This window comes from Hibiscus syriacus, unplaced genomic scaffold, assembly GCF_006381635.1.
Source record: "Hibiscus syriacus cultivar Baekdansim isolate YM2019G1 unplaced genomic scaffold, ASM638163v2 tig00110781_pilon, whole genome shotgun sequence".
In the NCBI taxonomy this organism is placed as follows: Eukaryota; Viridiplantae; Streptophyta; class Magnoliopsida; order Malvales; family Malvaceae; genus Hibiscus; species Hibiscus syriacus.
Window position 1 is genome coordinate 317,294 of NW_024062859.1, and position 72,089 is coordinate 389,382.

General features: G+C 35.5%; 2 protein-coding genes and 3 pseudogenes across 4 annotated transcripts; 4 read left to right on the plus strand and 1 right to left on the minus strand.

Moving 5' to 3' along the window:
• Positions 1-15,380: 15,380 nt before the first annotated feature.
• Positions 15,381-16,356, plus strand: LOC120140087. Its single transcript, XM_039155134.1, has 2 exons — positions 15,381-15,562; positions 15,783-16,356. The coding sequence occupies exons 1-2, from the start codon at positions 15,381-15,383 to the stop codon at positions 16,315-16,317; spliced, it is 717 nt and encodes a 238-aa protein (XP_039011065.1). The 3' UTR covers positions 16,318-16,356.
• Positions 16,357-30,261: 13,905 nt separating this feature from the next.
• Positions 30,262-34,100, minus strand: LOC120140096 (annotated as a pseudogene).
• A 1,295-nt stretch (positions 34,101-35,395) lies between these two features.
• On the plus strand, positions 35,396-39,063 carry LOC120140094 (splicing regulatory glutamine/lysine-rich protein 1-like). Of its 3 annotated transcripts, none has more exons than XM_039155137.1 (6): positions 35,396-36,101; positions 36,622-36,673; positions 37,474-37,557; positions 38,433-38,497; positions 38,647-38,802; positions 38,911-39,063. In XM_039155137.1, the coding sequence occupies exons 1-6, from the start codon at positions 35,481-35,483 to the stop codon at positions 38,959-38,961; spliced, it is 1,029 nt and encodes a 342-aa protein (XP_039011068.1). In that variant the 5' UTR covers positions 35,396-35,480; the 3' UTR covers positions 38,962-39,063. The 3 variants fall into 3 exon arrangements, with proteins under 3 accessions (XP_039011068.1, XP_039011069.1, XP_039011067.1); XM_039155138.1 differs by having other exon boundaries at positions 35,396-35,810; positions 35,847-36,101; positions 38,647-38,966; XM_039155136.1 differs by having other exon boundaries at positions 38,647-38,967.
• A 2,342-nt stretch (positions 39,064-41,405) lies between these two features.
• Positions 41,406-44,855, plus strand: LOC120140093 (annotated as a pseudogene).
• Positions 44,856-47,013: 2,158 nt separating this feature from the next.
• LOC120140079 lies at positions 47,014-53,046 on the plus strand (annotated as a pseudogene).
• The last annotated feature ends 19,043 nt before the right edge of the window (positions 53,047-72,089 follow it).

Genomic DNA, 72,089 nt, shown 5'->3' on the forward strand with positions numbered 1-72,089 from the left:
ATACTCTGGGGCATCCCACTCGAATCCAAAGAATAGCCTCATTAACTATGCACAATATGAGAATGAATTCAAGCAGGTGGAGGAAGCAATCAGAGCTATGAAAGACGTTAATGTCTCTCATGAAGAACTAGAAGCAAGAGAATTCAGCTTGGTTCCAGATTTGGTTATCCCTCATAAATTCAAAATGCCTGATTTTGAGAAATATAATGATACCAGTTGTCCATTAATCCACCTAAGAATGTTTTGCAAAAAAATGGAATGATACCTAAATTTTGATGATTTGTTAATTCACTCATTCTATGATAGTCTTGTTAGGCCAGCATTAGTATGGTACAATCATTGGCAGCACAAGTTCAACTTCCCATGATAGAAGAAGAGATATCATATATGTTTCATAATTCTCTTTCAGCTCCTTTTTATGAGTTAATGCTTGCAAGTTTAAAGGATGGATTTAAGTATCTTGTGACAAGTGGAGAATCGATTGAAAATGCAATAAGAGAAGGAAACTTAAAAGTCACATCCAAAAACCCACTTGATCTAAAAGCAAAAGCTGAGGATGTGAATGAATATCACATCCAAAGTCCCCGCAACCGTAAAAGAAAAGAAGCGATTAATGGTTCTGACCAACCAAAGAAAATCTCACGATCAATAAATACTTTGGAGGTTTTCCAAACTCCTATCTCATATTTATACCCTCATTTGATTAAAACTCAATACATCACATCGAGGCCAATGAAAGTGCCACCAAACCCTTCTACTCATAGCTATGGTCATGATAGTGTTTGAGATTTTTATTTGGGGGTATATGGGCATTCTATAGGGAATTTTAGACCATTGTTAAAGGAGATAGAGATGTTTATTGGAAATAGGACATTGACACAAGGATTGGTGGAACAATGGATGACAAACTCAAGTGGGGCATCAAAACATGATTAAGTCAAATTGTCATCACATTGGATGAGTAATGGGGCATCCTGATCAAATAAGATATCATTTCATCAGTCATGGAACTTTATTTTATTTTGTAGCATCTTGTTTGAATATGTTTTTGTTCCTTTCTCCACCTTTTGTAATAAAATGTGTTGCTTTTAGGGTTATGAGCATTGAATAAATTTTACAATCTTAAAGTTCTTTGAATATCATTAAATTAAAAGCTCTTTACAATTAGAGTTATACATCTTTGACAAAAGTATCAAGATTGAATACCAGAAAAAAGGGACCCTGACCTTACCTCAGAAGAAATACATCCCCAAATACTACTTTCCCACAAAAATGAGAGAGCTTTCTCCAATGTAAGGAATTAGACAAAAGGCTTGGTATTCATATTTAGAAGCATACAACGTGGGGCATCTTTTGTGACATTGCTAAGCTGACTAGATTATTTTTCTATTAATGAGGTTCGACGATGAAACTTTGATAAATCTAGTCTAAGTCAATTGCTAAAGAATTGAAGTTCGGTTAATAGCTTTTCACTAAACACATAGACTATAACAGATTTTCATAAGAAAGAGTCATTTATGCAATAAAGTTGTCCCTCTAGAGCAATTGGTTAATAGCTCCGGCTTTATGGATAAGTTTCAATTAGCTCAATGAAGGTTAATTTCAATAAAGCTGAATTCAGCTAGCCAAAATGGCAAAAAAAGAAGTTGTTGTAAGAAAGTTCAATAAATACTTGTTATAGTCTATTTTACACATATGCACAAAGAAATCACATTGCTAGATCGATGCTTTCACACTACTTTGAATAGATTCAAGGATTTCAGAGAATTGAAATGAAAGTATTCTAGAAGGTCTAGTAATTGTTATACTAGATTGTGTCATTTTGTATGCATCCGGTTAAAGATACCAAGTCAAGAAAGTGAGGCATGTGACAATGTTCACAAAGAGCGAGAGAGGAGTGACATCTTCACTAAGATGTAACCATAGAAAATAGGGAAGCCTAAAACTAACCTCTCAATCTTGATACTTGTCAAATAACTATAACACTAAAATAGTGAATATTGTTGATTCTTTTGATATTCTTTGAATTCATGCTTATGATATGATTCTATTGTGAATCTGTAAGGTGCATTATTTTACAAAATTCTTTCATTCTTTGATAAGAAATGAGGAAGAATATTTTCAAACAAGATTATCCCAAAAGAGAAAGGATCCTGAGTCAAGTTGATGTCTATTCTACTCCTATTAAAAAAGGGAATAAGCAAGGCCAGAATGATTAAGCTTTTCACATTCTTGAAGGCAAGTGGCCTAAAAAATCAAAAGTCTGGGGAAATGGACTTATAATATTCCTTGTGTGACTACCAATCAAGGAAAAGATGATTATTTCATTCAGAAGATGCACATATCTCAGCCAGAAGGATTGATCATCTCTTAAGTTTGCGACAACATGAAAAGAATCCCTCAAGTTACTTAACAACATTATTGTTTAGTAACACTAAAATGAGAGCATTCATGATCAAGAGATTTGGCATGAATCAACCCATGAGTACCCATGATGGGGCAGTGTCAAAGTTGGACCTTGTAAGGATCATGAAATTCAAAATCAAATGGACATTGAGAGTAAGTCTTACAACTTAGCATGAAGGCTCACATAAAAAGGTTGGGATATGCTGAAAGCCTATAACAGATAGAAATAATATATGTGAGGCATTTTGAAGGCCCATTTTAGATTCAAGTAGGATATTTTGAACGATCACATCAATGTTGGAGTATTTTTTAAGGCTCATGTCAAAAGAAATAATGTTAAGTACATTTTGAAAACCAACATCAATAAGAACCAAATGTTAGGGTATGCTGGACCCTTATAATTAAAGGTAAAAATCATTCCCCTGAAACAAAAAGGTATGAAGAATTAAAATGGTGAAACAATGATAATAGAGTTGATCATACATCAGTGTTTTGTCCACCAAGCGATTACATTATCCCGGTAGAAGCTGCACGAAATGATGAATGTGTTGTCAAATGTTCCCTGATATCATCTCACTTAATGAAGTATAATTGTGATGCCATGCGAAAAGCTTCAAACAACATGCATAGGGATGGCAACTCAACCCGAATCCGATGGGTTCCGACCCGACCCGACCCGATCGGGTCGGATTTTTTAAAAAAAAATTCGGGTTCGGGTCGGGTCGGGTCGGGTCGGGTTTAGGGTAAAAAAAATCCGACCCGACCCGACCCGAAAAATATATATAATTTTATGTTATATATTTAGGGATAATTACAATAATATCCCTCCATATATAATTTTTTTCAATTAAGTCACTGTTTTCATTGAATTAAATTTTTTTTATTATTATTTCGGGTCGGGTCGAGTTTCTAAGTCATATATTCGGGTCGGGTCGGGTCGGGTGAAACATTAATTTTGTCGGGTCGGGTCGGGTCACGGGTGGAGAACCCTTTCTTCTCGGGTCGGGTCGGGTGGCCCAAAAACCCGACCCGACCCATTGCCATCCCTAAACATGCAAAGAGTTCCCTGATTGATAAATCTAGACAAAAACCACATGAAATGATGAATGTGTTGTCAAATGTTTTACGAACTAGTGATTATGGTATTGAACCAATGTTATGATCATGTGGTTGATTTATGATAAAGTTTTTCTTTAAACTCAAGGTTAGAAATAAGAAATGATGAATATTTCTTTCCATGAAGAGACATTGGAACTTTAACAAAAAAACTAGTAGAGACAACCAAGATTAAACGATGGGTTGTTGTTAAGCATCTCGACATGATACGCTTTGAAAAACCTTATTCGAGATTTGATTAAGATGTGGAGACATGAAATGAATTAAGATGAATCCTTCTTGTGAATTATTTGATTAGATGTGGAGACATGAAAGGAATTAGGATAAATCCTTTTTGTGATGTGTTCCAAGAATTAAATTAGAGCATACGTGGTTGATATTCTGATTAATCTCTACTGAGCTTAGCATATTTATATCTACATGTTGCAAGGATGATAGATTCTCTTTTCAAAAATAGAAAGCTTTATCGGATTTCTACACGAGTTCAGGTAAAGACAGCTAGTGTTATCAAAGACAAAATGGGGCAACAAGGTCATAATTTTGAATATGTCAGGAGTTCCATAAATGAAACGGTTCTTCTGAAGGAGAAAGAAGACACCAAGATACAAGTTGACCAGATGGTTATTCAAAAATAAAAAAGAATGATCGAGTGGAAAAAGAGCAAAACTTTGGAGTCAATTAAGGATTGAACCGATATTTTGCATACATAATGACATCATTTACATACATTCCATGGATATATTTGATTGCATTTGCATAAATATATTTCTGACAAAAAGATGCAGGGACAAAATACCTTACGAGTATAAGGTAGAATCCAAATCACAGGAGTCATGTTTGGAAAGGCAAACATTTGAAGAATAAGTGAACGCAATCCACAGAGGCAGCAATAATTTTGGGGCATGCCCAAACCAACAAGTTGTCTTGAAAAATGAGAAAGTGGTTTTCAATGTTTCTCATTTAATCTCTTCCAAAAATGAAATTTTTGAAAAGTAAGAGGTCTTTTACCCAGTAAAATATTTTTCACGAATTTTTAAATCCTTCGGGTCATCTGTAAGTCCTTCGAGCATGATGTTAAAACCTTAGGGTCATCTGTCAGTCTTTCGAGCCAGATGATAAATCCTTAGGGTCATCTGCCAAACCTTTAGAGTGTGTTTGGCTCACAGAATGTAAGATTACCAGAGGGAATGTAATATTACCAGGGAATAGGATTACTGGGAATGTTGTATTTTGTGTTTGGTTGACTTAGCAGGAATGTAAGATTACCGTGTTTGGTTAAAGGAATAAAAGATTATTGAAATGTATATTTGACCAAATTGTCCTTATTATATATTTGTTTTTTAACAAGTTGGAAAATATTTATATATTTTCTTTAAAAAAATTAAATTCATAAAATTTATATACTTTTTTTTACAAAATTGAAAATATAAAAAGGTTTAATGAAATGGTAAAATTTTATTTTAACCCATGAACTTCATATAAAATTTTAATTATAGACTTTTTTTGTAAATCTAAAATAGTTTAAGGATAAATTTGTAATTTAACATTCATAGAATTTTTATTATTCAATGACAGAATAAGGATATTTTTGAAAGAAAAAAAATTTAAGGGCATTTTAGTCCAAAACGCTGGTAATCCAACAATACCTAAGGAAAGGGAGGTAATGACATTTCCGGTAATATACCCAAAAAATTCACTATTGGTAATATTTATATTAAATATTATTTAGTAATTATCTATATAATTATTTGTGAATTAATTTAAATATAAATTTATTATTTATTGCAAAGACATTAATTAATAAATATTGGTACCAATTTTGGGCGTTATGGGGTGCTAATCCTTCCCCATACGTAACCGACTCCCGAACTCATTTTTTTGGTAAGCAGACCCGATTTGTATTATTTTAATATTATTCTTAAGAATTTTATTAAAATAATATAACATTTTGGTGACCAATCTCACCAAATAAAAAGATTGGTGGCGACTCTATAATTTGGTGTTTCATCTGATTCAAGGAGGATAAACACTTACTTTTTCGAGACTAGTTACACCGTTTGGGGTGTACTATTTGCACTCTCCGTCGCCGGGCAGAGAAATGTCTCGACAATGTCCATGCAATTTAACACTTGTGTCATGACTATGAAATCCAACGCGGCTGATGCTAGTAGCCTTATGGCACCGAGCCGCCCTTCGATGGCTTCTGTCTCCACTGCAACTCTTGCTAAACCTGAAATGACAACAACCGTGTATAGAACGGCAGTGCCACCTACTTATCAAGTGGTTTAAGTTCAGCCACCATATGTAGCCTTCTCTCAAATGCAACATCCACAACAAACAGCCGTTGTAACTCATACAACTAACTACGTTTACGAGTATACAAATCCACCACAAGATCAAATGTACTATGCTCAGCAACAAGCTCCTCAGCTGCCTCCACAATATCAAACCTTAACTCCAACAGCTGTTGCCGCTGCATTGGCATATGCTTCAAAGAAGTTGCCTACTGATAATAGTAATCAGCAAATCAGAATCTCACAGCCATTATAAAGGTGATTCGGTGGAGAAAACAGACGACTTTGATGAATATGGTGGTTGTACCTTGATTTTTCTACTTGAATAATGGTGATAGGTGTTGTGGAATTCGTGTTAATTTCCACCAATAATAACAAATTCACCTTGAAAACTATTATCTAGGTGACTAGTGTGAAAACGATTGTACTAAAAATCACCCCAATGTAGATTCCCAGGAAAGAGGAAGGGTCACAATGGTCCCTCTTAAAATCCACTTTCCTTAGACAGAACTACCAAGACAAGTAATTTTAATAGGAAAATAATTAACAACAACTATACCCGACAATAGCTATTAAATAGACATAAAGAGAACACCAAAATTTAACGAGGTTAGGCCAAAATTATGCCTATCTCCTCGAACACTACTAAAATATTATTTCACTAATAGAGGAAATATTACAAAGAGAGAAAGAGTACAAATAGCCTTTAATAGTGAAGAAGGCTTATATTTGTGGGATAATTAACTAAGGAGGAGGATGGCTCTATTTATAACAAAATAATTTCCCCTCCTCCTTATACACAACCAATGTGGGACTTTGCCAAAAAACCAACAAATCTCCACCTTGGCAAATTCCACACACATCTCTCAAAAATCCAATCTTCAGTAGTGTCTACAAATTCATCTTTCAATTTGTAACAATATTGACCAAGTCTAAACAATGTTTAAACTTGACTGCACTTACCACTTTTGTCAACATATCAGCAGGATTCTCAGTGGTTCGAATCTTCTGGATTATGACTCCACCTTCTAGAATCTCTCGTACAAAGTGATATCAAACATTGATGTGCTTCGTCCTTGCATGGTAAACGTGGTTCTTTGCTAAATGAATAGCACTCTGACTGTCACAATGCACTTTGATGTGCTTCTGTTCCATTCTCAATTCACCAAGCAACCCTTGAAGCCAAATTGCCTCTTTCACAGCCTCTGTAACTGCCATATACTCTGCCTCTGTAGTAGACAAAACCACTATTGATTGTAAGGTGGACTTCCAACTGACTGGTGCCTTTGCAAATGTAAACACATAATCAGTAGTTGATCGATGCTTGTTCAAATCACATGCATAGTCTGAATCAAAATACACAACTACAAACTGACCATATTATTTGTCCTGCTGAAAGACCAAACCAACATCTACGGTGTTCAGAATATACCGCAGAATCCATTTCACAGCTTGCCAATGCTCCTTTCCAGGATCATGCATATACCTGCTTACAACCCCAACTGCCTATGAAATATCAGGTCTCGTACATACCATTGCATACATCAAGCTACCAACAGCACTTGCATACGGAACCTTTGACATGTATTCCCGTTCTGCATCATCCTTAGGTGACATGGATGCACCGAGCTTGAAATGAGGAGCAAGAGGTGTACTAACTGGTTTTGAGTTCTCATTCATGCCAAAACGTTTTAGTACCTTCCTCAGATATTCTTTCTGAAACAAACAAAGCCTCTCCAATTTCTTATCCCTTGATATCTCTATGCCTAGAATCTTCTTTGCTTCACCAAGATCCTTCATCTCAAACTCCTTGTTTAATTAAGTCTTTAGTTTCGCAATTTCTGTCTGACTCTTGGAAGCTATCAGCATATCATCAACATAAAGAAGAAGATATATATATGATCCGTCTTGTAGCTTGCGTAAATACACACAATGATCATATTTGCTTCTTGTGTACTTCTGCCCTATCATAAACTTGTCAAATCGCTTGTACCACTGCCTTGGAGATTGCTTCAATCCATACAACGATTTTTCTAATTTGCACATCATATCTTCTTTTTCAGCAACTTTGAATCCATCTGGCCGAGTCATGTAGATTTCCTCATCCAAGTCTCCAAGTAAAAATGCAGTTTTTAAATCCATCTGAACTAGTTCCAAATCCAACTGTGCTACCAAAGCCAACAAAATTCTGATGGAGGAATGTTTTACAATTGGAGAAAATACTTCATTATAATCAACTCCCTCCGTTTGAGCGTAGCCTTTAGCCACCAATCTTGCTTTGTAGCTGATGTTATTCTTGTCAGGAAATCCATTTTTCTTTGTATATACCCACTTACACCCAATTACCTTCTTTCCCTTCGAAAGACTAGCTAGTTTCCACGTCTGATTCTTTTTAAGGGATTGCATTTCTTCATTCATGGCGATCCTCCACCTTTTATGTTCTGAACTTTGGACTGCTTCATTAAAAGTGGCAAGAACGTCATCAATTGCAATTGGTGATGCAAAAGAGACCATATCAGCATAACGAGCAGGTTGTCTAATGGTCCTTTTTCCCTTTCTGAGTGCAATTGATTCATGTTGCTGTGGAGGTTCTTGGGTCTGAACCTCTTACTCATCTGACTCTTCTTCTACCATGGGAGAGTTAACAACAGTTTCTTTACTGGCTAGGTCAATTCTGCTTCCTTCAAACTCCACCTGTTTGGGAGTTTCATATGTCTGCTCCAATTTTTCTGAAGTCACCTTCCTCAACATGGTAGATTCATCAAAGGTAACATCCCTGCTGAAGATTATTTTCTTTGTTTCTGGACACCAAAGACGATAGCATTTCACACCAGAGGTGATCCCCATAAAGATCACCTTCTTTGCTCTTGGATCCAGCTTTGACTCCTTAATATGGTAGTATGCAGTGGAACCAAACACATATAAGGAATCATAATTTGTAGCAGGTACTCCAAACCATTTCTCTAATGGTGTTTTACCACCAATAACAGTCGATGGTAAACGGTTGATAAGGTGACAAAGGTGACAAGCATAGACCAAAGCCTCGGCCCAAAATTCTTTGCCTAACCCATCATTAGACAACATACACCGAACCTTCTCCACTAATGTCCAGTTCATACGCTCTGCCACCCCATTTTGTTGTGGTGTACTTCTGACAGTGAAGTGCTTGACAATACCTTCTTCTTCACAGACTTTCAGAAATGGATCATTTTTGTACTCTCCACCATTGTCTGTATGGAGACGTTTGATTTTTCTGCCTGTTTGAGTCTCCACCATCTTTTTCCATTTAAGGAAAAATCCTAGCACCCATCCTTTGTCTTCATTGTATACACCCAAACTCTCTGGGGAAAATCATCAACAAAGGTGACATAATAGTGTGTTCCTCCCAATGAAGTTGTCTTGGAAGGCCCCCATACATCTGAATGAACATAATCCAAAATACCTTTAGTATCATGGATTGTTGTTCCAAATTTCACCCTCGTCTTCTTCCCTTTGATGCAATGCTCACAAAAAGCTAATTTGCAAGCCCGAGCACCCTTCAATAATCCTTGATATATTAGCAATTTCCATGATTTTTCACCAACATACCCCAAGCGCATATGCCATAACCTGGTTGCTTCTGACTCTTGTTCATCAGTAGAAGCTGCCACCGTTGTTGTCCCAACAATTGTACTACCCAGAAAGTAATACACATTGTTTCTTTTCCGGATTCCCTTCATTATCACCAGTGCACCAGAGATAATCCTCATAATCCCATCTTTTGCCCTCACTTCTAAACCTTTTGACTCTAAGGTTCCCACAGAGATGAGATTTCTCATTAAATCTGGTACATAATGGACACCTGTTAAGGTTCTGATTAATCCATCCTGATTCCTCAAGTGAATTGTACCAATCCCAAGTGTGTCAACAGGGGAATTATTCGTTGTGTAGACAAATCCACCTTTTAGTTCTTTAAAATTAAAGAACCATTCTCTATTGGGGTCATATGGTGGCTACAAGCTGAATCTAACAGCCATGAACTGGAACAGCTGGTTGATGGTGTAGCAGCGAATGTGAAATCTGAATCTGCATCATCATACTCGACCACATTTGATTCTGAGACAGATTTTCCCTTTTCAGGTTTGCCTTTGTTATTTAGCTTGGGACATTCTTTCTTTCAGTGCCCTTTTTCTCGACAAAAGGCACATTCATCTTTGCTCAATATGGACTTTGACTTCGATCTCCCTCTCCTTCCTTTATTCTGACTCCTCGAACGACCTCTAACAACAAGAGCTTCTACTTCGACACTTGTGTTTTCTTGTTTGTCTTTCTTTCTCAATTCATAACTATACAAGGCAGCAGTTACTTCACTGAGAGACCCATCAACTTTCCCATGAAGTAGAGTAGTTTCAAGATACTCAAACTCATTAGGAAGTGATCCCATCAACATCAGAGCCAGATCTTCGTCTTCAAAAGTCACGTCCATATTCATCAGATCAGTCACCAGCTGATTAAAGCTAGTAATGTGATCATTCATAGTGGTACCTGGTACATAGTTGAAGCGGAACAATCTCTTTTTCATGTAGAGCTTGTTCTGACCGCTTTTCTTCAAAAAAATTTCCTCTAGTGCCTTCCACAATTTACTTGCAGAAGTTTCCTTAGAAAATGCATACTTCTGCTCTCTAGAAAGACACGATCGAATAGTACCACATGCCAATCTATTGATCCTCTTCCATTCTTTCTCCTCAACATCATTTGGTTTCTCTCCTTCAATAGCAATGTCTAGACCCTGCTGAAATAGGGCATCTAGAACCTCACTTTGCCACATGCCGAAATGACCGGTGCCATCAAAAATCTCCACTGCAAATCTAACATTTGTCACAGCTGTTGACGACGATGTGGATGCTTTTGTTGCGTCAGCCATTTCTGCTACAAATTCTATTTAATAACTGTCAATGCGAAATGCCAATTATCCCAAGGAAATTTTTTCTTATGTGGAAGATCAGCCTAAGCCGCAACCACATAGCATACTAAAATAAACCAAGAGCGCTGATACCAATTGTTGTGAAATTCGTGTTAATTTCCACCAATAATAACAAATTCACCTTGAAAACTATTATCTAGGTGACTAGTGTGAAAACGATTGTACTAAAAATCACCCCAAGGTAGATTCCCAGGAAAGAGTAAGGGTCACAATGGTCCCTCTTAAAATCCACTTTCCTTAGACAGAACTACCAAGATAAGTAATTTTAATAAGACAATAATTAACAACAACTATACCCGACAATAGCTATGAAATAGACATAAAGAGAACACCAAAATTTAACGAGGTTAGACCAAAATTATGCCTACCTCCTCGAACACTACTAAAATAATATTTCACTAATAGAGGAAATATTACAAAGAGAGAAAGAGTACAAATAACCTTTAATAGTGAAGAAGGCTTATATTTGTGGGATAATTAACTAAGGAGGATGATGACTCTATTTATAACAAAATAATTTTCCCTCCTCGTTATACACAACCAATGTGGGACTTTGTCAAAAAAACCAATAATAGGCACAATTAATGTTCATGGTAATTCACAATAACATGTTCACTATCCTTGTTTATTTTTCTTTTATCTTGTGTACCATAATAATAAGTTCTGCTCTGCCTTGATTGTTCAATTATTTTTGAAGGGGCTTTGAGTTTACTTCATATAGTTTTCTTTTATAATATGGAATCAAATATTTCCAAGTAAATCAGATATGGGGAACATGATTTTAAGTGCAGAAATGAGGAACATATGCAATAAACGCGGCCGTTTGATCATCATTCAACACCTGATCTGGCTTGCATGCAAATCTAGCACGCTTGCATTACTCATTTATTCATTTGTAACAGGATGCGCAGGATTATTGCTACTATTTGTCATATTACCAGCATATTACTGGAATAATTGTGTCGTGCTGAATTACTGTCTTAAAAGTAAAATTGTTTTGATCGGTATAACCATGAAATTAGACAGTTTCTCCCTAAGGTTAAATACGATTTTTTTCAAAATCATATATCCTAGTTTTGAAGTGAAAGCCAATGGCATTGCTCTTTTCGAAAGAAAGAAACTTGGCACAAACCGAACCAGAGGACGACATATACGAGGGATATGTCTTGTTCTACTTAACAGAGAAGAAAAACAAAAATTCTACAAAAACTCATCTAAAAACCCTTTTGCACTCAATATAGAATAAATCCAACCTTACATTTCCAACACAAGCACATTAGTTTGCATTATAAGGAATCTAACAGCACTGCCTTGCGGAGACGAACATTGGTGTAAGATCCTATTAACCCGCTTGTTTTAGCATATTTTATAGCCATCACCTCTATTTTGAAAACCGGACCGGACCGGCCAGTTCAATCGGTTCAATCAAGAACCGTTATCTAGTCTGATTCAATCTAAATCGGTTGAACCGCTACTAGTGAACTGGTCAAAACCGCTGAACCGTTCGAACCGGACCAGCTGAAAACCAGAAATTGTTTTTTTAAAAAAAATTAAACCAAACGTCGTTTGTTAAACGAGCCAAGTCGAACTCGAGTATTGTTGAGCTCGACTCCAACTTGAAAACTTTAAAAGTAAGCTCAACTCCACTCAAACTCACAAGTTAAAAATTATCAAGTTCAACTCGAAATATAATATTGAAACTTGAACTCAAAAAGACTTGAACTAAAAAAAAAATTAGAAGCTCAATTGAAGCCTAAAATTCGAGCTTGATTGAAGTGAAAGAATAGTTCACTCAATGCTCACCAAAAGGCTCCATGATTTTGAATGTCAAATTACCTCTATTATTTATAGAAGTTAGTTGTGATGCTCTTCTATGTTTCTTAGCAATGTGGGATTGTTTTGTTCTCATATTTTTACTCTTTAGACTTTTGGGATGCTCTTCTATGTTTCTTAGCCATGTGGGATTGTTTTTTAAAAAAAAATTAAACCAAACAATATCATTTTGTTATGATTTTTTTAGCCTCAAATTTATTTTTTAATTATAGTTATATAATTATATTTATTATTTAATATGTTTTACCTTAAATATTATGTTGTAGTTAATTTGAATCATTTTGTTTCACTTGATTTTATGGTTTTTAATTTATATATGTTATAACTTGCTTTGAATATGACTTGTGATATAAAAATTATTTTTTATTAAATATTTTTGGTATTTTTATTTAATTTTTTAAATAATTATGACGTCGTTCGGTTCTTCCGACCGTCGGACCGGTTCTTCTGACCGGTCGAACAATTCGACCGATTAAACCAATAAACCGATAGTATAGCCGGTTCGCTAACCGGTCCGGTTCCGAAAATAATGACCATCACCTGAGAACTTTACTCCTCTGATGCAATGTCTGTTGTCAGCTTGTGCCTTAGGGGATTCTTTTTCTGTCTACCTCTACAAGCAAAATGTTGGGCCTTATAAAACCTAGCATATTGTTATATTCTAAATGTTTTTAGCTCATCTGAATTCGACTTAAAAAGCAAATCTCTTCATTCAACCCGAATCAACTTAATTAAGGTCTATGAAAATTCCACTCAATCAGAGACTCGATCTAAATTTCTAAGTGAAAATTTGCATACGCACTCAATCCGGTCCGATACAAATATATATATATAATTTATTTTTATTAAGTAAAATAATGACCTAATAAAAATAATAATATATGATTGTTATCCAAAATTAAGATGCCCAAATCTTAATACCCGGTTCTTCCATTTAATTTCAAATTTTATTTAATAATACATGACTGTTATCCTCAATTGACTTAATCTATATTTAACCTCATTGATAATATTATAATTTAACATTTGAATGAGTCAATCTCTTGATAACAAATTAGATCAAAGTATAACAAAAAATTCAAACATAGTTTAATAGATAAGAAATAAAATATATCAAAACTTTCCGAACTAAATTGAATAGATAGTGGATGTAGTCATCAATATCATATTGAAATTTTTGTAGAGAATCGTCATCAATCAGTAGTTAGATAATTGTGCAAACTCGTGTTGATAATGTATTCTAAATTATAGAATTTACAATAAGAACCGAATATAAATGAAACATAGATAAATAATAATACGAGCTTTACAAAATCACTAATTGCAAGACTAAAATCGTAGATATAAAAAATGTTACAAGGAAGTGAAAGATGAAGGGTACAGAGAAATGTAAGATGAAACGATGTTCACATTTAATATTAGGGTAAAATACATACTTTCATTGCTTAATACCCAAATAAGTTCCCAAATTATATCCTTTTTACTCAAATTAGTGCCTACAATATTTTTTTGGCCCATTCATGTGTCTAACGTTACAAAAAATACCACTTTAGGTGTCCGGGTCGTAACGGTCATTAGTTTTTTCCGTTAAGTGACACGTTTCACAATATGGTAATTTTGAATTTTTTTTAAATATTAAAAAATATTACTATATTTATTAAAAACCCCTAATTTCTTTTAAATTACAAAAAGCCTCAAAATCCCTAAAATCCACAAATCCTAACATAACCCGTCGTCGCCGCCTTTTTCGGCCACGGCCACCGCTGCCAACGTAGTCTCTACCATCATCCTAGTTATATGTTGTCGTAGTTGTCATTGATTGATCGTCGGAATCGTGTGGGATTGCAATTTTCATCCTAGGGTTCGCGGGGTATAAAACATTGATCGACGGAAAAGGGCGGCAGTCGGCGTGGGTTTAGGGGTTGAAATGAAGGTTTTCAAAGTTTTGGAGTTATTTCAAAATTTATGTGTTTTCTTTTTAAAAATATATATAATTTTATTTTTAAATTTTATATAATTTTTTAAAATATTATTAGATTGTGACACGTGTCACTTAATAAAAAAATTAACGTGGTTGATGGCTCGAACACCTAAAGTGATAATGTTTGTAACGTTAGACATCTAGATGGACCAAAAAATACAGTAGACACCTATTCGAGGAAAGAAGTATAGTTTTGACACTTATTTGAGTATTAAGCCTTCTTGTATTTAAAGTTGTTTAAAAGTTAAGTGATTACATTATATATAAATATAATTAATATTAAAGTACACTAGAGGTCACCAAATTATGTTCAAATAATCATTTTGATAATTAAATTTTCAAAAGTTACAAAATGATCATTTCATAATTTTTGAAAGTTCAATAACCAAAACGATCATTTGAACATAGCTCAATGACTTTTTGATATAATCTACCCTTAGCAATATTATATTTATGACTTCAATTTAATTCATGGAAAACCCTTTTTTTATTAATCTGAAATAAATATAAAAATAATGTTTGTTTAAAGATAATTCTTAACCATTTGACATTAAACGTTTATACCCTTGATATTTATGATGTTTGAACTCGATATCTCAAATAAAAATAATAATTCATTTACCACCGAGATCATTTGATTATGCTGAAAATCCGTTATTTTAATTTGTTTCAATTAGAAAGCACCAAATATTAGATGGGGAAACCTATGAAAAAGATGTGTGAACCGACGTACTCTTCCACGTATAATACAAAACCGCCCACTCATATTTTCGTGCAAAATAAGCAAATGGCTTTCCAAAGGAGAAACAAACAGCCTCAATCCCATAGAAACTTCCGGCCGAAAGCCCATTTTATTGGTCAAATTCACCAAAAGCCCCTCTCTAGAAACCGCGTCTTCCTTCTGTCATCTTTTGTTCTTTTCCAATTCTTCGATGAATATGATATATCTAGAGATTTAAAATTTTATAAGTTTGTTTCTCGTATGAAATTTTGTTTCTATCTCCGTACATATCTTTCTTGAACAACCCAGTTCCCCAAACTTCACACTTTCTTTTCTTTGTTCATATTGCTTTTATCCCATTCCATGTCCTTTGTTGATTAGTTTACCGACTATGCAAATGCAGCCTGGTTCGGTTTTTTCAGTTTCCCCGAGCTCTCCGAGCCTCAGTACTCACTCTTCATAACGCAGGCTGGCTGAGATCGCTGCAAGAGTTGTTGAGGAAGACGATGATTTCGAGTTTGCATTCGTGTGTCGAGACCCAGAGATGTCCCCGGTGTCGGCGGATGACATCTTTTACAACGGACAAATCAAGCCCACGTATCCAGTTTTCGACACCAGCTTGCTCAACAACATTGATCAAACTCCTAATGTGAAACCACGGTCCCGTCGTTTACCATTGATAGAACTCATGAGCGAAGAACGCGAACCTGGTGAACTCGACAGGGTGACGCCGGGGACTTACTGTGTCTGGACACCAAAGTCAGAAACATTGGCAAAGATTGATACCGGAAGATACGATGAGAGCGATTCGAGTGGGACTTTGTCGACGAAGAGATGGAAGCTTAAGGACTTGATTTATACAAGTAACAGAGACGGTCAATGTGGTTCTAACCGAGATGTGAAAGCAGGGGACATGAAAAGATCTCTTATGCCTAACAGGAAAGACTTGGTGGGAATATTTTCTAATATCAATGGCTTGAGCAGGAGGTTGCATCCATTTTGAATATGATTAGTATTTGCATGTATAGGATATGATTATGCTATCGAGAATCAAACTTTTACTTATTTCTCCTTGCTGGTTTGAATTTGATAGTTTCTCCTTTAGAAAGTAAATATGATTACGATGGGATAAATCATCAACCCTTTGCTTTCTGGTTCTATGCATCATGTTCATATGTTTAAACATTACGATAATTCTCTATGTTTTGTATTTAATTACTATCATTTTAAACACGAATTAAACGATTTTAATAATTAAAAGAATTATTATGTTCTGTTAAGATTCTGAATTCAAATTCGTCGTTCGTAAGGTGTTAACTGGTGGCTACGCAATCGAGATCTTTGGGGGTGTTGCAAGGTTTGAATTCTAATATCAACCCCACAAACAAATGTGTCATTGAAATATGATGACACCAAGTCATTCAAAGAAATTAATTATAACAGATTAAAATTAAAAAATTCACATTTGAACTTATCAAAAGACTTTAGTGATCAAATGTAATGTTGATTTTCTTAGAAATTCAAGGTTCAAATAGTAACATTTGTTAGTCGTGTGTTGTTAATAGAATTAAAAAGCTATGAATAGTCTATTCAAAAAATTAAAATTAAATTATCATTAATAAGAATAGATATTTTATCCGAACTCGACGAGTTATAATCTGAACTCGATAAGTTATAATGAAAAGAAATTGTACTCGTCAGATTCTTTTTGGATCAGAGAAACTGCGAACTAATTTGCTTTCCCAAATGAAGATAAACATCAACCAATTAAATTAGATTAGATTAAACATCAAATCATTACGGCATCGGCATGCTTATGACTACAATTACCTAACAAATGATAAAGTTCCCATCTTTTCTGGAATCCAACTATTCAATCTAAAGCTGCAACCAAAACTAATGAAGAATCCTTTCAACATTTTTTAAAGAAAAAAATGAGTTCCTGGGTAATGACGGAATTAAGATCAAACATTGGAAGTGCCTAAAGTTCAATGTGGATGGTGAAGATAATGTGAGCAAAATTAGACTTTCGATTTTTTTTTAAGTTTGAGTTATTTAAATTGAGTTATTTAACTCAACTTGAATTATCGAGTCAGTTTTCGAATTTGAATCGAGATAAAATTTTAAAATTCGAGTAACTAAAAAAATTGATAATTTGAATAAATATTTGCACAGATTTATTGTTTTGTCCCTGATTTCCTATTCCTTTAATTTCTTCTTCATTTTAAGTTATTTTTTATCATCTTTGAATCACATGCTCCTAAACCATCATAGAATATCTATGTACTTTCATTTTCTCTTTTTGATAACAAATTTTCTATGTTTTCAATTTAGTCCATCAATTTTACATAATTTTCTTATTTCTTCAATTCATCATTCATTTTAAGTATGTTTTTTTACTAAATTTGAACCACTACCACCATAAAATACCTATATAACATCTATTCATACTTTTTTTTACTTAAAATGTACTCTCTTTTTTAGTTTAACCCTTAACTTTATATTTTACTCAATTTAATCTTTTTGTAACCCCCTCAGATCGATACGGGTGGCCCGGTCCGATCTAGGGTGTCACAGTAGGGCCACCGGAGCGACCCACCGTAAAAATCCAGGAAAAATTAATTTTTTTGTTAAAACATGTAAAATCATAAAAATAATTTTTAAATACAAAAGTAAAATTTTCTAATATTCAGAAGTAAAACAAATTTTAGACTTATATATATATAACAAAATACAACCTACATGCCCCTAATCACATGCACCGTACTCCGCTTGCAGTGCAGGAGGAACTCTTTTTCTGATGTTGATAGTTCCACTGATCCAATCCTTTTAACCTGAAATAGTGAGTAACAAAGTGAGCTTTGGAAAGCTCAGTAATACAAAACTACCAATTGATGCTACAAGACATGCAGACAAATGAAAGCAATAAAATTTCCTTATTGACTCAGAAGTATACATGTTTTCGGGATAAATTGTGGTCCACTGGTATTTCTTCGAGTAACATGCATGAAGATTTCAGTTAAGAGGAAGCATTCAGAGAACCAGGTTCAGGAGATTAGAAAAACGTGTCTAGTGTGTTCCAACCAAAACCAGTGAAAATATATAAATCTTTTTTAAAATAATAATTGTTTAAAACATGTTTTCAAAACCATAGTGGAACCCTCCAACCGTACATCGTTATATAGTTCCCCAGAATTGCATCCATAAGGGCTTACCCTAAGCATACAACAAAGGAAGCCACCCTAAGGGAATGCCTTGGGGCCCGAGAGCCTACCCAAGAAAGTTACTCAGGGCCACGAGGCCTACCCAAGAATGATCTCGGGGCCTCAGAGCCTATCCAAGGGTTGTCTTAGGTCTGTAAGGATTTACCAGCTGGATCAGGGCTGAATCTCCATACTCCATAATTTTACCCATATAAAATCCAGTAGAAATCAGTTTTAACAGTAAACCATAATATCTGGATCGTGATCTAGTAAAATCTCATAAACGTGACAATAGAATAAACCATATAATTGTCCTCCACCTGTACACCATATATAGTCCCATTATTAACCCAAGGGAGTGCCTTGGGCCTGAGAGCCTACCCAAGAAAGTTTCTCGGGGCCTCAGAGCCTACCCAAGGGTCACCTTAGGTCTATAACGATTTACCAGCTTGATCAGAGTTAAACCTTCAACCTACCCAGATAAAGTCCCAATAAACAGTTCAAGTATAACCAGTGAAAACAGAAACCATAGTTCATAAACCAGTAAATTCCATGATTCCATAAATCAGGAACAATCATATTTTTCAGCGAAAATCGAAATCAGAGAACACATACCATGTAGCCATAGTTCATAAGCCAGTAAATCAATAAATTTCGGTGAAACATATTTCATAACATATAAAACAGTCATGTAATACATGTGGAACACACTAGAGGATTCAAGTATTTTTCAGAGGTACTTTGTAATTATCAAGAACGAAAAACATGAAACTTATACAATTTTATCAGATTTCAGGAACGAGGTCCTATTGAAACGGATCAATTACTAACGGATCTATAAGACATTTAAAGTTGACACTTTAAGGCCCCTTTATGGTTCAGGTGCATCAGGAAGGTGTTCAGGAACATTTACATCAGAATAATTCAAGATTCAATTTTCACTGAGAGCAAATCCCATTATCCAGGCCAACAAGGGCATTTTAGACATTATGATATCTAGTGGATTCTTAGCAACTTAATCTAATAAGGATGAATCGATGATTCATGGTATTCAAGATTCATAACAATTTATTAGGATACTGGATTGACTCAAACTAATCATCTTCAGAATCATTGTTGAACGGAGCTTGAGGAACTCTACTTATTCATGTGGTATTAGCTCAATTTATGAACCGCAACAATCGCCAAGATGACTAACACACTTGAGTCATACTCCCCAACCTTTAGTGCGATACAATACTTAGGTTTTCTTGGTGTTCCCAGAATTTATCCAATAACAATCACTCATTTCCAAGTCATGAGGGTATTTAGGTTATTTAGTAGTTAAATCCATCTAGTCACTTCGGAGTTTTCCAGAGTAATTCGGATGTTTCTGAAATTTAGATACATATGGTACTTCTGTTCAGTTTAACTTGGTCATATAATAAAGTCATTTAGGTATTCTAAGTCGATTTAATCATTTCAGAGCTTGAAGGTATTTAGTTATTCCATGACTTGGAGATACTTTAGGTTATTTTACACTTTAGGGGCATTTTGGCCATTTTACACATTAGCGGCAATTCCGTAATTCCAATATAGATCCAAAATTTAAATCGATGATTCCAATGTTCAAGTGGATCAAGATATGAGTTCTCAGATCGTTTCCATTATCAAAGTCATCCATTATGCTTTTTACACTATAAGTGTATCATCGTCATTTCATTCCAATCTGTCTGTGACATTACTTTTGATATATTAGGCTTCAAGTATTATAGTTTCTTTAGAGTTCAGGGTATTTGTTCCTTTGATTAGTGGAGGTTATTATAGTTATTACGAAGCTTGGGGACATTTCAGTAATTCCTTTCAATTCAATCATATGCAATATTTCTGATAACTGGTCAAGTATGTCTTTTTGGGTTATCTTTTACCATCCGGGGAAGTCTTGGTATTTTACAATACAAGGGCACTTTCATAATTTTACCCTATAAGGCTATTTTTAGTAATTTCTTATCCAAATAATCCTGGTATTTAACATTTAAAAGAATTTATCAAATTTTACGGATCTTGAAATCAAATCAATTATTATTGAAACACTGAACTTATAATTATTTCTGATCGATCTTTCATTTCTCTTTTTTAAGCCTTCTGAGTCTTATACCGTGTTTTGTCCTTATTCCAATTTACGTCTGAGTCCAATGATAGTTAAATAATCTAATAGACCAATCATTTTCATTCATGCATTTACCAGTTCTGAAGAGCATACAAAAGGCAATAGAGTATTACCTCTGTTTTTGTGCCATATCGATCGACTATTTAATCCTCATTCGATCACTATCGAACTTGAATTCAATGCCCAATAATTCCTTTGATACATAGCAAACGAATTAAAATCAGAAACTGAACTTAATCGAAAAACTAACTTGAATCCGAAGATAAATCATTAAAAAACGACTTACCAGGTGTGAATTTGGCAAAACAGACTTCAGATTCAGACTCGGGATGTTGAAAAACATAAAATAGAGCTTTTCAAAAAAATTAACTTTTTTGGTCAAAGTCAAAGTAAACAGTTAACGATCAGACCGGTCAAAGTCAACAGTCAGACCGATCAAAGTCAACGGTCAGACCGGTAAACGGGTTGACTCAGTCAAGTCAATGAGTTGACTTAATGAGTTGACTTAGCCGAGTTGACTCAGTGACTGGACCGGACCAAGCGGGTCAGATTATGCGGGTCGGGTCGACCCGATTTTGGAAAATTCCTTGGACCAAAAACAAGCCTCATATGCATGTGGTGGTGTGTGGCAGCACGTACAACAGTGACAGAGGTTGAGGTGGTCGGTCAATCACTCCCAGAGCATCCAAACAGCTAAAACAACCCACAACAATTCTTAAATCAACCTAAAATCGTCAAAATCAAAAGAAAATGGCTGAAACTCTTACCCACGCAGGTAATAGAGAAGAACGATAACGATGGCCTAACCCGAGGGTTGGGTTTTTAGCGTACGATGATGATGAAGCTAACAGCGTAGGTGGTGAGGCTAGCTGATATTCGAGGTTGCCGAAATTTACCGAAAATCGATACGACGGGATGAGGTTTTCGATCGAGCTTCTTCGACGTTTATACGGAAATCGACTGCTTCTCTCGTCAAATTGACAAAGGGGTTTCGGTCGTCGGCTGTTGGAATTTAGTTTAGGCCGGGCGATGCACACTACCGCCGACTAGAGGCTGGCCGGAGCTGGTTTGGAAAAGGGCGAAGGGGAGGCTTGGGTTCTCAGTTATTTTCTAGTATCACTTAAGGGGGTTTATTTTTCACTACCTAACAAAAATGGGATAATTCGGGTTCAAGTCCCTAAATTTCCCACAAGTTCTAAACCGAACTACAACTTTAAAAATTTTACAATTTGATCATTAATTTCTCCCTTGATACGACTTTAATTCGATACTTAAAATTATTAAAAAAATTTACCCCTAAATTGGGGTGTGACTCATTTGACTATAATTATTTACAAATTCTTTCTTCACATCAAGTCTTTATTTCTTTATATTCTCGTCAATCTTTTTATCCTAAAAATATTTTCTTTGAAATAAAATATTATAAATATATTTTATAATTTTAGATTATATTTGATTTATTGAATAATATTATAATGTACAAAATAATATGAATATATATATATATATATATCTTATATGGTTAGAGAAAATTAAAATATTAGAATCAATTCGTACCATAATATTGTAAATAATTATAATTAAATTTGTATAGAAACTCAAACTCGACTCGACTCAACTCAGATTTCATAAACTCGACTCGATTCGAAAAAATTTCATATTAAGTTTGAGTCATAAAATACGACACATCAATTCGAATAATTTCCAAAAAAAATATTCTTGACTTGATTCAATTGGATACTCGCCCTAGATGGTGGTGAAGGTGGGAATGGTGGTTTTGCTAAAGGATAAATAAGGTTATGATCTTTTAAAGTTTTCAAGATTAGTGGGGCCTGTTGTGTTGGGAAATAATTCCCTATAACCAGATTAGTGAGAATGCGATATAAAAGCGGAAAAATAATACCCGAAATTGATAACGGAGTTCAGTCAATTATGCCTACGTCTCCGGACTACTGCAGATCTTTTTCTAAAAGGATAAAATTTACAGGTGTTTACAAAAACACTTGAGAGAGAGCTAGAATGATTTGGGGATGATTTTGAAGCTAAATGGGTTAGGGTATTTATAGTTGAAGTTTAGAGACTAATCTTGTAAATACCCTAAAAATACAATGACTAAAGTTGCAATATTCCCATTTCCATTTCAACAATAGCTGTCCATTTATTGTACAGAATTCAATGCATTTAAAGCCATCGAATTTGCATCTAAATTTGACAATTTAGATGTCCACCTTTACTGACTTTTAACAATCTCTCACTTGAAGACTGATTTTAATCTGTCTTCATACCTCGATCAATGCAGCAGCATTTCTGCTCTTGTTACTGTAGCATCTCAGTTTGTCCATCTCATCTTTCATGAAAGACTTCCACTTGACTGAATCCTCCATCTGCATTGCTTCATCATAGCACTTTGATTGTCACAATACAAGACATTGTTTTCTTGTTTCTTGCCTAACTCTTCCAAGAAACTTTGGAGCCAAACCATCTCCTTGATGGCTTACGTAACAGCGACATATTCTGCTTCAGTTGTGGAGAGAGCAACTATCTTCTATAGTTGAGAAACCCAACTCACTGCAGCACCTCCTAGAGTATAGTCATACCCTGTAGTGCTTCTTCTGATATCAACATTTCCGGCTAAGTCAGCATCTACATAGCCTGTCAGTATCGTATCTCCACCTTTGAAACAAAGTGCTTTGTTTGTGATACCTTGTAGATATCTGAGGATCCATTTGACTGTTTCACAGTGTATCTTGTCCGGATTATTCATGTACCTGCTAACAGCTCGCACTGCTTGAGCAATATATGGTCTAGTACAAACCATGGCATACTCAAAATTGCGTCAGCCCTTCTTATTACATGAAGTCTAACACTCCTCGCATTGAACCCTTATCATTTGAGTTCTTTGCGCCACCATGCATCGCCACTTTCTCATGGCAAAGTCTGATGCCCCTTCTTGCCTCCTTCCTTCTAACATGAAGGTTGGAGCTCACTTCTCACCTTACAAATGGGTAGTTTCTCTATGGTTTCCTTGTCCCTTAACATCTTGGCTCCCTTCGACTCTTGTCTACTAGTCTTTGAAGGATTGTTCCTCACTTGAACATCCTCAATAAGCCTCTGCTTCGACCCTTCTTTTAAGATGGTCTCTGAAGCCATGTTCTCTACACGAGCGTGCTCGACAAACTCCTTGAACATGGCTAACTCCTCCTGCACTTGGCTTCTACTTGCCTTGGTAGAAATGAACCGTATTGAGCCAACTCTCAATGCCTCTTCGATCCTGGGTTCGTCAACTTCTCTAGACAACTCGATCCTGGGCTCATCCATCACGTTGGATGACTCGGCTCCCCTCGGGTAATCTTGCAATACTTCTGGCATCTTAAGTCTATGCCCTCTCGTTTGCTCGACTCTTACCCTCGTCTTAGCATCTTTGACACTTGAACTTGTGTCAAGACTGCACACATCTTCTCCAGACTCATCATCTGGTTCATCATTGAGTGGATTTTCTCCGCCACTCGAGGAACAACATTCCTCATTCTCTGATTTACCATCATCACAGAATCGATTGCCGCTACCCTGGGCTTTCAGCTTTACTTTGGAAGTCTTGTTCTTCTTGACTCCAAATTCTTTGATTGACTCGGCGGTTGTCAAGGCTTTAGACAGCACCTTGACTTCCCTTCGCTCTACCACTTTCTTCGCCCACGGCTTCAATTCAAACATGAATGTGAAGAATCCATCTTCTTCAGTCAAACTTGGGACTTTAAGCATGAGTTTTGTGAATCGAATCACATACTCCTTAAGTGTCCCTTTATGCCTGAGACACAACTTGGACCACGCCACCATCCTGGCATATTTTGAGCGGACTTGCTCACTTTGCACTCTCGGCTTGACGACTTTATCTCTTGCTATCGCACCGGGTCCCTTATTGTGCTCGACTGCTTTGACACCCGCAATCTCGTCATATTTTCTTCCAGGTTCGGCTGCTTCAATATCAACTACGAACAGTCGATGGCTCACATTGGCCATTTGAAGAGCTTTCTCTACCATATCCTGTTGTACATTTTCTTGGTCTCCACCACTGTTTCCACTATCTTTGGGCATGGGCCTAGACGACACATCGCTACTTGGCTTGACATCTGCAAGCTTAGTCAGCGTTTCGGCTACATCTATGGCTTTCAAAAGTCTATGGGCATCACATTGCTCTTCCCCGAGCATCGCCCCTGGTCTAAGTCCTTCCAAGAAGGGTCTTGAGCGCACCATCCAACTTCTCAATTTTCACATTCCCTTTGTCTGCAGCCATCGCTCCCACTCGAATCTGGCTTCGTTTGGAGCATTTCTGACAATTCTTGTGAACCACCATGTATTAGAACACCTCCGTCGACAAATTCGTATCGCCGACAAAATTTTCACTATTCACAAAATTCACTATTTATGTGAATAATAATGAATAGTAACCTCACAAAAAATTGACAAAATTCACAACCAAAAGCTCTGATTACCAGTTGTTGGGAAATAAACGAGTAATTTCCCTATAACCATATTAGTGAGAATGCGAAATAAAAGCGGAAAAATAATACCCGAAATTGATAACGGAGTTCAGCCAATTATGCCTACGTCTCTGGACCGCTGCAGATCTTTTACTAAAGGGAGAAAATTTACAGGTGTTTACAAAAACACTTAAGAGAGAGCTAGAATGATTTGGGGATGATTTTGAAGCTAAATGGGTTAGGGTATTTATAGTTGAAGCTTAGAGACTAATCTTGTAAATACCTTAAAAAATGCAATGACTAAAGTTACAATATTTTCATTTCCATTTCAACAATAGCTGCCCATTTATTGCACCGAATTCGATGCATTTAAAGCCACCGAATTTGCAGTTAAATTTTTACTGACTTTTAACATGTTGTGCCAGTCATTGCTGAAATGCTTACAATTAGAGAAGATTTTCTCTTTTTTTCTTGCTTCCAAATAGACTTTTGGTTATAGATTAATCATTGAAATTGATTGCAAGGACATTGTTGGTTGGCTTTCCAATTTGCCTAGAGCTCTTGTAATGTATTCTAATATGGTTTCTGGTCTCATTGTGTCATCAGATATACTCCCAGAATTTACAACATTGAGTCCAATAAACTAGCAAAGGAAGGAGAATTGGTGTACTACCTCTGGATATCAAGATCTTTGAAAAAATATATTTACAATAAAGGGTTAAGAAGAACATCTTCGATTATAAGGTTTATGGAGTCTTACTTGAACTCTTGAGAAATCATAATTTTTTATATGATTTCTGGTAGAATTCACGTGATTTGTCAGAATCAAAATTAATTGACAATCAATCACATCAATCAAGCCTACATATCCTACCAACTTATAGGTAGCCATCATGATCATATGATTGGTGACAATATCAAAAGCCATTATAAATTCTCTCGACTTGGACTTTTTTTTTCTCACTTTGCTCTCTTCTACCTCTTGATGGAGACAAAATACATTGACACCAACTGACGATTAATGATTGTTCTTTCACCAACTACAGATTTCCGCCCGAATTAAAAAGATAAATCGCCTATAATCAATACAACCAAATTGTTTCCATCAACAAGAATATAAAGGGCCTTTTTAGTGTTCTCTTTTAATGTTTGTTGTTGTTGAGAGCAATGCCAAAGAAGGTGGATTTTCTCTTTCCACATGCACGTAGCTTAGAAATGGCACTTTTGAAGGAGTTGAAAGATCATGAATACCTTCCCAACATGTAATACATCACTCCCGTCTGTTTTAGTGTTTACTTGTAACGTTTTTTTGTTGTTTTCTTTTAGCTGCAAGCGTAGTATTAAGTTACGATCGTTATGCAGTGTAACGGTTGTATTGTAATGTTTTTCAAGGTCATTGTAAGTTGACGACACCACAAACCGCATTTGTAACATACAATCATAGTTATTTTTAAAGAATAAAGTATGCCGTAATGTCCACAACACCCGCAACCACAACAACAACCGCAATCGCAATTTAGTGTTATAGCTGCGAATGTTTTCTAATAGGCAAAAATAGTCTCATCGTATCGAGACAGGGATAAGTACGTGTTTCAAATGTTGCAATCAACAGAAGCCACTTCTGCCTCCTGGTCATTTGCCACCATGGTCATACTGACAAAACAAGATGCTCCAAAGCAGCATTATTGTCACCCTTTGATTCAGATATGAGACCCATGAGCCGCCTATTTGTTGCCTCCTCAAGAAAAATTAGTTAACAATTTATTACACTTTTGGACATAATTGATACAGTTTTTCCCAGTGTTAACTAATTGCATCTGAATCTCATGATCTATCTTGCAATTCCATTTGCAGGAATAACGGAATAATTTTCTACGCACTTCATTGAAGATTATTTTGGCTTCTTTAACATCTACACTTCTCAATAGAATTTGATCTTCGCTCTTGTCATGTAAAATCTCAGCATCGAAGACATACTTTACAGTCATCATTCTAATTGTTCTTTTGTCATTCTTAGTTGTCTTTTCGGGATAATTTTGATATTTGATATATGACAAGATATCATGATACCATGGATTGTCATCTTCTTCTTCATCAATGCTATAAAAATAGGTTAAGTATTCATAAGCTTACATCTCTGTTGACAATATATTCGAAGACTCGTTTGCTTTAAAAGCTGCAGTTAAAGTGACTAAAGCATCCGCCATTTGATTCAATTATGAGAACTATGAGCCTCCTATCTACTACCCCTCAAGAAGAGTCGGTGCAACCATTTTCTCATTGAATGTCGAGAACCATTTGGCATAACCTTTGAGCTTCATCAAATTGCAATGCCTGCGCATAAGCTTCAGCCAGATACCTGCAGGTCTCACCAACTCTGGGATCTTTTCTCCAAGAACTTGTTTCTAGACTTCAAGGTCAGTGGTATAACAAGTTATGGCCTTCTCGAGCTATCCCATAAGTGTCACCCAACAAATATGAACAGAAAATTTAGCGAGAGCATGAGCTTGGCCTCCCTCAATGACAGGAATCTCAATTGATTGCTCAAGAACTGCCATTGTACTGGCCTAAGCTGCGATACATTGCTGTAATAACATGCAAACACATGATCAATTCTAAGTTGGGTTTCACATTGTGCAAAGAGACAAGTGTAGTAATTGTGAAATAAATAAACCTAATTCTCAATTTAAATAAATAAAACAAAATAAATAGAATAATATAGAGAAATAAGATTGATCTACAGGGACAAAGGAATTTCCAATTAAATATGATTTGATCTCTAACCAGAAAATCTGCAAAATAAAATAAAAAGGGGATTTATCGAATTTAATTGAATAAACTAAAATTAAATAAAAATAACAAAGCAATAAAAAATAATTGAAAGAGATAATGATAGGAGATAGTCTCTATCTTCGCTTTGACTCGACTCATCTCGATCATTGAAATAGATTTTACTTCAGGATTCTTGTCGGTTACAGTCTACAATGCCCAATCTTTGTAACTTACTCTTCTCTCCTGTGACCTAATTTCCACAATCAATCCTTGGAATTTAATTCTTGTTTGGATTTAACTTTGTCTGTCGATGTTAACGCCAATATCCTTTTTAATGCTGGAAAATTTCGTACTTAAATTATTTGTCTCAATGAGAATCAAATTCGATCTTGATTTCCCTTAACGGACCGCCACTAAGTTTGTTCTTAGGGATTTGAATTTGCTACAAGCTGATTCTCCTCCCCAATGGTAAATCAAAACAACATTCAAACCAAGGTGCAATCTTTGAATTGAAAGTGTAAATAATTTAAAGATTAAGTCGATTATCTAACATTGTTTTCTGAAAATCAAGAAAGATACCTGAAGGTATGAAGCGTTTTTCAATTCTCACGAAACGAACTGAGTCATCACTCAACTATCGTCTAAAAGAGATTTAGCTAAGCATGGATTGGATCATGCTTAGCGTTGTGAAAAGAAAATAATGAAAGAAAAGTAAAAAATGAAGGGAAAAAAAGTAGAATTTCAATAAATAGCCAATGAAATATAAATTTCAATATGAGTTCAAAGGTTGAACCTAAGGAGTATTTATAACTAAAAAGTTCTAAGTAAATAAATGCTACCAAAAGTTCTAATAAAATAACTAATTCCTAAATAAAATAATAAAAATAAAATTCCTAAATCAAGAAGGTTTATAACAAAAGATAAAAATAAATATTTAAGACTTGTACTTTTGGTTGAATTCTGCTTCATCTTATGGATAATCTCATGCTAGTCTGCTAGGTAAATTCCAATTAAATATTCAAGATGCTGACTAAACCATCGAAACCTACTACTTTTTGGACTAATTAATCCATTAAGGCTCATGTCCAAAATAAACCCAAAATAAAGATAAATCAATAATATCTAATCGAAAAATAAAGAGTAAATAACAATAAATATATGCAATATAAACACTCATCACAAAATTCATATGATTTTGCTAAGGGATGGCAACGATTTGGGTGGGGTTGGGTTTTTAGTTAACCCGATCCAATCCAAAATATATATATCACCCACTTGAACCCGATCCGACTTGAAAAATACATACACTTCATTTGACTTGAACTAACCTGAAAATCACATTTCCTCTATCCTAATCAAACCCAACCTGAAATTTTAGAGTATAAATCTAAACCGACCTAACCCGATCTAGTATAAAATAATGACTCAATTAAAAAAAATAGAGAGAGAGTATTATAACAATTATTCATAAATTCATAAAAATGTATATGTAAAATTACACTATTACCCTATACAAGTGTGTGAACACTAATTCTAAACAATAAACTTATATATCATAACCACATATCTTCTTCTTCTTCCAATTTTAATTATTCATCGAGCAAATCACATCATAAACTTTTCAAGATAGATCAGATGAAATTCATATCACAATCTCTAATAGTTGATATGTATCGATTCAAATTCTATTAAAAATTGAAGTCCAATTTTAGTGTAGTTCAAATAGTTAAATTTTTTGTGGTAATTTAATTTATTTAAATAAGAATTCTTATAGAATAAGGTTTCAGTCCATAAATATAGAATAAGTCTTAGCCAACACAAAAAAATATTAGATAAATATAATTTCATTTTAGGATTTCCCAATGAATTTTTTAGAAACGTTAGAAGAATTTTGGTGATGATTTTGTTAAATATGAGTTTTCAACATTTTTTTCTATAAATTTAAGGTGAATACAAGATAGTATCTATTAAAAGACTTTTAACCTTTTGACAATAAAGATTCAAACCCTCGCATATGTGGTGCTCATATTCGAGACCTCAAAGAGTAATAATGTATCTTAACTACTGAAGTAGCTTGATTCATATTGCATTCCACACTATGCTAGTTGAAAGATGATTAATATTTGGACTGCGATTTTCATTGAAATTGATGGAACAAAAGTAATGTCAATTGTATTTCTTCTCATCTCTTTCTTCATTTCTCTGTTTCTGGTCCTGATTACAGTTCTTTTCAGCATCTAAATTGGCCAGGGTAGTGCAATATATACAAAAGTTATCCTTTACCTCACGGCCTATATATATCTGGAAACTATGAGGCTACTGACAAAAAAAAATTGAAAATCGAATTAGTCACTGTTGTGCAATTTAGACCTCTTCGATGAATGTCGGGGTGATGATGGTAGTTCCGAGACTATTAGATCGCAACCAAACGAGGATGCGGTCAGTGGTGAGGGTGGTAGGGACGAAGGCAATGCCTGAGGTAGGGGTGACAATCATCTTCAAATTTTCACTTGCAGACTTCTCCGGCACCATTTTCCTCTGGCATGCCTCTCGTTATAAAATCCTTCAACCTTTTTACATCTGACAGTTTTACGGGGTTAACTAGGAAATCCTCTGCTCCTTCCCCCAAGCATCTGCAGATGAAAAGAATGTTTTAGTCATTTTTTTGCAGTTCAAAGACGGGTGAACCACCGCAGGGCAAACGTTGTCCCCTAAGGGAATCGATCTGATTTTTCATAATCTATTCATCAAATATATGCTGTAAATGATTTTCAATCACAATTCTAATCCTCACAATATTATTTAGGAGGCATGAGAACCAGACAGGTAATCATTTCTTGTTTATCAAGGTATGGGGTTGGTCTGTTTCTAAGTTAACTAAAACTACATGACGCAAGTGTCGAATTTGGGTATACATCGGGGTATGCCCGGTTTTTCTAAGTTGTTCTACGTACTTGGAGTCCTTGAAGGATCGTATCTCCAGAGGACATCGGTATTTAGAGCAAAAGGAAAAGAACTCGATGCAACATATAGTCCTTTTCCCACACAAATCCACTAAAGCATACAATCTTTCAATCACTCGTATAAACAAAGTTATGATTGACAGATTGTACATATAACAATGGCTCAGAATCAATACAATCGAAGAGATTCATTTGGGGGTTATGCTAAAACAAACTGAAAGCATGTGAATTATATCAGATTTCCTCCGAAAGAACATCAGCAGACTTAGAGAAATGAATCAGAAATTAACATATTCCCAGATAATCCAACCAACTGGGATTTGGGGTTCACAAGATCTATGTATTCAGAGAGTCCTTCTGTGTTTTAAAAGGCGCGAGACGCTCCAAGGCGATTAGCTACCCGAAAGCCTCAATTTTTGAGGCGCTTTGAGGTGAAGGATTCACGTACGCGAGGCGCTTAATTTTACAAAACATTTGTAAATATTTTATAACCATACCTCAAACACAAAACAACTTAATAATTAACTTAATAAGCAAAAACACCAAGAAGCATATGTCATATTGTATCTCAAAAAGACAAATAAAAAACATCATCAATAATCAAAATGTCTAAAACTCATCTTCATCATCATCGTCATCAACATCAATCCCAAGCACCTCCTCCTCCCCATCATCTTCGGAAAGTCCAATATCTTGTTCTATCTCTTCATCGTCTTCATCAATCAAATTTAGTCCAGTAAGGCCTTCTACGAGTGGAGATTTGGGCAACACCCTTTCCTCTATCTCTTGATGAACTTGATGTAGATGTTCTTCTAGTGGAATAAGTAGCTTGAGATGCCCCGGAAGCTTTATCAATAGCATACCATGTTAAATCATCTCTATCAAAGACAAAGTCGTCCTCCTCACCATCTTCATCGTCCATATGGCCCATCAACCACTCGTTGCTTTCATCTATTTCCTTCAAAAGAATAGGATCTGTGGTGTCCTTTCTTTGATATCTCCGTCGCAAAACACAATTAAACTTGGCATACACCATGCCATTTAAACGACTTTGTGCCAATCTATTTCCTTTTTGAATGAAGTTGTTGAAAAACGCTCAAGTTCCACTCGCAACCCGTAGCACTACAAGTTAGGCTAAGAACTCGGATTGCAAATTTCTGTAACTCCGGTGCTAAGGCTCCATATACAAACCACCAATCCGCTATTAACATATAAAATAAATCAAGATTTAATTTTGTGAGGTATGATATATATATAATATACTGTTGTGTAAAATAAATCAAGATTTAATTTTACACAACATCAATGATTGTTTAATCCGTAATATAATAAATTAATCTCAATTTCCAAAATAAAAATAAGACTCATGAATATTATTTTAGTGTAAATTATATTATATAGTTTTTATACTATAAAAAATAACCTCGTAAGCCATCATTTAATTTTTTTAACAAGATAAAAACTGTTAATTTATTAAAAATAAAAAAATTAAATTATAATAAAAAATTTAATCACAACCGTTTAAAATATAAAAAAATTATAATTACAATCGCAAATTAAAACACATGACAATTAATATTTTTTTTATAATTATTAACCCTTAACATCATACACAGATTATATAAGAAAAATATTAAAAAATTAATTAAATAGACTCGAATAAAATATACGAACAGGTTTGGTGTGAATCACCATCTTTGAAACAGAGTTACCCAGATAAATCATTACCACTTTTTTTTTTTACTTTTGCTTTTAGTATTCTCGCTCTCTCCCATCACAATCCCGGTAGGAGGCACTAGGGGTTCAGTCTCTGATCTCTTGAAAGTGAAACCAACAGTTCTTTGTGCGTGGGTTCCCCTTCTTTGCTTTTAAAGTAGCAGCAACACTACGAATCTAAAAAATGGAGTCTCCCTAATCTCAACAACAGCAACAACCAAAGAAGAGAGGTCGAAAACCCAAGCCAAAAGACGGGAAAGAACAGCAACAGCAAAGCGCTGCTAGAATGAAAGAAGGAAAGAAATGGGTCATTGTACGTAAATCGCTAAAAGCATCGCTTCGTCGCCTCTCGCCGTCTCTGACAACTGAATCGCCGCCTCATGTACTCGCTGCCGCCTTGGTGGTCGGAGGCTTTCTTCTAAACGCCTCGTCTCGCCTAGCGCCTCAGGCGCGCTTTTTAAAACACAGGAGTCCTTGAAGGATCATACTCCGCAGGGCATTGATATTTCAAGCAAAAGGAAACAAACTCGATGCAACATAGTCCTTTTCCCACACAAATCCACTAGACTATACGATCTTTCAATCACTAGTATAAACAAAGACATGACTGTCAGAATGTGCTGATAAAATGGCTCAAAATCAACACAACTGAAGATATTCATTCGTTTCATTTTTTTCGATATGGGATTATGCTAAAACAAATTGAATTTTAACCATGTGCATTATATCAGAAATGAACATCAACAGCAGACACAGAGAAATGAACATATTCCCAGATAATCCAACCAACATGGATTTGGGGTTCTCAATATCAACAGCAGATCGATAAAACGAAGTGAGTACCGATGGATTCGAGCGATGATGTTCTCAGAGGACATAATCACAACAGGGATTTCTCTGAAAGCCGAAGATTGCTGTTCCAAAACACAAACTAGATATAATCATGACAATATTGAAATCATGGTTAGGAATTGTTCATATAAATAGATTCAGTTGTAACCTTGATCTTCTTGAGGAGTTCATATCCGTTCATCCCAGGCATTGAATAATCAGTCATTATAAGATTCACCTTCAAACCCAGAGACCCTTCTTCTCCATCCAAACCAAGAAACTGTAAAGCCCTCGTTCCACTCTCAACATCCGTCACTACACGAAAACAACAAAATCAAACCCACTTACCAAAATCTAAAACCATAAAAGAAGAAGAAGAAGAAGTACCTTTACAAGAAGATATCTTGAGCAGCTTTTCAATGACCTTGCGATCCACGAGGCTGTCATCGATTGTAAAAACATGCAAATCCTGAGACCCAGATGGCAAAACTGGAGCAGCAATCGCCATAACCCAGCAAGTGTTTTTGTATGGAGGGTCCGGGATTGGATTTTAAATAAAAGAAAGATAAGAGTCATCAAAAAGACAGGAAAAAGGTGAAGATTCTGAGGATCCAGTAGTGTAAGATCTTTGCAATCTTTGAAGCAGAAAGAGGGGGCATTAGCCCCCACTTGTTCCTTCTCTAATTTACTTCTTTCAACTACTTCCACTTCCACTTCCACTTCCACTTCCATTTAATCTAACTCAAACTATATCACAAGTTTTAAAAGTGAAGTGAATTTTTTATGAGAAAAATAAGGTGAAGTGAATTTAGCATTTTATTTAAAACTTAAGAAACGAATATGAGCAAAGTTATTCCACTGATGTATTGAGAAACAAAGTTGATCGTATATAATGAAAATTATTTTTTTAACTAAGATGTTTGTTATATTACTTATTAAAAGTCATTTAGACTATACGGTGATTTCGGAAAGACCTCTAAATTATTTAATTATTTTTAGAGCATCACCAACTATTCATGTTATTGTGTATGTATAAAGATTAAAGAAGACGTCCTGTAATCCAAACGATTTTCAAAGTTGTCATGTGATTAAGGTGATTTTCAATGAAGACTATAACAACCACCCTAATTAAAAAAATAATTTGTCATGAGCTCTATATGATTTTCATAGTTGTTTAGTTAATAATATTTAATAAAATCAATTATATCATATATCATTTAAGTTATGATTTTTATTTTAAATTAGTCTTTAAATTTTTAATGATTTAATTTTATCTTCAAACTATGACTCTCATTTTAAATTAGTCACTAAATTTTGAATATTTTAATTTCATTCTCAAATTTTTGAATATTTCAATTTTATCCCAAACTATAGGTATATGCTAGTCGCATCTTCTGTTAATAAAGCCGTTAGACTAAGCTATATTATTATGTTTGGAAAAAAATGCTAAACTATGGTTGAAAATAATTATATATTTGGATAAATTTGCGGATGAAATTGAAAGATTCAAAAGTTTAGAGATGAATTTGGAAGCTTCAAAAGTTTTGGGATGAAATTAAAATATTCAAGAATTTAAATACTAGTTTAAAATGAGATTTATAGTTTGGAGATCAAATTAAAATATTTAAATTATAAAAATCATATACATATGATGTAGTTAACCCTATCTAATATTTAATTAATAAAATATGATGTAGTTAACCCTATCAAATATTTAATTAATAAAATATTATAAATCAATAAAAAAATGATTAAAACGTTATATTTTTTAAAATTAATAAAAAAAAATAAAACGAAACAACATACGTGAAAGTTGTATAAGATTTAGAATCATATATGGTTTGGGCTTTTATCAAATAACTGGCAGTATAGCTGAATACGGGCCTGAAACGAAACGACGTCGTAAAAATTTCAATTAGCTGAATACTGGCAGATATGGTAAGGTTCTTTCGAGTCGGAAATCATAATCGCAAGAAAATCGAAAATCCATCTTCTTGGTTCGGGTTGAATTCCATTTCGATCCCCACAAATCGGTTAACAAAGACAAAAGTAAAATGGAAGAAGAAAAGGCGGCAGCTTACTACGACGAGCTTACCAGGAAAGGCGAGGGAGCAGCCAGATTCAAGCGAGGCCTCGGGTTCTCCTCCGGAGATGATCAACACGACGCCGTTCCTCAAAGAGGCTCAGCATTTGTCTCTTCGTCTTCGTCCTTCCTCAGCAGCTTCGTCAGGGCCTCCAGTCCTACCACCGCCTCCAAGCTCGAGAAAGAGTCTCAGCTTCAATCCATCCAAAATAAGCTAAAGAAGAAGCCGGAGAGAGAAGCCAGGGTTTCCGAGAGAAAAAACGTAGAGATAGACCGAGATAAGCATTCGAGGAGCCGAAGCAGAAGCAGAAGCAGGAGTAGAGAGACAAGGAGACGAAGAAGCAGGAGTAGAGAGAGAAGGAGGCGGAGAAGCAGGAGTACGAGTAGGTCGCCACGTAGAGATCGGAGTAGGAAGAGGAGTAGGAGTAGGTCGCCTCGTCGAGAAGGGAATTCGGAGCGGAGGAGGAGGCAGGAGTTCGTCGCGCGGGAGTCATGGAGGTCTGAGAGGCATGGGGCGAGAGAGGGCAAATCCAAGAAGGGAAAAAATGGCTTTGTTGATTATTCGCGATTGATCCAAGGTTACGATAGTATGGTATGAAGTCTTTACAGTCTCTTTTCTGTTAATGTCTTAGCTACTTCTTGTGGTTCATTACATTTAACATTGCCGCTGTTTTTTCCCCTAACCGAACTGTTTATTATTCGCTTTATCAAGTAGTATTATCTGTTAAATTTAGCAAGATGTTTTAATTTAGTGTATGATAAGAAGTATAACCAGAAAAGATTTGGGATTTTATTTTGGAAGTTATTAGCATGTATGGAAAAAAAGGGGGGGAGGAGAGAGAGAGAAACTTGAGGACACCCTAGTTAAGAGTAGAACTTGAGTTGATTCTATTCTATTTGAATTTTATGAACCTACTATTTGTTCAATTTGTCCGATATTGAGAAATTGTAATCTATGATTCTGACTCCTTTATGGTAAGCAGACTGAACTCTATACCTTTATTCGTGAGTGGCTCTTTATTGGTTCTTTATCTTAAAGACTAAAGATTGACTGTCTGGTACATTTGGCATGCTTCAATCTTTCTGTATAAGGCCTTTTCTTTTCTGAGCAGTCGGCTGCTGAAAGAGTTAAAGCCAAGATGAAGCGTCAGCTTGCTGAAACAGGTAGACGACTAGACGATCCTATTTCTTATTTGGGTTTCCATTTTATCGATGTTCTAGTGTTAAGGGCTTCCGAGAGTGCCATCTGCAGTCTGTTGTTTTGATACTACCACCTTAGCATTATTTTGTTTGTGAGGTTGGTGCATCTTGGTTTATCTTTGTGGGAAATGGTGTGATCTTAAGATATCAAGTTTAGTAACCCCTAAAGTAGAAAGTTCTGTTGATCTCCATGCATTTTATACCCCGATGTGATCCATGTACTTTTCAAATTAAAGTTTCCTAGATCATCCTCATGGATTATTTACTGAATGCTTGCATTTTTTGTCAACAATAATATTTATGCTACTAAAAAGGAGTATTAGTGTATTGTTCTTTCATTTTTTGTTAATTTCAGGAATATATAACCTATGTGAATTTTAGAATTATGAATTTGTACAAATACCCAGCCTTATTACTAGATATTATCCTCTGAAGTGATCTTTATGCACCTGTAATTGGTCTTGTTTCTTCCTTGCTGTTTCCTAGGGTGATGACACCAACTGTGTTTTTAATGTTACTGTGCTTACTGTTCGTGATCTGGTTGTTTCGGACTTTGGCTTTGATGATTTACCTGGTTGACTGTTCTCTATTGTATTATCTTTGCCATCCTGTTGCCAGGTTTATGAAATTGTAATTTCATTTGCAGTAATGTTATCTGACAGTATTGTTAATTATGAAAGGTAGTGGCTGTAAGTCCTCAATTATCTTTCTAAACTAGATGGTTTCGTTCTGGTTTGTGTGTAAGAATTAAATTTTACATGCAGCTGAAAAGGATCCAACAAAAGGCCCTGGCTGGGAACGGTTCGAGTTCGACAAAGATGCCCCACTTGATGATGAGGAAGTTGAAGGTTAAACATCTATCCATATCATCTCATAATTGTATCTGAAAAGAAATTAGAATCTATCAGTGTCACGTGATACTTTAGCCTGTGGAAACATAGTTCCTCGCAATTTGTTCATTAGTTGGATTTCTGTGTTTCCCCATTTAGCTATTTAATATAAAATTTAACAGGTATTAGATGTTAAACCTCATAAGTAATGATGAGTATTAGTATCAGGCATTTGATCTAGGTAAATCATAATTCATATATACTTGCTGTCGAGAGTTAATAAAGGCTGGACATAAAATGAAGTTTACTGGTTTCCCCTCAAGTTTTATAGAGGCTAAAGCTGCTTTCACCTCTTTTGGACTACAATATTAAATTAAGGTCCTAACATAGTTTCATAAGCCTCTTTCTTGCTGGTCAACCATCTATTGTTTTAGGCCCTCCCAAATCGTAAATCCTACAAGCATGTAGGGCCTCTCTGCACTCAGTTCTCTTCCCTTTACTGTTCTGTATTCTTGTAACTCCCTTGCTCTTGTTTAAAACTTTAAGGGGAAGTTAAGTTTTTGTAAATCAAACTATTGATCTTTTACCTACATTGAATTGAATGTTTATTTTAGGAACAAACTAAAGTATCCTCGTTTCTCAAGTAAAGTCTTGATTTTGTATAATAATCTGAAAACTGACAATGTTCAATTATTTAGGGGAAACTATTGGTTATAAGTAGAGTTTTCAATGAATCACGTGATTGTGGGTTAAAATGATTATCATTGAATATGTACTTCACTTATAAATTTATATATTCGAGTTCACTTTGCAACCTTTAGCTTGAAATATTTGTAATCCTGGAATGAACAAAGGTCTACTAGAACTTACTTCATATGCCTCATTGTTGGCAGTTGCTGAAGATGATGCATCATTAGTGAAGCATATTGGTCGGAGCTTTCGGTTTTCTGCCATAGAGGTGATGCATCATTCCTTTTCATCTGTCCTTGTTTCAAATTCCAATTGATGTTCATGCATATCTGTTATGCTGTATGTATGTTATTTGAGTTTTGTGGGGGACAATTAGTTTGGCTGCTCTAGCATAACTGGTGTTGTGTTTATATGTAGGCAAGGTGGGAGGAGCAACTGAAAGCAGCTCACGATGAGGCCATTTTTGGCACAACAGCTTCTCTTTCTGTTGAAATAGATAGTGAACCAGAAGAGGAGAATCTTGAAAAGGATAACAATGATAATGGTGTTGCTACTGGCCTCCTAAGTGAGAAGGTGAGTGGATTCATGATTTACCTGTTGTTCAAGTTTTATTTTGCATATCACATGTGTGCTCATATGTATGCATGAGAGCAATGTATCGGTTATTCCCCATGGTTGTAGGTGCTATCAAAGCAACCAGGTTCGTGGCGAGATCGGGTTCGTAAAGCATAGGGAAGCAGCAAAAGACGAGCGTAAATGAGTGACTAATGGTTAACATCCGATGTCGACATTGCTGCAAGTAATCAGGGAGTAAGTGATATTAAACATGTTCATTCAAACTCGGAAACTGAATTCTGGAAGAAGGAAAAAAAAACATTTTTGAGATATACAAAATGTATTTTAAATATTTAAACAAGATGGGTTGAGTAAACTAAATATGTTTGTTTTACCAGTAGCCCCAACATAGTAGAACATTGTTGTCGTGGCTTGAGAAAAACTTAGTTTGAAAAGTGATAAAAATGCTCTTCAAAAGAGCCAATTTTCACCCACACTACATTATCAACTAATTTGGATTTGGATTTAGGTATTACAAAAGATATTAAGGTTAATTTTTTTCAATCCAATTTATTTCATGCACAATGGTAAAAGTTAAATCTTAAACCAATTGGTAGTGGGTGATATTAACTAAATTTAAAGACTTTCAATCCTTTGACATTAAGCATCTACATCTTGCATATATAGTGTTTGATATTTTAAGGAATAACAACGATTTTTTAATCACTTAGATTATTTAATTTGCTCAGTTTTATTATTTTAGGAGTGGGTAATAGTGACCAATCGATACGCTCTTTGTCCACTCTTTACTTGGAAGATTGATTTTTTAACAATAATACTTTTTCTTAAGAAAATGAAATTGAATACTGTAGAACAATGAAATAATTATAAATTTGATATATAAACGTAATTATTTTCAACCGCCATGTAAGAAGTGAAATAAATGGATGAGTCCATTGTCGCCCATTCTGTCTATTGTCATCCTCAATATTAAAACGACATAATATAAAGAATAGTATTTAAGCTACGCCAATACATAAATAAACAAAATTTATATAAAAAATCAAAGAATTTATAAATAAGATAATATCATAAAATAATATAAACATAGCACAGGAATGGGCAGGGCAAGTGGTAAGTAGCAACTCAATCACAAAATCATAGTAGTTGATTTCAAGAGGACTGGGTAAAGTTACAACATTTCTCATCCCTTGACCATAATTGCACATCACTGTTAAAGTCGATAGAGGTTGAACCCTTTTGTGCTCCGAGCAAAATCCACCGCCAGCCCTGTCACCGCTGCTAGCATCGAAGTGTTGCCTCGGTCTTACAAGCAGGGGAGGTATTTTTATGCAGTAGCCACAAAATCGATATCGAGCCACCAGTCACAAAATCGATCTCTTGGCCCCATTATCAAGTTGTTCGGTAGCATCATTATCTACACCAGCAACCAACAATAACTGAACTTGACTTCAAAATTAAACATAGAAATGATCTTTACTTGAAAATCGTATAGCATCCCATAAAATTTCGGAGAAGGATGTCGAGCATGACGATGGTATCTAGTTCTAAAGAAATCGGATTTGGGACTTCATGAGATGTAATTTGAATCAGAATCGAGAAACGAGTGCGTTTCGGGTTTTACAGTCCGTCTTGCTGTACAAGAAGGCTGCCAACATATATGAAACAAAATCAGCCAACATAATTGGAAACTAACAACATTTATTTAGCTTTTAATTATAACAAACATTCTATCAATATAATCATAATTTTAATTTAATATAAAAAAATTAGTCTTCTAATCAAGTAGTGACACGCGTGGCTAGAAATAAGCGTCACGACAAATGTCATCACCTAATTGGAGGATTGTTTTCCTATCATTTGCCCCGATTTTTCTTAGGAGTCCAACAATAACTTTTGTACAATGACTCATTGATCGTTCATATTAGGGTTGCAAATGAGACTAGACAGATCGCGAGTTATAAGAGATCGACTCAGTTAAAGCTTTGTCAACATTCAAATCGAATGGACTCGACTTGACTCGAGCCCGAGTTCTTAACAAACCGAAGCGAGTTGTTTGATACTCGACTCAAAAGTCTAGCGAGCTACTCGAACAAAATATATTGAAATTTTGGGTTTTCTAAGTTAAATTATTAATAATATTAACATTTATATGTTATTTAAAAAAATTACAATATTATGGTACTATTTAATTCTAATTTAAACGATTTTCTATAATCATATACAGTACATATATATTTCTTCATATGTGATATACACATATCATACAAAGTCGAGAGATACAACTCAAACTTAAAAATCAATCAATTAATTACTAAAATTTTTGAATCGCTATTTGAGTTCTATTTTATAACTCGAAACAAAACAATGATCTTTATATCTTTTGGGCCAATAATAACAGCATGCTTCAAAGGCTCAAAAGTAAGTGTTTCAGGGCTTTGTATTATAGCCCAATTGGAGGAAATAATGTTCTGATTTATCTTTTCAAACTGCTGGGCGCGGATCGATCAAATCACTCGGCATTTCGACCAAAAAAATAAAAAAAAAATAATAAAAAAATATATGGGTTTATAATTATGAATTTCTTGTTGAGAGAGTGAGCGATGTTCAAAGAAGGGCGCCAGCTTTATTGTTGTTATTAGCACTTTAATTCAATACAAAAATGAGTTCCAAAGAGACTTGCAGAAACGAGCTCCGCACTGCCATTCGCCAACTCAGCGACCGTTGCCTTTACTCTGCTTCCAAATGGTAACCCTTCACAAAAACCCTAAACCTTAATTTCTCTTTGCTTTTTTTTCCAGATTTGTTTTAAAGGAGAAAGATTGAGTATTTGACTCCCTTTCAACGAACCCATTTCCGAATGCATTTCTAAATTTAGTCTTTACAAGGTGTTAGCAGATTTGAACACTTTGCAAGTCTTTTTACTTGGCTTCTTGGAGTAGAACTGAGCTTTTCCGTTGGGAGTGCATTGACTTTATCTGGGTTGCAAATTAATGTGCCTTTTCCATGATGAAGTTATGCTTTTTATGCCCCATTTTCTCACTGAGATGCAATCTGTCAACTGGATTTTTATGATGTTTGATTCCTTAGATATATAATATATGTATGTAATCTCTTCTCGGTGTCTTTTAGCAATGCATCTTTGGTTGGTTTTGATGTACAGGGCTGCGGAACAGCTCATCGGAATCGAGCAAGACCCAGCAAAGTTCACACCTTCAAACACAAGATTTCAGCGAGGAAGTTCGAGTATACGCAGAAGATTCCGCACCAATGAGATCACTTCGACTCCTCCCACTGATGTTGCTTATGTGTCCACTCCGGTGATGGAGGAAGATGAGGCGATACACGGTGACTTCTACCTTCTAGCAAAGTCATACTTTGATTGCCGAGAATATAGGAGAGCTGCTCACGTGCTTCGCAATCAAACTGGAAAGAAGTCTGTGTTCTTACGGTGTTATGCTCTTTATCTGGTTTGTTCTCTTCTCATTTCATTATCTTATAGTATTTTAAACGCCTTATTATTTTCAAGCTCCGTGGTCTTGATTGTGTAAAATTGATTGTTGATATCACAGCTAGTTCATATATGATTTTTTTGTCCCATAAGTTTTAGTTGACCCCTATCTCTTGAGTAAACACTGGATTATGTGAATGAGAGCTTCATTTGTACCTCTATCATATATTATAAGAGCATCATAAATTATGTGGAAGCTTGTGTTTAATTTGGAGACATTGTGCCTAGTTTGAGGAAGGAAATAACATTCATAGTGTGGAAGTATATCTTCTCCCACCCAAATAAATTAAAATGTTTCCATAATACCATTTCATATTTTTTTTGTTTTACGTTTGCCATTTTTATTCTTATTTTTTGTTATCGTTTTGCTTCCATTCATTGATCAAAATGTTAAATACATGCATGGATGAACATAGGTGACTCCCATCTTTGGTGGCTTATGAAAAGTACATTTTTGATCCATCACGAGTAACCTATATCAAAATTATGCTGTGTGGTTATTAGAGTTGCTCCTCATGAAGTAACTTTGAAATGCTCAAGAAACTGAAGAATACCCAGCAAACTGATTAGAATCTGTGCCAAACTTAGTAAATTCTAATCCTGGGATTCATCAAACTTCAGATGTCAAAGTACCAGTATTCTCGTATTTTAGTTTTTGAAGTTCATCTAAGTTGGTGTGGTGTCTATTGTTGCTAAAAGGATTAAAATGGGAAGTTCATCTAAGCCTGTTATTGTAATCCATGGAAATTTCTTCGAGAAGAAAAAAGGAAAAGTGTAAAGCTGGCATGCCATTGAGAGTCTAAGACTGTATGTGCCTCTGTAGCTAAGGAATATTACATGCAATAGGGATTTTGTTTTATCTCTTTGATTTGCTTACTTTGATCTTTTATTTTTGTGTTTAAGTTTGTTGCCTGACTAATATTAATCCACGAGGAGGAATTTCATAACATCGATGCATAATCTAATACTGAAATACCTGTATGATATATTGTTAGCATTGAATATAATATACAAGTTTATAGGTCTTCTATTTTGATGCCAATGCTATCTGTTTTCTTCAAGCTATCTTATGTTTATGTGCTTTACTCTTTATCACGAAGGCTGGAGAAAAGCGGAAAGAAGAAGAAATGATAGAACTTGAAGGTCCCTTAGGTAAGAATGATGCTATTAACCGTGAATTGGTTTCTCTAGAGAGGGAGCTATCAACTCTTTGCAAGAATAACATGATAGATCCTTTTGGGTTGTACTGTATGGTCTTGTACTTAAAGAGAAAGGCAATGAAAATCTTGCCCGCAAAATTCTCGTGGAATCTGTAAACGGTTACCCTTGGAATTGGAGTGCCTGGTCAGAGTTGCAATCTCATGCACTACAGTCGGCATCTTGAACAGCCTCAATCTCAGTAATCACTGGATGAAGGAGTTTTTTCTTGCTAGTGTTTACCAAGAACTCAGGATGCATAATGAATCGTTATCAAAATATGAAAATCTACATGTTACGTTTACATTTAGTAATTACATACAGGCTCAAATTGCAAAAGCCCAGTATAGTCTAAGGGAATTTGATCAAGTTGAAGTGATATTTGAAGACCTCTTAAGGAATGACCCATATCGAGTAGATGACATGGATACATATTCTAATGTGCTCTACACAAAGGAGTATTTCTCTGCCTTGAGCTACCTTGCTCACAGGGTCATTATGACTGATAATATCGTCCCGAGTCTTGCTGCATTATTGGAAATTACTACAGTTTAAAAGGGCAGCATGAAAGTCAGTAATGTATTTTAGGAGGCGCTCAAATTGAATAAAAACTATTTATCTGCTTGGACTCTAATGGGCCATGAGTATTTGAGATGAAAAACACTCCTGCTGCAGTTGATGCCTATAGACGGCTGTGGACATAAATCCTCGGGATTATCGAGCCTGGTATGGGTTAGGACAAGCATATGAGATGATGGGCATGCCCCATTATGCTTTACATTATTTCCAGAAATCTGTTTTCTTTCAGCCAATTGATTCTCGGCTATGGATTGCCATGGCTCAATGCTATGAATCTGAACAGCTGCACATGCTTGAGGAGCCATCAAATGTTACAAAAGGGCTGCGAACTGTAATGACACAGAAGCAATTGCCCTGCATCGATTAGCAGAGTTACATAGAAAACTTGGACACCCTGAGGAGGCAGCATTCTATTACAAAAAGGATTTAGAAAGAATGGAGGCTGAAGAGAGAGAAGGACCGAACACGGTTGAAGCACTGACGTTTCTTGCCACACTACAAAACACAGAAGAGATTTGAAGAAGCGGAAGTGTATTGTACCTGGCTTCTGGACTATACTGGCCCGGTGAGTTTCATCCTTATTCTTTCAGCTCATCATAGAAAATTATCAAGATTTTTTAATGAACTTCAGGTATTTTATTCTTCTCTATTTTGATTATAGGAGAGAGAAACAGCAAAGAGTTTACTTCGAGGAATGAGAATAGCACAATCAGGTTTTCCCATGGATGTCGAGCATTTTCATCCATGATTTTTCTCATTCATGCCTCTCGCCCTCTTTTGGATTTGGAAACCAAAGAGTCCAATGAAACCTTGGGATTTCTCAATTCCAGTTGGCTCATTCTTGGTCAGCATCGAAATGGCCTGATTACATGTTTGTATTACTCGGAAAGAATCAACTTATACTTTTTTTTTTTTTTGTTGTGACATAACAACTTGAAACACAAAATGTAGTTATAAGCCTGTATAAACTTAGTAGATTCCAAATGTAATCAGGCCTATTAAAGTTCACCTCGTTGGATTTTATGAACTAGTGGAGTCAGTTTCATGCAAAGGCAACCAGGGAGCTTGAACATTATGCCTCTAATTTGTTTGCTCTGATCTTGCATTTTAAGATGATATTTGAGAACATATTGGTAGGGTTTTTTTTTTTTCTCAGAATGCATTTGTTGTCAAATTCTATTATTTTTGTTGAGCAAGGAGTAATCTTGCATTTCGAGTAATGTTATTTGGCATCTGTTCGTTGAAAGGATAAGATTGTTTCGCTTTTTCTGCTTCCTGTTTATGTCGTTATGGTTTTTATATCGAGAGAAACACAATGTGTAATCGGATTCTAACTTGTATATATATATATATTGTTGGAATTATTGCATCAAATGGACTAATCATGGTACGAGATAAATAATTCGAGGCATGCACGAGACATTGTCTTTCATGACTGAACATTTTGTCTTTAAATTTCAATTGTTTAGCATGGTTTATAAGGATAGGAAAAGCATGCTGCCTTCCATTGGATCCCCCATTTTGAAATCCTATGGTTTTTTTTTTTAATTTCTTTTAACTTGGTATAGGTGATTACAAGATTATTAATTTTTTAATCATTAATAATGCAAACACAGTTGTTCGAACTTAAGACTTCAAAGGAGAATAAGATTTATTTTAACGACTGAAGTCATCCAATGAGTTTATCTTATCTTATGAAAATAAAGTGAATTAACTTAATTATTGAACTAGAAGCTTGGGTGCTTCTACGATTTGACTATTGAAAGTTTGATGTTTTGAGCCAAAAATATTTTCAAATGTATACTGAGTTTTTGGGCCAATTTATGAGAAAAACCAATTTTAAAACTAATTATAAGATAACTTCCAAAAAAAATATTTAGCAAACGTCACTTTTTCTATTAGCGTAGGACCAAACTTGTCGGATCCTCAGTTAAATAAAATGTATTTAATATAAATTGAGTGACCTTAGTGATAAAATAAAATGTTGTTTTTTTTAGAGGTCTCTAGTTTGAACATCTATATCTTCATAGTGTTTATCGTTAATGGTTAGAATTATTTTGAATATATACTCCTTTATAATTATCTAAGACTATTCAAAATGTAATATTACAATATATTTTAATAGTTATTATAATATATTAATTTATTAATTTTTACTATCATATTTTCAATATATTATAATTATTACATTACTGTAATGTTAATTTTTCAAATAATGATAATTGAATTTTATAAAAATAATGAAAGTAATCAGAATTACAACCCATCTAATTATAGAGAGAAAAATAGGGACAATAGTCATAAAAAGCTCATAAAAAAAAAATATTAAACTCAAATATATGAAGAAAATCAATATATTCTCTTAAGAATGACGACAAGCATTAAAATAATCTAATAATCTTCATAAAATTCATTGTGATAAATGAGTGTGAGTGAACCAAACTATCGGCATGCTACTTCTCTATAAATTCTGATTATTTCAATAAATAATCTTTTACCAAGAGAATATCGACAAACCAATATAGATTTTGTGCTAGTATAAAATGATCGCAAAGCATGCAAAAATTATATCGAAAATTATAAGAAACGTGCCACGATAAGAAAGAAAATATGCACCACAAGAGCAAATAACGTGTCATAAGAATAAAGATTTTTTTCAAAATTAAAAAATAAACTTAAATGAAAGACATGATATTAAAAAAATTAGAGAATTAATAATTATCGTCGAATCAACATTAAAATTAATATAGTTGCCAAACTAAAAAAAATTAAAAGAATAAAGCGGTAAAAAATATTGAAAAAGAACCCGAAATTAAAATAAGTTCTGATGTTAAATTTTAAACGATAAAAATGAATAAGTTCAAAAACTTTTTGTAGTAATACTACAATCTATTATAAATTTTGAATTGGTTACCGTGGTGCAACCTACAGTGGAAAATTTTAGCTTCTCCCTCCACTTTCTCGCTCAAAATCAAAGTTTCTAGGGTTTTGTCCGCCGAAATCCTTTCTTTCTATGGCTTCTCACGCGAATCTCGATGATGTAAGTTGATTCCTTCTCATTACTATACGGTGCTAATGCATTCCATTTCAGGGTTTCCAGTTTCTTTGGCGTTTTTTCAATGATAAATGATTGTGTTTTGGAGAATAGGATGACGATTTTGGCGGGGACTTTCCCGGGAGTCATAGTACCATGCATTCAGGTTATCTTACATGATTCTTTCTTTTTTCTAAAACAAATTCTTTTAATTATTTGTTTAAATGAACAATTACATACATTATTCTTTGAATTGAGTATTCAGGTAATAAAAGAAGCTTTGGTGATCTCGAGGACGATGAGGATGACATTTTTGGATCAAAAAAGGTAGCAATAGTTTTTAAGGTTTATTGTTATTCTTCTTAAACCCAATGGATTTGGAGGAAATTTTGAACATGGAACCCTAGTGCTCTAAGTCGATATCCTTATTTAGTTCCTACTCATTAACACTTTAGTTTGAGAAGCCTTTGGTGGAGAAAACAGAGTTTTTTAGTTTTTTCTTAACCTGAGGAATTTTGTCTGTTTTTATTGCAGGCCAATTCTAAAGTAGAAGAAAACTGCTCCTGGTGTAGCAACGGGGATGATTTGTCACTTCGTGAAAGGTATAAAGCATAGAATGGCATATACCTATAAGATTATTACTCTGTATAATTAATTTCCTGCTTGCTTGCTTGCAATTTCTACCAGACTTATCTTCACTTTTTTCTTGTGATTTTTCACCTTTCCTCCTTTTGCAGTCTTCAGAATTGTAAGGATACCCTTGCGAAGTGCCAGGTATGTTTGTACTCACTTATTGTTTGATCGTCTGATAGTTCCTTTGAAATACTTAGATAGTAAGACATTTAACATGGAAAATATGCTTCACAGAATAACAAGTTTTATGTGAAAAAATGTCAACAACATAGATTTAAGGATTTATTCTGGTTGCACAAGTTTTATTTTCCTTGTTGATTGGGAATGTTTATGGATTACTTTACACTGGATACTTTACAGTTTTCCCTTTTTCACTTTTAAATGATATTTTATATGGGCATGTGGAATTAGCTTAGTTCATTAAAAAATTCGTGGTTGAAGAATTTAGAACTAATTACTTGAGCTTCCTTAGTTTTAGTCTTAAACTGTAATACTTCTTTCTCTTTTCCTCTTCTTATTTCTGTTATTCTTTGTTTTTATGATATTTGATGTTTTAGTTGGAGCTTGTAGCTGCAAAATCCGAGATTCAGAAATGGCATTCTGCATTTCAGAATGAGCCCTTCATACCAGCTGGAATATCCCGGTATGTCTTTTTATGTAGTTTTCCCTATTATATTTCATATTTTAAGATCGGTATCAGCGTTTCCAGATTGAAGTTCTATTAAATTTATAGATCATTTTATGTACTAGTTTTCTGATGAAGAAATTTTTTTTTGTTCAGCTTCTGTAGAACCTAAGTTAGTAATTAATCACCTTCAAACTCTGAAATCCTCTGAGGAGACACTGAAAGAACAAGTAAGAATCTGATGCTGCTTATTTATTGTATTTCTGCATGAACTGTTCTGATCTGTCATGCTGACTTTCATACATGTTTTCTTCTTATTTTTCAGCTAGAAAAAGCCAAGAAAAAAGAAGCTGCTTTTATTGTAACATTTGCAAAGCGTGAGCAGGAGATTGCTGAATTGAAGGTGACATCTGTAGTCTGTACTTGTGCTTTCCCCTCTTTTGATTACCATCCGTAATTGTTTAGCCTGCAATTTTCTGTTTAAGTGGTGTAATATGTAATATGCAAGGTCGTGATAAACTTTTCTCTCTTTCTTGGAAAGATAAGTAAAGATATATGAATGTGCTGTAATGATTGGCGTAAAAAACTTGGAATTCATTTTAATTTAAATATTGAATATTGATCATTCTTAAAGTGGCTCATCTTTTAGGTCTGATATTACACCATCAGGGCTTGCTGTTAAATATGTTATCTCAAATGTCTGCTGCATTTCTTTCCTGGGGGAACTGCATAGTTTCTTATTTGCCACTATCACCTTCTCCATTTTTCTTACTTTATACAATCACCCTGAGCCCTGACCCTTTATTTGTTTTCTCTTGTATGAAGCATTATGCCCATGTATGTAGTGCATTGATTACTTGGACATGATTGTCTAATAGTATGGCATGTAACACGGATATCTCTTTTGATTTCCAATCAGCTGTTCGTGATTTGAAAGGTCAACTAAAGCCACCATCAATGCAGGTATTATCTGACATTCATTTTAAATAAAAGAAGTTATTCCTATTGGTAACTGTTGTAAATTTCTTAGCTTCTCTTGTTTCATTCCTGTTTCCGAAGGCAGTCAAGAAAAAAATGAACAAAATGAGTTTCTTAAGCACTATAGTGGTTATGTACAATTTACCCTTATTTTATTCATCCCAATAATCTGTTATTGGATTTTATCTAACTGAATCAATAGTTAGTACTTAGTACTCTAACTTATCCGGAAAGAAGACAATTGAGGATACTGTGTTCGTGGTGTTTCAGGACATTTATACCGTATATAAAGTTCTTGACTGAGTTGGTTTCTTGAGTCAAGTGACACTAAAACCTAACTCGATTGAGGAAATTACATAAAAAGCCATACTAATATTATAGTAGATAAAATAAAAGTAGGGGTATTAAGTCCAATTTTTTACTACCCACTAAAATAATACTCACTCACAAAACCACTTCCCTACTTTTAAAATTTTGGCGCATTTTTTACTTTTAAAATATCTTTTTGAAACATACTCTTCAACCAAAGAATGGGGGTCGATAATTCTGGTGTTAGGTATTACATTTATCAGATAAATTTGAATATATTTTTTTTTGTACATGAAGGAGGGAGGGGTTGTAAAGGGATCAAATCAGAGACTGGTGTGGACTGAAGATTGATTCAAATCCTTTTTCACTCCACCATGGCTTAGTCACTAAAGATAAATGCCATAGATGTTGTCACAATGCCTTTCTTGCACTAAATTCTTTTTCTTCTTAAATCTGTCAGTTGTGATTGTCTTGTTTTAATTAACCGCTCCCTCTTTCCCATAAATTGTGTTTGACTTTGATTTTTGAACCTTCTAAGAATTATTTTTAATTTTATCGAGTGTTCAACTTTGAATCTCTTTATTTGATGAGAAAAAAGATTTTGAAACATAGTGAAGGGTAATTTGGAAAATTTCACAGAATAATTTAATCACTTTTCAAATTGGACTAATTTGATTGGAATAGGATTAAAGCTATGGAAACTACCTGTTGGTCATAGCAAGGCATGTTACTTTTGAGTTTTGACTATAAGTTACTTTTATTCCAAATTTCAAATCCAACCTTGCCCTCAGTGTTTAAGTAAATTGTTGCTACTTCCTAACATTTTATGTGCTGCGAACTTTTGTTGTCAATTTATGGGGCTGATTTCATCAAATATCTGCTTCTTTTATTCTATGTTTTTTGGTCAGACTCAGATATTTGTTGGACAATTTGTTAACATTTCTGTTAATGGCTTAGAGAACTAATTCATATTTTGCATCTTGCTACCCATTTAATTTTCTTTGCGGCTTATTTGACAGGCCAGAAGATTACTACTAGATCCTGCTATTCATGAGGAATTTACTCATCTAAAGGTTTATTCTAAAGCTCCTTTTGTTTATTTTCTTATAATTATATGCACAAGAACATCTATTCTATGAATGAGGTGGGATGAAAGGGAGTAACATGTTTATCTAGCAGGTGCTGTATTACAGGCCATAGAAGGCTATGTAATATTACTATTTGTAATGAAGAATCTTGGGGCATTGACTCAGGGTGGTATGGAAATTTTGACTAAGTTGGTGTCATAATGAATTTGGCCTGAAACAAATTCAGTTTCTTTTTCCCCTCTCCCTCTTAACTTTATGCATATCCATTTGTTGGTATTCATTTCTGACTAGTAATCTAGAATATGTTAAAGACTTAATAAGATGAGGCCTATAAGTTTAATCTGCTGTTAGATTGCCCTGTGCTTATAAATTACCTATTCAGGGTTTTTTGATGTCATTATGCTGGAACTGGAGATGTATGCTATTATGCAATCCAATGTGTTCTGGATAAGTTATTTTTAGTTCTTTTACTGCTATGGCAATAGAATTTGGTTGAGGAAAAGGACAAGAAAGTTAAGGAGCTGCAGGAAATATTGCTGCTGTTGGTTTTACTCCACAAAGCAAAATGGGAAAGATGCTGATGGCAAAGTGTAGAACATTGCAAGAGGAAAATGAGGAGATTGGTACTCAAGCAGAGGAAGGAAGGTATGCAATTATGCATGCATTGTTTTCTTGGTGCATTCCAATTTATGCGTTTAGGCATTCATCTTCCCTATCCTAAAATTAGGGGGTGGCAAATGGATCGATTGATAATTCCAGGCTGCTTCATAAGAGCATCTTTTGTGCTTTGAACTGAAAAGAATCCTGATATAGATTAGAATGTCTTTCAAAGCTGAATATCGATTTATTACGTTGAGACTTTGGTCTGTTATTTGTGCTTATTTTACTGACATTTTGTTGGACTATTTGTTTTCTGCAGATTCATGAATTGGCCATGAAACTTGCATTACAAAAATCTCAAAGTGCAGAACTTAGAAGTCAATTTGAAGGTCCATGTTAAATAAGTTATGATTTTTTTTGTTTAATGAATCAGATTAGGATGTCTAACTTTAATGAGAAACTTGAATATGCCCTATGCCATCTTGATCATTGTTGTTCTGCTTCTTGCAGCACTATACAAACAAATGGAGGGACTGACAAATGATGCAGAAAGATCAAATCAAACGGTTGTTTCTTTCTCTCGTCTTTAATCTTCACATTAAATTGCATCATCAAATACTTTGCCTTAAATGAGGAACTTATGGGAATTTAGCTTTAGAGGTTTAAATACTTGGAGCTTATTTTAAGTAATATTTGCCATTGGGGTTACTTTTCTAGAATGCCCTCATAGTAGTGAAGTTGCTATAGCCTCTTTGCCTTTTGACAATTGACATTTGCTTGAAGAAAGCCCCATCGATATTGCTCGAGGTTTATTCTGTGTTTGCTGATATGCTCTTTATTCTGGTGTTGCTGGTTACTGATATTTCTGTGTGGTTATACTGGTTTTGCTGACAATTTGGTTCTGCTGGTTTGCCAATGTTTATCACGTTTTGCTGGATTGCCCTTCATTCGTCTTATCCTGCTGATGAGTCTTTTTGGAACAGTGTTAAATTTTGGTAGCTATTTTTTTTGCTGGTTTGCTTATCTCAAGTTCTTGGCACTGCATTTGTTTGTATGCTTATTGTTGCAGCAGCGATCGGGGGTGTAAATTACTTTTCATGTATTGTCTCTTGGTTGTAATTCAAAGTCGATGTAACCATGGTATTCCTTTTGGTTAATATTATCCGGGTACTCTTTTCCGCCTATTAGGATTTAGAGGGGGGTTTTAACGAGGCCCATTTCTTTTCAAAAAAAAAACTGATTCTTAAATCATCCCTCTTTACTGATGGAGGCATGGTCATATAATTTTACCAAATGTAAAAGCCAAAGAACTGTTGACGATTATGTTTACCATTTATTTGGCAGATCATATTCAACTAGATCAATTCCGACGAAGTATTGTCATAAACCGTCGTATCATATTGTAGCTGATATAATTGGTTAGGAAAAGTTATTAATTTGGCCAAGCTGTGCTGCAGGTTTATGTCTTGCAAGAGAAACTGAAGAGAGAGGGAGAATGAGATTGAAAGGCTGAAGGTGGAGCTGCAGCAGAAGATGCTGTCAGTTGAAGACAATGATAATACGACAGGTTTAGCCTCTGATACTAATAAGTTGAGAGATGAGATGACAACCTACGAAACTGAGAACAAATCTCAATTGGATTGGCATATTTTGTAGGATGGCTGGCGATTGTTTTCGCTCCGACTTTTGTGTTGTACATTCCATATTAAATAGTTTTCTTTTTCTCTTAAAAGTATTCGTTAGTAAATTTGAAAACGCATTACTGTGTGGAATTGCATTATTGATGGTGAACCCAAGCATGAGGTTAAACTTAACCGTCCATGAGGATGGCATCTGGTATTGTTTATTTTAAACTTAGCTTCTTTGACGATTGTTTAGACTTTTTTTTTAATGGTAACTTATTAGTCGAGAGTAGAGATTATCAAATTACTTGAACCTGATGGGTTTGATATTATCTGATTCTATGCCTGTTTTGTGGGTCCTGGGTAAACTACATATTTAGTAGTTCAACTATCATTTTTGTTTTGTTTTGATCTTATTTTTTTTAATTATATCTAATGTTTAGTTTTTGCTTTCATTCTAATCACATGTCGTTAAAAAAATAATAGTGATATTGATATGTCATCATAAGATAATATCATGTTATTGAAAAAATTCATATTAGTATTCTGTTTTTCTAATAATGGGTGATTAAAATGAAAGTAAAGCATGAGCATAGAACACATGTGTGGGCATTGTGTGGATATCGAATAGGATCAAACACACATGATTTTGTTAAAAAAAACAAATTTATAAAATTTTAAAAGATGAAAACAAATTATCAATAAAAAATATAATGTAATCCTCAAACCGATAAGGGTAACCCGATCCGATATGGGGTGTCACATTAGGGCCACCGAGCGACCATTGTAAAAATCACGGAAAAGTTAATTTTTTTATCTAAACCATGTAACTCGTAAAATAATTTATCAGTATTCAAAAAAAATTGTATATAAAACAAAATACAATTACATGCCTCTAATCACAAGTATCATATTCTGCAAGCAACGCCGGAAGAACTCCCTTACGGATGTCGATAGATGCAATGGTACGATTCTTTTTATCCTGAAAATGTGAGTAATAGTGAGCTTTGGAAAACTCAGTAATACAAAACTACCAGATAATGATGAAGAATGTGCATATACATATAAACATATATTTCTTATTGATCCATACATCTATATCTTTATGTGAGAAGAGATCTTACTGATATTTCAGGCAGTAACAGAGAGTAAGCTTTCAGTTCAGAGCGAAATATTTCAGTTAACTGGGTTCAGGAGATTAGAATAAGTATCTAGCATGTTCCCACAAAACTATTGAAAAAATACAGATCTTTTTAAAACATATTTTTAAAATTCAAAAACCATAACAATTCCCCAACCGAACACGTCAAAAATGTGTGGATTCCCTAGAACCATACAACTCTTTCACGTCCAGTAAGGCCATGAGCACAAAGCCAAGGAGCCTGCAAGTATTCTTCCTCCAACAATACCCCCAAATAAAACATGTTCCGTCCGTAAACGGATATATCAAAAATCAAACATAATTCAGGTCAGATATCATAACAGAATTTAGGTCAATCATATCAGAATCCAAGTTAGGTATCATAACACAATTCAAATCGAAAATCAGTAAAATATTCATGTGATTATGGAACACACTAGAGTTTCTAGATATTATTCAGAGATATTGGATAATCTTATCGGGTAGAGAAACACGGATCTTTAGTATACCGATAGAATGTCAGAATTTAGAATCACTATCGGAAGAGTTCATTAATTGACGAAATTATCAGTTATTCAGAATGTGATTTGAGCTGAATATGAAGAAATGAATGTTCATGACATTTACAGTCTGTGTTGATCTATACAGGTAACCCCTCAGACTGATATAGATATTATTCAGAGATATTGGATAATCTTATCGGGTAGAGAAACACGGATCTTTAGTATACCGATAGAATGTCATAATTTAGAATCACTATCGGAAGAGTTCATTAACTGACGAAATTATCAGTTAATCAGAATGTGATTTGAGCTGATAAGGAAGAAATGAATGTTCATGACATTTACAGTCTGTGTTGATCTATACGGGTAACCCCCTCAGACCGATACGGGTAATCCGATCCGATCTAGGGTGTCACATTAGGGTCACCGGAGCGACCCACCGTAAATAACGCCGAAATAAAATAATTCTCAAAACATGTAACTCGTAAAATGATTTATCAGTATTCAGAAATAAAATAAATTTTCAGACTCCTATATAAAACAAAATACAATTACATGCCCCCTAATCACAAGTATCATACTCTGCAAATAACGCCGGAATAACTCCTTTACCGATGTCGATAGATGCACTGGTACGATTATTTTTAACCTGAAAATGAGAGTAATAGAGTGAGCTTTGGAAAGCTCAGTAATACAGAACTACCAGATGATGCTGAAGAATGTTCAGATACAGATAAACATATATTTCCTTATTGATCCATACATCTACAGATCTCTATGTTGAGCGGAGATCCTACTGACATTTCAGGTAGTAACAAATAGTAAGCTTTCAGTTCATAGGGAAATATTTCAGTTGACTGGGTTCAAGAGATTAGAATATGTTATCTAGTGTGTTCCCACAAAACCAGGGAAAAGATACAGATCTTTTTAAAATATATTTTTAAAATTCAAAAACCATAGTAATTCCCCCAACCGAACACGTCCAAAATGTGTAGGTTTCCCAGAACCATACAACTCCGTCACGTTCAGTGATGCCTTGAGCACAAAGCCGAGGAGCCTGCAAGTATTCTTTCTCCAAAAATACCCCCAAATAAAACATGTTTCGTCCGTAAACAGATATATCAAAAATCAAAACATAATTCAGGTCAGATATCATAACAAAATCCATGTCAAGTATCAGATCAGAATCCATGTCAGGTATCATAACATAATTAAAATCGGAAATCATATAAAATATTCATGTGATTAGGGAACATACTAGAGTTTCCAGATATTATTCAGAGATATTGAATAATCTTATCGGGTAGAGAAACACGAATCTTCAGTATACCGATATAATGTCAGAATTTAGAATCATTATCGGAAGAGTTCATTAACTGACAAAATTATCAGTTATTCAAAATGTGATTTAAACTGACAAGGAAGAAATGAAGGTTCAGGACATTTACAGTCTGTGTTGATCTATCGGATTATCGAAAAAACTCAAGTTGAACAACTCCCAGAACTAATGCATGTTGACTGGTCCATTTGTTGCCCTTCCAGGTATTCACTCTTTAATACCAACAATTATTGTCCATAAATCATCTACTAAGTCATCGCTAAATGGATCTTCCAATGGTTTTTATTTCATTTCCACGCTTCAACGATATAAGGAAATGCTGACGTACTTGATTTTTGGTTCATAACCCATAGTAATGGTGTGTAACTCATCAGAGTTTCCAAACTTATCCAAATCACTTACTTAATCCTCGGTCATTGAGGTTACTTAGTTCATTTAGCAGTCAAGTCTATTCCAGTTACTTCGGGGTTTTCCATAGTAATTCAGACATTTCTAAATTTCGAATACATATTGTATTTCCGTTTAGTTCAATTTGGTCTTCGTGGTTGATTTGTCTAACGAATATCCACTTCTTAGTATCAAATGTGATCTAGAGTTGAGCTGAGTTGAGTACTTCCAAAATTATCATCAAGCCAAACTTGAGAAGACGAATGCGCATTCAAGTGATATCTATGTCGTTCAGGTACTGACATATCATTAGGGTTGATCGGCTCACTTAAGTTGTGTTCCATAACTTTTAAGGGTAGTACAACACCCATGTTTATTTGGATTTCTTAATTAATCCAAGACGTTTAAATAGTCTAGTCAATAAGGGTATTTTGGTCATTTTGGTACTTAATTTATTCAGTCCTTTCAGAGCTTGATGATATCATTGGGTCATTTTAATTCCAGGGGTATTTTAGTTATTTTATAGATTCAGGGTATTTAAATCATTTCCTTCCGTCTGACCTTATTATTTAATTCAAATTTATCATCTATTCTAGTCTTTTCAAACAATTCTGACAAAAGAGCACCCTTGATAAATTATTCTTCAAGTATTTACTTTAACTCTGAGATTTTCGGGTCAAGTGCCTTCTCAGATGTTACAAACATGTTATCAGGAATTTTCTGTACAAAGACAGGATCTTAAAAATTAAATTTGTAATTTATCGGGTTAGGTACGAACTCTCAGGGTACTTTCTCATTCAGAGTCAACTCGAACTATTTTTACCTCTCAAATACATCAGTGACCAAAATCCCATATAATATACGATTTTAACCAACTTTTTCCGGATTTGCCAAAATGACCAACAAAATCGCAATGCGATCGCTAATTCGCAACGCGATCTCCATTATCGCAAATTCGCGTTGCATTTCGCGTTGCGATAGTTGAAAATCGCGTTGTGATGGTCTACAGTGTCGTTGCGATTTTCCCCAATTCGCAATGCGAATAAGTAAATCGCAACGCGAATTGGGAAATCGCAATGCGATCTGACTATCGCAATGAGATACTTACTTATTCGCATTGCGAATTGGGAAATCGCAACGACACTGTAGACCATCGCAACGCGATTTTCAACTATCGCAACGCGATAACACAATCGCAATGCGATTTTCAAGCGCCATTATATCCTGGCCAAGTATTTTATTTTTAAATTCCAACACGAATATTAATATTTGGAACACTGAACCGTCCCAGTATATCCCATAATCGCAACTCATAACCTAAAACCTAAAATCACAACTCAGTCCCATTTGAAATTTTTGCATTATTATTAGGTTTTTCATTATTGAAATTGATGATAAGTTTTACTGGTAATTTCAATAATGGATTAACCATTTCACTTAGATTGCTTATTAAATCAACCGAGAATCGCAACGCGAAATGCAAATCGCAACGCGATTTTAGTTTCGCGTTGCGATTCTCTCGTTGCGATAGTCAATTCGCGTTGCGATAGTCATTTTCGTGTTGCGATTTTCATTTTCAGAACTATTCTTCTTCTGCAAATTGAACTTGAATGAATTGTATTACTTCAAACCAAAAAACAAAGACAAATACGAATTCACAGTGTTGCAAATTTAAGTTTGAAGAATAAACTACTACTCTTTATGTTTATTATTGTTTTTGGTATATCTTCACAGTGTAGTTTTTGGTATATCTAACTTAGTATGTTTTGTTTTTGTAGAACTTTATTCAGCTCAATTGACCTTAAGAAATAAAGTCAGCCTGGCTAAAACAATTGCGTCGAAGCTTTCACCTGCACAAAGAAAATGTTTGAGGATACATGCTTCGGGCCATGGCTGAAAGTACAACATCCCGGTGGAGATGCGATGTTGACACACCTGTTTCTTCAAACCATGACTAGCGATCTACCAGAGACTATACACGTCGTGATGAAGAGATATGGTTTGATTTTCCACCGGCGTATACGTGTTTTGGGCGGGAGGAGTTTTGCTTAATCACCGTCTACGCTTCGGACACGATGATGTAGGTCGGTATACTAGACACATTCCCGCCCATCATGGCTATCCCGGTTTTTCTTGAGCTGGAGAGGCCGAATCTACACGTAGAGACCTGACAAGATTGTTGAATAAGAAAGATGGTTTTACTCGGATGGTGACGTCGACGTGTCCGAGTATGCCTTCTAATTCTTTTGCATGCCGGCTTTTTAGGCAGAGAGGCCAGACACCTATTCCAAATGATCTAATCAAATTGGTAGAAGACCTAAATGCGTGGAACCTGTTTCCGTGGGGCTCGTATTTATGGAAAGCTACATGGAATAAGTTATCGTCTACCTTGGATGATCGAAAAGTTTGCATGGCGATGGTTCCAAATACACTTTGACAGGCTTTATTTGGGCCTTTAAGGTAAGAATTTTTATATAATGTTTCCAAAATTATAAGTAATTATTAACAATTACTAATGTTTGTTATTATATTGTTTGTAGATTTGGATATTTGAGGCCTTTCCGCCATGAAGACATATGCAATAAAAACTTCAAATGATATTCCCAGGGCTATTTCCTGGAAGAGGAAACGGACCTTGCAATGGGAAGATTTACTACGGTATACGATAATAATAATGTAAGTTAACATAAATACTATCATAGTTTTATAAACAAGTTATTACTAGTACACGTTTAACTTTGTTTGAGCTTTTATATTGTTAGGAGGCCAACCTCCTCTACAGAGGCTGACACCCACGGAAGCTGAGCTTGCCACTGATTGGTGGCAAGCTAGTAAGCGTTTTTTTGATGGAACGGTTGATGAGCAGCCTCCACTTCGGGAGCCATCACCTCGCCCAGAGCTATCACCTCACCCAGAGCCATCATCTGATCGACCCGACTATACACCTCCACAACGACAGCCATCACCTATTCTGTCACATCATCGAGCATCTTCTCCACCATCACCGCAAGATAGGCGACCGAAAAAGATGCCACGACGTTTATCTCCCTGTTCTCCACCTCCACCTCAACGGGATGAGTTAGGGGAGTTACGTGATGAGGTTAATGCCTTACGTGAGGAGGTCGGTACTTTACGCAAAGACGATGGTGCATGGCGTATTGAGGTGTCTACATTATGCGGTGAGGTAGCCGCTCTACGTGAGATGGTAGCATCGTTGCAGAATGAGGTTCATACTCTACGCAACGAGGTAAGTTTAAGATTTTTCATACTCATAATTCATTCGGTTGCTGCCAATACTGCTAAACTGTTTTTGTTAGTATTTGTTTTTGGTTTTGTTTTTGTCTTTTGGTTGAAGTAATGCAATCCATTCAAGTTTCAATTTGCAGAAGAAGAATAGTTTACTTTCGCAACATGAAAATGACTATCGCAACGCGGAAATGGCTATCGCAATGCGAAATGAAAATCACAACGACAAAATCGCAATGCGAAATGAAAGTCGCAATGCGATTTGTGTTTCGCGTTGCGATTTTGTCGTTGCGATTTCATTTCGCATTGCGATTTTGTCGTTGCGATTTTCATTTCGCATTGCGATTTTGTCGTTGCGATTTGCATTTCGCATTGCGATAGCCATTTCCGCGTTGCGATAGTCATTTTCGCGTTGCGATTTTAAGTTTCGTGTTGCGAAAGTAAACTATTCTTCTTCGGGAATGTTTATATATGTTGCCCTTTTAAATGTTTATATAAGTGCTTACTTCTGGAATGTTATCTGAGCATTTTGTGAACTATGATATAATAATGACTTGGGTGAATACAATGCTAGTTTGAAACATATTTGTCTTTGTTTAATATCATTTCTGTTTATTTACTGATTTATTTATTAATTTTTTTTAGCGGCCCGATAAGGTGGATGCTTTACGTCGGGTTTTCCTTGCACGACGGAGTTCACGCATCAGACGGCGTGGATGTGCTATTACGTCTCCGTTCACCCCAATGGTGCGAAGACTCCGCAAAAAGAAGCCCGACTCACCTGTCATCCCTCAAGAGTCCCCTCTAATCGTTCAAGAGGCCCCTATCCTCCCTCAAGAGTCCCCCCCACCGTTCAAGAGGCCACTGTCATCGTTGAAGAGGTCCCTCCCACCATTTCAGAGCCCGATTCACATGGGGTAATATATCGAAGTATTGAGAAACCCCCACTGGTTCCGGACATGATGGATGAGAGTTGGCTCTCGTATGAGTTACCGGCTAGTACCCTTCCGGTATCTGAAGTGGAGAGGAGACAACTACCGGAAACAATTGTGGAAAATACCCTTTGGGCTAAGACCGCAGTTGATTTTTATCTACATGAGCGGAGCTAAGGGTATTACACTGACATAAGCAAACTCAACGATAAAATGTTTTTGTTGCTTGATCGGTCTTGGTGGGGTGTGCTATTAGGGGTTGAAGACAGTGGCTATTTCGATGGGGAGGTAAGTCTTATATTTGACTTATATATGATTTTGATTAATTTTTTTAAAAATTAATGTAATTCACTAATATATGTCTTTTTTTTGTAAAACAGCATATCGATGCGTGGGTGTCACGTCTTCTAATAATAAGGAAGCTTAGGAAAAATAAAAAAAATTCGCAATATACAATAATGTCGGCGGCTTTTCACGCAGTTCACTTGAAGAATCAACGAGATGAATCATTTTCGTTGGGCAACGGACAAGCTAAACTTTATCCTGCATGGTGGGAGGTCGATAAGGTTAGTGTTTATTTTTAAAATTTTTTAAAGGTGTTCATAAATAAGTGCGCAAATAAATGAATTATTACTTATGATTGCAGGTGTTTATCCCTGTTTTGGAACGTCGTCATTGGCTTCTCATCCAACTTCAGCTCCCATCCCTGAAGATAATAGTATATGACAGCATGATAAATTACATATCACTGTCTGATTTGAGAAATATTATCAAGGGATGGAGCTCTCATTTGGCTAAATTCTTGGATGTGATTAATTATTGGACTCATTCTGGACACAAGAAGCCAAAGAAGTTCAATGTCACAGTTGTCAGAGACGAGACCGTGCCACAACAATCGCTGGGAGGCAGAGGGGATTGTGGTCCTCTCGTATGCATGTGCTTGGCGCGTTTGACGACGGGAAGCACAGAGTTTCTACCTCCCACCGATAGAGATAGAGTTTCTACCTGCATCCGCGTTATGAAAGTATCCATTGTTAATTGGTAAGTCAAATGCAAGTTTTGTTAACATATATACTCCTTTTGGTTTGAAAATGTTTGGTTAAGTACCTATAATTCAATAATTTGCTGTTTATAGGTTTTAGATGTGTAGGAAGTCTTGTTTGAGCAAATGTTTGGTTTTTGCAGGTTAATCCTTAAGTGAGCTGCGTGAAATGGATGTACAGGTGCAAAAGTTGATTCATTGATTCATAATTGATGAGGAAATAAGAATTATTATTATTTTTGATTGTTTAATTGATTTGTAAAAAATGATTTGTAAATGTTGATTTGTTTTAATTGGTGTACATAATTCTTATTTGTGCTTGTTTAATTGATTGAAATGTAATAGTTGATTTGTTGATTTTCAATCTGCATTATGTTGAAGGCAAAACAGACTATCGCAACACGAAACTGACTATCGCAACGAGAAAATCGCAATGCGAAATGAAAATCGCAATATGAAATGAAAATCGCAACGAGAAAATCGCAATGCGATTTTCATTTCGCATTGCGATTTTCATTTCGCATTGCGATTTTCTAGTTGTGATAGCCATTTTCGCATTGCGATTTTTCATTTCGAATTGCGATAGCCATTTTCGCGTTGCGATTTCCCCTTGCGATAGTCAAATGAATGTCTAATAAGTGATAACAACTGAACAGATCATAGCAATGTTCAACTCAAGTTACTAATACATGCCTAACTGAAAATGTTAAAAGTGCACACATAAAATACACATAATACAACGTTTGCATTTAAAAATCACCTAAGTTAACAGTCCCAAAAGGTGAAGCCGGTTGTGATTGGGATTTTGAAGATGATTGCGATTTTCAGAATCTCATTGCGAAAGTCAGAATCTCGTTGCGATTTTGTATTATCTCGTTGCGATAGTCAGTATCACATTGCGATTTTCCAAATTCGCATTGCGATTTACTTATTCGCATTGCGAATTAGAAAATCGCAACGCGATACTTACTTTCGCAACGAGATAATACAGAATCGCAATGCGATTTTCAAAGTTCGCAATAGGTTTTAGTTTCGCAACACAAATTTTTTGTGTATATATCTATGCAGAAGCAACAACTCATAACCTAAATCCCTAAATCGCAACTCATTCCATCTCCATCTATCACTCTCTCCGGCGACATCCGTTCCTACATCCTTCCCCATCCGACAACAGGTCTTAGTTTCGCAGCTCGTTTGTTTAGTAAATTAATTTACAACCATGAAATCATCTAATGTTGATCATGTTTGGATAGATTTGTGTTTTGGAGGGTCATGGGAGAATGTTCATGGTGTTTTACAATATATGCCTTTACCCATGAATCTTCAACTAAAACTGTCATTAAAAAAGTTAACTTATGAAACTCTAATGTTACGTGTTTCAAAGAAATTGAATTTAGAGCCCCTAAGTGGATTTAGGCTATCTTATCAGAGGAATGGTAAGTTTTATTGTTAACCGACAATGAAGATGTTGAACGATTCATTGCTTACATTAGTGTTTCAAGTGATGATGTTACATTGTATGTTGTTGAACCTAGAAGTAGTATTGTTGGGTCAGTAGCGGGTAGTAATCAACTAAGTTTTTCTCAAAACCCACAACCTTTCTCTAATCCAAATCCCAATCAACTTTCAGCACCAAATTCCGGTTTTCGTATTGACCAATTAGACGATGATGAGCCAACAGAAAAAATTGTGAGTACTAGTCAGTATTCGAAATTTGATCTTGGTCAATACCCGGACTTTGATATTGGTCAATACTCGGATTTTAATGATGTTTCAGAAGAAGAAACAGACCCTGCGTGTAATGATTTTGATATTGGTCAATACCTGAATTTTGATGATGAAACAACCGTTGCCGAGGAAGATATTGTTGATGATAATGAGGAGGAAGTGGAGGCTGTGAATGAACATGTTGAACATCCATTTTGTAATTCATATAATCCTAAAGAAGAAGAAAAAGTCCCCGAAGAAAAGAAAATGCCACGGGAGTATAACTGGAATATGCCAGAATTACTTCAGATACCGGAATAAGAGTTGGTAAAGAAAGCAGTTGATTGTTACACAAAAGTTATTCGTATCAAGAAAGATGATTGTTTTGATACAAAGGAAGACTTGAAGATAGCTTTGTATACGAAATGTGTGGAAGATGGCTATCAACTAAAAGTTAACAAATCAAGCAAAGATCGTTTCGAAACAGGTGTATGATTGACAAAAACTGTACGTGCGTATGATTGCAAAGAGGATAAAAGATTGCGAAATGTTTCAAGTTAGGACTTTTATTGATAAACATACATGTTCAATAACCCAAGTTTTTCCTCACCATAGACAGGCAAACAAAAATGTGTTGGGTGGTTTTCTGACTGAGTTAATGTTTTTGAATGGCAGGGTATATCGGGGACATGAAATTATGACTGACATGAATGCTCGGTTCAAGATTAGTATATCATATTCTCAAGCTTGGAGAGCTAAATGTTATGCCTTGGAATTGTTGAGAGGGTCGCCAGAAGCATCGTTTGCCCAACTGCCGGCTTATTGTCACAATTTAAAGCTGAAAAATCCTGGGTCGGTAACTCATATCAAAACAGATAGAGATGGACGCTTTGAGTTGCTGTTTATCGCCATTGGTGCTGCGGTTAGTAAATCAATATAATTCTGTTGACTCATTTCTGTTAGTTACATGCATTTCAGATTTAAATGATTATATTTCTTGTGTATATTATTTTGTAGATCCGTTCGTTTATTACTTGCATGCGCCCAGTTATTATAGTTGACGGAGCACATTTGAAAGGTCGATACCTTAGTAAACTTATTAGCAGTAGCCATGGATGCTAACAATGGGATATTGCCAATAGCTTACGGGGTTGGCAATCTGAAACCTCTGATTCATGGACATGGTTTATGGGCATCTTAGGGATTGCATAGGTCCTATTAGCAATCTGACAATCATATCCGATAGGGCAAACTCAATTGACAACGCTGTTAGAAGGTGTTTCCCAGATGCTTTTCATGGACTTTGTGGTGTTCATTTGTATAGAAATCTAAAATCAAGGTCTGCTGGTATAAAAAAGCACAAATGGACATATTGGAAGGCTGTAAAAGCTTATCGGGAAGTGGATTTCAATAAGCATATAAACTGTTTAAGACGTGTTTTGCCTCAGTGTGCTCAAACACTAGAAGATGTCGGGTTTGAAAGATGGTCAAGAGTACATCAACTTGGAGCAAGATATGGTTTCATGACGTCTAATAGTGCAGAATCAATCAACGCTCTAAGTCGTCATTCCCGAAAATTACCCATTACTATGTTAATGGAGTTTTTTCGAGCCTCTATTCAACAATGGTACTACAAGAAAAGAAACCATGCAGGTATTATTTCTTTGAATTCGTAACTTATCATATATTTTACTAAGTATTATTTATTTAAATTTACAGGAACATTGGAACATCGTGTTACACCATGGAATGAAAAAAGATAACGAAACGTGTTGTGAAGTCAACGTCATGGAGTTGAACCATGTTCAAACACTTTGTTTGAAGTACTGGATAATAACTTAAATGGGCTTGTCGATCTAAATGCAAGGACGTGTAGTTGTATGAAATGACAAACATCTGGTTATCCGTGTGGCCATGTTATAAAAGTTGCTCTTCATCTAAACCAAGATGATTCAAGCACATACGCTATGGATTGCTACACTACAGAAGTATATCGACAGACTTATGCCGAGATTGTCTACCCTATTCCACATCATTCTGAGTGGGACATATCAGATGACTTACAAACAGTTTTGCCACCAGCCATGGACCGAAGGCTACCTGGCCGACCAAAAAGTCACGATCGTATATCGTCTAAGGGTGAAGAGAAGAAGAGATCGACATGTAGTCGGTGCAAGGAAAGTGGTCATACAAGGTTGACATGTGGATCACCATGCCATCACAATCATCTTTTCCTCTACCAAAATATGGATCATCATCAAAATCCAAGCTCATATGGTGTCAAGAAAAAGGCAATCAAAATCGCAATCATCTTTAAAATCCCAATCACAACTGGCTTCACCTTTTGGGACTGTTAACTTAGGTGATTTTTAAATGCAAACGTTGTATTATGTAGATTTTATGTGTGAACTTTTAACATTTTCAGTTAGGCATGTATTAGTAACTTGAGTTTGAAATTGCTATGATCTATTCAGTTGTTATCACTTAATAGGCAATCATCTTAATGTCTATCGCAACGCGGAAATTACTATCGCAATGCGAAATGAAAATCGCAACGAGAGAATCGCAATGCGAAATGAAAATCGCAATGCGAAATGAAAATCGCAACGCGAATTTAATTTCGCGTTGCGATTCTCTCGTTGCGATTTTCATTTCGCGTTGCGATTTTCATTTCGCATTGCGATAGTACTTTTTTGCCTTCAACATAATGCAGATTGAAATCAACAAAATCAACCATTACATTTCAATCAATTAAACAAGCACAAATAAGAATTATGTTAACATCAATTAAACAAATCAACTTTTACAAATCACCTTTTACAAATCAATTAAACAATCAAAAAATAAGCAATAATTCTTAGAGAAAATAACACTTCTACTATTGAATCAACTTTTGCAGCCATACATCATTTTCACGCAGCTCACTTCTGAGATTAACCTGCATAAACCAAACATTTGCTCAACAACACTTTCTACACATCTAAAACCTACAAACAACAAATTTTTGAATTCTAGGTACTTAACCAAACATTTTCAAACCACAAGCCTATAAACATACCAATTGTTTATGGACATTTTTATAACGCGGATGCAGGTAGGCAGCGTCTCGTACATATCGATCTAGCCATATAATGTCGAAACCACAAGCCTACTGCAGCTCTATCTATATCGGTGGGAGGTAGATACTTTATACTTCCTGTGATCAAACGGTCCAACGCCAAGCATACGAGAGGACCACAATCCCCTCTGGGTCATTTCGTTTGTTGTGGTGCGGTCTCGTCTCTGCTAACTGTAATATTGAGCTTCTTTGGCTTCTTGTTTCCAGAACGAGTCCAATAATTTATCGCATCCAAGAATTTATCCAAATAAGAGCTCCATCCCTTAATAATATCTCTTAAATCAGCCAATGATATGTAATTTATTATGTTGTCATATACTATTGCCTTAAGGGATGGGATCTGAAGCTCGACGAGAAGCCAATGGTTACGTTCCAAAACAGGGATAAACACCTGCAATCATAAGTAATAATTCATTCACTTGCGCACTTATTTATGAATACCTTTAAACTCAATCTAAAATAAACACTAACCTTATCGACCTCCCACCATGCAGGATAAAGTTTAGCTTGTCCATTGCCCAACACAAATGATTCATCTCGTTGATTCTTCAAGTGAACGGCATTAAAAGACGTCGGCATAATTGTATATCGTGTATTTCTTTTATTTTCCTTAAGTTTCCTAATTATTAGAAGACGTGACACCCACGCATCGATATGCTGTTTTACAAAAAAAGACATATATTAGTAACTTACATAAATTTTAAAAAAAATAATCAAATTAAAATATAAGAAAAATATAAGACTTACCCCTCCATCGAAATAGCCATTGTCTTCGACCCCTAATAATACGCCCCACCAAGACCGATCAAGCAACAAATAGATATCATCGTTGAGCTTGCATATGTCAGTGAAACACCCCTGGCTTCGCTCATGTAGATAAAAATCAACTGCGGTCTTAGCCCAAACGGTGTTATCCAGAATTGTGTCCGGTAGTTGTTTCCTCTCCACTTAAGATACCGGTATGGTACTGGCCGGTAACTCATACGAGAGCCAACTTGAATCTATCATGTCCGGCACGTCAGAGGGTTTCTCAAGAATCCTACATATGACGCCATGTGAATCGGGCTCTTGAATGGTGGGAGGACCTCTTCAACGATGACAGTGGCCTCTTGAACGGTGGAGGGGACTCTCGAGGAATGATAGGGGCCTCTTCAACGATAGGAGTGGACTCTTGAGGGATACAGGCGATTCGGGCTTCTTCTTGCGGTGTCTTCGCACTATTGGGGTACGGAGACTTAATAGCACGTGCACGCCATCTGATGCGTGAACTCTGTCGTGCAAGAAAAACCCGACGTAAAGCATCCACCTTATCGGTCCGCTAAATAATTAAATACAAATATCAGTAAATAAACAGACATGATATTTAAACAGTGAAAACAAAGACAAATATATTTCAAACTTTCAACCAAAAGACAAAACAAAGACAAATACTAACTTCACAGTGTTAAAGAATACACAGTTTAGCAGAATTGGCAGCAACCGAATAAATTTACTTCAACCAAAAGACAAAACAAAAAGACAAATACTAACTTCACATTGTTAATAAACAGTTTAGCAGTATTGGCAGCAACCGAATAAATTTACTAAGCAATCTAAGTGAAATGGTTAATTTAAGTGAAATTACGAGTAAATTTATCATCAAGTTAAATATGGAAAATCTTAAACTTACCTCGTTGTGTAGAGTATGAACCTCATTCTGCAACGATACTACCATATCACGTAGAGCGGCAACCTCACCACGTAAAGTAGACACCTCCACACGCCATGCACCATCGTTATCGCGTAGAGTACCGATCTCCTCACGCAAGGCATTGACCTCATCACGTAACTCCCTTGACTCATCCCGTGGAGGTGGAGAACAGGGAGATAGAAGTCGTGGCATCTTTTCCGGTCGCCTATCATGAGGTGATGGTGGAGAAAGGCTCGATGATGTGACGGGATAGGTGATGGCTCTCGTTGTAGGTGTATAGTCGGGTCGATCAGGTGATGGCTCTGGGTGAGGTGATGGCTCTCGAAGTGGAGGAAGTGGAGGTTGCTCATCATTCGTGCCATCAAGAAAATGCTGACTAGCTTGCCACCAATCAGTGGCAAGCTCAGCCTCCGTGGGTGTCAGTCTCATTAATGGAATGTTGGCCTCCTAAAAATATAAAACTCAAACAAAGTTAAACGTCTACTATTAATAACTTGTTTATATATGATAGTATTTGTGTTAACTTACATTATTTATTGTCGCATATGGTATTAAGTCTTCCCAATCTAACAGACGTTTCCTCTTCCAGGAAATAGCCCTGGGAATATCATTTGAAGTTTTTATTACATATGTCTTCATGGCGGGAAAGGCCTCGAATATCCAAATCTACAAACAATATAATAACAAACATTAGTAATTGTTAAATAATTAATTATAATTTTGAAAACATTATATAGAAATTCTTACCTTAAAGGCCCAAACAAAGCCTGACAAAGTGTATTTCGACCCATCGCCCCGCAAACTTTTGCGGTCATCAAAGGCAGACGACAACTTAGTCCAGGTAGCTTTCCATATATACGAACCCCACGGAAACAGATTCCATGCATTTAGGTCCTCTACCAATAATATTAGCTCCTGAGGAATAGGTTGTCTGGCCTCTCTACCTAAAAAGCCGGCATACAAAAGTAGTAGAAGGCATACTCGGACAACATCGACGTCATTCATCCGAGTAAAATCATCTTTCTTATTAAACAATTTCTTCATGTCGTCGACGTGTAAGTTCGGCTTCTCTATTGACTCATCAGGAAAAACCCTGGATAACCATGATGGGCGAGTGATATGACGAGTGTACCGGCCTACATCATCGTGTCCGAATCGTAGACCAGTGATTAGCAGAACTCCTTCCGCCCAAAACAAGTATACGCCGGTGGAAAATGAAACCATATCTCTTCCTCACCACGTTGTATACTGTCGGGTAGATCGCTAGTCATGGTCTGAAGCCACAAATGGGTCAAATTAGCATCTCCACCCGGATGCTGTACTCTCAGCCATGGCCCGAAGCAGGTTTCCTCAAACAATTTTCTTTGTGCAGGTGAAAGCTTCGAAGCAATTGTAGTGGCTCGGCTAACTTTATTCCTTAATGTCAATGAAGCCGAAAAAAATTTCTACAAAAACAATAAACATACCAAGTTAGATATACCAAAAACTACACTGTCAAGATATACCAAAAACAATAAACATAAATAGTAGTTTATTCTTGAAACTAAAATTTGCAACACTGTTTTGTCTTTTGGTTGAAATGAAAATCGCAACGAGATAATGAGAATCGCAACGCGGAAATGACTATCGCAACGAGAGAATCGCAACGCGAAATGACTATCGCAACGAGAGAATCGCAACGCGAAATGAAAATCGCAACGCGAAATGAAAATCGCAACGAGAGAATCGCAACGCGAAATGAAAATCGCAATGCGATTTTGGTTTCGCGCTGCGATTTTTATTTCGCGTTGCGATTCTCTCGTTGCGATAGTTATTTCCGCGTTGCGATTTTCATTCTCGAAACTATTCTTCTTCTGCATTACTTCAACCAAAAGACAAAACAAAGACAAATACTAACTTCACAGACTAAACAGTTTAGCAGTATTGGCAGCAATCGAATGAATTTAATAAGAAATCTAAGTGAAATGGTTAATCTATTATTGAAATTACCAGTAAACTTATCATCAATCTCAATATGAAAAACCTAAAATAATGCAAAAATTTCAAAATAAAAATAAAACAAAACTAACCCTCGGAGGTTGATTTTCCATTTCTGAATGATCGTGAGGGATTTTTGACTGTGAATGGTTGTGAGGGATTTCGCCGGCGATGGGGACGGAAATCTTCGGAGATGGGGACGGATTTCGCCGTAGAGAGTGAGAGATGGAGATGTGACTGAGTGTTGTGATTTTAGGTTTGAGGTTATGAGTTGCGATTACTGTGGACGGTTCAGTTTCCGATTTATTAAGAAAAAATTCGTGTTTGGAATTTGAAAAAAAATACGCGTTAATGCGAATGGCGCTATGTAAATCGCATTGCGATAGTAAGATTCGCATTGCGATTTACGTATTCGCGTTGCGATTTTCCTAATTCGCATTGCGAATTATGAAAATCGCAACGCGAATACGTAAATCGCAATGCGAATTTGGAAAATTGCATTGCGATAGTCAGTATCGCATTACGATTTTCCCAATTCGCGTTGCTATTTACTTATTCGCATTGCGAATTGGGAAAATCGCAACGACACTGTAGACCATCGCAACGCGATTTTCAACTATCGCAACGCGAAATGCAACGTGAATTTGCGATAATGGAGATCGCGTTGCGAATTAGCGATCGCATTGCGATTTTGTTGGTCATTTTGGCAAATTCGGAAAAAGTTGGTTAAAATCGTATATTATATGGGATTTTTGGTCACTGAGGTTATTTTCTCTAAATAAAATTAAGAGATCCTAGGTTTAGTTGCTTTTCCAAATAATCTCTAAACTTAAAGTTATTCCTTTACAACTTCTAATTCATTGTACAAACCATCATAATTTCATTCAATTACTGACTTTTTACCGCATTCAGATCGAGTGTAGGAATTAATTAACTACTCAGATAAGACCAAACATTTTCTTCTTCATATATTTATCAATATTAACATGTTTCATAAAGAATAAAGAGGTAGTAATGTATTACCTAGATTTTCGTGCTATACTGATTGATCATTTAAACTCAATTCGAACGCCCTCAATCTTGAAATCAACGTCCAATATTTTTTTAGATACATAACAACAGAAATTTCATCAAAAACGGAGTTTAATTCTGAAAAACGGATCGAATCGGGTGATAAATCAATGAAAAACAGCTTATCGGGTTCGAATTTGGTGAAACAGACTTCAGAATCGGACTCAATACGTCGAAAAACGTCAGGATAGGTATACCTGGAAAAAGTCAACGGTCAGTCAATGGCGGTCAACGGATCGGGCAGTCGGGTCAGACCGGGTCGGGCCGGGTCGGGTCAAAACTGTCCACCATGCGGTGGCCTACGGACTCCGAAAAATTCCACAAAAATTCCAAAAATTATTTTAAGGGATTTTGAGACAATTACCAAGCTCGGTTCACAATTTTGAACGGCGGAGAGTTCGATTCCGAAACGTCAAAAACTTAAACTTCCTCACCCCTTCACGCGCAGGCGACGAGGAGACAATAAGAACATCGGTGGACTCGGAACGATGCAAAGAACACGAAGGTGCGGGAGATGTCGAAATCGGGTGGCCAGATCGACCTGAATCGACGGAAAACCAATAGCGATCAAGTTAAAACCGATGATACTTTCGGTTGAGATTTACGACGAACGATGTCGATTCATGACGAGAGATTTGAGGAGGTTTGTTCATCGATCGACAACGAATACAATAGTGGTTTCGGATCGACGAACGATGGTCGGACGGTGGATAAATCAAGGCTCAAAGTAGTTGATCGAGGGAGAGGAAATGAGAAACATTATAGGAAAACAGACAGGGCGGGATTTATAATTCTCATATAAAGAAAAATGGATAAATTATGAGTTTAGTCCTCGAATTCCTAAACTTCCTAAAATAATCTACCAACTTTGCGATTTTACATTTTAATCCTCAATTTCTTCCAAAATATCACTTAAATTCAATATTTTATAACTTCTAAAATTTAACCCCTAATT

Excerpts from the sequence above, each read along its gene's own strand:
- LOC120140087 (XM_039155134.1), top strand. The coding sequence starts at position 15,381 with ATGGCTTTCCAAAGGAGAAACAAACAGCCTCAATCCCATAGAAACTTC. Across the intron at positions 15,563-15,782 it reads AGAGATTTAAAATTTTATAA|GCTGGCTGAGATCGCTGCAA; the intron begins GTTTGTTTCTCG and ends TTCATAACGCAG.
- LOC120140094 (XM_039155136.1), top strand. The coding sequence starts at position 35,481 with ATGGAAGAAGAAAAGGCGGCAGCTTACTACGACGAGCTTACCAGGAAA. Across the intron at positions 37,558-38,432 it reads TGATGATGAGGAAGTTGAAG|TTGCTGAAGATGATGCATCA; the intron begins GTTAAACATCTA and ends CATTGTTGGCAG. Across the intron at positions 38,498-38,646 it reads TTCGGTTTTCTGCCATAGAG|GCAAGGTGGGAGGAGCAACT; the intron begins GTGATGCATCAT and ends GTTTATATGTAG.